Here is a 71,837-nt window from a genome sequence, read left to right as displayed (position 1 = left end):
GGTAACAAATAACATCCAGTGTTATTTGTTGGAGGTGGGAAGACAATGTGGAATGTACTGGAAGAAAGCAGCTCTGAGCACCAGCAGCCCCGCCCCCAGGACCTCAGCAGCTATATTGGAAGCCATCTCCTCCCCATCTTCCTCTCATTGTGGGCGAAGAACTGGTGCCCAGCACAATGGGAAGAGGACATCACTGTCACCATCACACACTGTTACTCTGACAGAGGGGAGGACTGGAATTGTGTGTCATCTGTACGGAGGACTCTGATTTCTTTCCCCCCTTGAGACAGGGTCTCGCTCTGTCGCCCAGGCTGGAGTGCAGTGGCGCAGTCTTGGTTCACTGCAGCCTTGACCTCCTGGACTCAGGTGATCCTCCTCCCTCAGCCTTCTGAGTAGCTGGGACCACAGGCACGCACCACCACACCCGGCTAATTTTTTGTAGAGAAGCAGTTTCACTATGTTGCCCAGGCTGGCCTCAAACTCCTGGGCTCAAGTGATCCTCCCACCTCGCCTTCCCAAACTGCTGGTATTATAGGCATGAGCCACCGAGCCCAGCCTGGACTCTGATTTTCATCTGGACAAAGGGAAAGGGTGGATGCCGAGGGGCAAGGGAGTGAACGGTACTAGACATGTTCTGTGTCCTTCTCCAGATTCACTCTCTTCTCCTCTTCCCTCCCCTCTCCTCTGTTCTCTAGTGTGAATGGCAGATCTATGGGGGCTGGACCAGTGGCGTCTCCTGTTTCTGTGGCCTCTAGGGGGTTCAGTCAATGGGGAACCTCAACTGGAGACCAGAGTGAGGACATCACTTTGGAATTTTAGTTCCCCACCTCCCTCCCCAGTATCATTGTGGGCTGGATGCGTTTTTCAGCCTGAGATGGGAGTTCTTGTTAGGCAACCCTCTCTGAATATCTCTCTCTTTCTGTCTCCGGCTCTCTCTCCAGCTCTCTCTCTCTCTCTTTCTGTCTATGTCTCTCTCTCTCTCTCTCTCTGTCTGCAGATTCCAGCAGTGGCTCTTCTCCTCGCCCTTTTTGGGCTATGGTGGTAAGAGAGACCCAATGGTAACAGCTCTAGGAAAATGCTAACCCATTTTTTTCTGGAGTTCTCTCAAGCCCTTATGTCAATTATCCCATGATAGGCAGATGCTACGTAGCAACGTTTGGGTCAGTGATGAATTGTGTATATAACGGTGATCTCCTGAGATGACAATAGTGTATTTATGCTGTACCTTTTCTATGTTCAGATGTGTATAGATACACAAATACTTGTCGTGGTGTTACAATTGTCTGCAGTATTCACATGATAACATGCACTGCAGGCTTGTAGCCTAGGAGCAGTCAACTCTACCGTCCATCCTGGGTGTGTATTGGGCTGTACCATCTGGGTTTGTGTAAGTACGCTCGACAATGTTCTCATGGTGATAAAATCACCTAACGACACATTTCTAACGACACGTCCCTGTTGTTAAGCAATGCATGACTGTACTAACCTCTCCTGCAGTTGCTCAGATGGGGCGAGCCCCCTGTTTGTGCTAGGGCCCTGGCTGCTAGGCTGGAAGCCTCATACATCTCAGTGCATCTTCCCCTCCCAGGTCATGGTGATGCCCAAATACGTTTGGCTGGAGCACCCTGAAGTCTCTGCTACCATCCAAGCTGGTTTGGAGACGTGAACCAGACCAATAAAGGGCAGGCTTTTGGATGGTCATTTTCTCATTAGGTTCCTCTCCTCCCCCACGCTAGATCCCTGGGTGTCCTGCTGTCCTCTCACATGGAGAAATCCCAGCACTGGGAGAAAGGACAGGGTCTTTATTATCAGATACATGCAGCCACTCCTCCAGCATCTCCTCTCCCACAGGGCAAGTGCGGCTGCTCCAGGCTCTCCCCAGTGTCACTATTAGGTGAGTAGATATGAATGATTGTGTATGGGGAAGATGATTCATGGACAGGATGGGAAAAGAATCTGGTGTCCAAGGCCATTAGGTTACAAGGTCAAAGGACAGTTGAGCATGGTGGTCAGCAAGGGTGAAGAGTTGTGGGGGTAATGGTGTTAGCTGTAGGGTCCAGCCCCACAGGGTCAGTGGGTTTCTCCCCATGTGTGGAGAGGAGAGAGTGTAGAAATAAAGACACAAGACAAAGAGATAAAAGAAAAGACAGCTGGGCCCGGTGGACCACTACCACCAAGTCGCGGAGACCGGTAGTGGCCCCAAATGTCTGGCTGCGCTGTTATTTATTGGATACAAAGCAAAAGTGGCAGGGTAAAGAGTGTGAGTCATCTCCAATGATAGGTAAGGTCACGTGGGTCATGTGTCCACTGGACAGGGGGCCCTTCCCTGCCTGGCAGCCGAGGCAGAGAGAGAGAGAGGGAGAGAGAGAGAGACAGCTTACGCCCTTATTTCTGCATATCAGAGATTTTTAGTACTTTCACTAATTTTGCTACTGTTATCTAAAAGGCAGAGCCAGGTGTACAGGATGGAACATGAAAGCGGACTAGGAGTGTGACCACTGAAGCACAGCATCACAGGGAGATGGTTAGGCCTCCGGATAATTGCGGGTGGAGTAACTCCACAAGAGGTGGAGGAGCAGAGTCTTCTCTAAACTCCCCGGGGGAAAGGCAGAGTCCCTTTCCCGGTCTGCTAAGTAACAGGTGTTTTTCCTTGACACTGACGCTACCACTAGACCACGGTCCGCTTGGCACCGGGCGTCTTCCCAGACGCTGGCGTTAACCGCTAGACCAAGGAGCCCTCTGGTGACCCTGTCAGGGCATAACAGAAGGCTCGCACTCTTGTCTTCTGGTCACTTCTCACTATGTCTCCCCAGCTCCTATCTCTGTATGGCCTGGCTTTTCCTAGGTTATGATTATAGAGTGAGGATTATTATAATATTGGAATAAAGAGTAATTGCTACCAACTAATGATTAATGATATTCATATATAATCACATCTATGATCAAGATCTAGTATAACTCTTGTTGTTTTATATATTTTATTATACTGGGACAGCTTGTGCACTTGGTCTCTTGCCTTGGCACCTGGATGGCTTGCCACCCACAGTTAGCAGGAAGGGCAAACCGCCCCCCACCACAGTGCCAGGGCCAGTGTTAGCCCTATCCACCACGTGAGAGACTCCAGGCCCCCAGCCCCATCTCCCTCAGGCTGAGAGGCAGGAGGCTCCTCATCACCCTTCTCACGCACAGAGAAGATCCCGATTTGTCTGGTGTGGTTCAACAAGGAGCTGGAAGATTGGGCCACACAGCCCTGAATGCTCATTGTGGTGGTCAGCCCAACTAGAGGGAGAAGACTAAGTCAGAAAGGACACAGAGTACAGCCCAGCCAAATTTGTAAACCCAGGAGTCCAGGCCTCCAGCCCCTCCTCCCTCAAACCCAGGAGCCCAGACCCCCAGCCTCTCCTGCCTCAGACCCAAGAGTCCAGACCCCCAGCCCCTCCTCCCTCAGACCCAAGAGGCCAGGCCCCCAGCTCCTCCTCCCTCAGACCCAGGAGTCCACGCCCCCAGTCCCTTCTCCCTCAGACCCACGAGTCCAGGCTCCCAGTCCTCTCTCCCTCAGATCCAGGAGCCTAGACCCCTAGGCCCTCCTCCCTTAGACCTAGGAGTCCAGGCCCCCACCCCTCCTCCCTCAGACCCAGGAGCCCAGGCCCCCAGCCCCTCCTCCTTCAGACCAGGAGTCCAGGCCCAGCCCCTTCTCCCTGAAACCCAAGAGCCCAGAGCCCCAGCTTCCTCCTCCCTCAGTCCCAGGAGCCCAGGCCCACCAGCGCCTTCATCCTTGGGGCCCTGCTTGCAGCACTCACCTCCTGAGAGATGAATGTACCCATCATAACAGTGAGTGGCACCCCTGGAGCAGGTCATTCGGGGGGAGCCACTTGAGCAGGTTCCAAGGGGCTGCACACAGGCAGGACACTGCCGGTCTCCTGGGACAGGGGCAGCTGGGGAGCAGAGGAAAGGTGGGGGTACATGACTTTGTGCTCAGAGCAGCCGCCCACCTTGGACCAGAGTCTCTGTGTGTCTGGGCCTCATTTCTTCACGGCCCTGGATCCCATACCTTGAGGAGGAAGGGAGTTCAGCAGGACGCTGCTGCTGCTGGCACTATTGCACAGGTCCGAGGAGCAGAAGTGGGTATAGGAGGCCACAAGCACCCCAGGAGGGGCTGAGTGGATGGTGGTCTTCTGGGAATTTTGAGCCCCAACAGCGCTGCAGCTTTTGGTCCCCACCAGGGTTGATGTGAGTCCTGAGGGTGAGAGGGAAAGCTGGGCTGGGGACTGGGCAGCTTCCAGGGCAGCAGGGGCTCCAGAGCTGGAGTCCCTGCCCTCCACAATACCCCCCAGGCAGAGGGTGAATGCTCTGATCACAACTGCATGGGTCATGTTTAGTGTGGGGCAAAGATGGAGGCTGGGGCCTGAGTCCTCCCCGAAGCTCTGCCTCCTCCCGGTTCTCGCTCAAATGTCACCTTCTCCACGAGTCTCCCCTGAGCACTGAGCTTAAAATTGCAGCCTTCCCCTCACTTTTCGTATCTCCTTTTCCTTGCCAGATTTCTCTCCAGAGCTGGGATCTCCATTCCCCATACTTTGCTGCTTTTTGTTTGTTTGTTTCCTGTTTCTCAAGGCATATAAAGCTGCAGGAATACAGATGGGATTGGATCTGCAGCGCCTAAAACAAATGCTGGGTAAACGTTTCCAGAATGTATGAAGCCACTGAGATTCCTCGGTGTTGGCACGGTTCTCCACCCTGGGCAGGGATTACTGCATACATGGTCACCCCTACCCAGAAAGGCAGACACTGTCATTCCCACTGCTTCACCCCCAGTTTTCATAAGGGGAACCCAAGATGCAGAGAGAAGAGTTGGATTGAAAATTGCAGATGTGAAGGGAGCTGAGCAGGAAATTCAGGGGAAAGAATCCAGTGGGCTGGAGGGAGCTGCCAGGGACTTGGGACAGGTATTCGTCTTCTACCTCAGTCCACACACCTACATCTACGAGCAGCAGCGTCTCCTGACACACCTGCCCCGCCTCGCACGTCTCAGTATTAAATGTGGTCCATTCAGTGGGTTCTTTACTCAAGTTTTCCTGCTTCTTCAAGGTGGTCCCCCGATGACAGGTCAGAACATCTGGGGAGAGGAAACCCAGGGTCTGTGTAAGCCAGGAACCCACCATGTCTGTCCCTCCACGTCCTGGGCTAGGGAAGGTGATCATGCTCTTGAGTCACACTCCAGGTGACCTGGCCACGGAGTCTCTCAACCACGGATTCAGAAGGGACTTGGGAGTCCAAACCCCACCCCCATTGTTCCCTGTTTCTGCTTGAACACCTGCAGGGACGTCCTCTCACAGCCCTGTGGGAACGGCTGTTCCTTGCTTCAGCTGTGAGAGCAATGGAAGCTCTTCCTTATCCTCTGCCCATCTCTGCTTCCCCATCTGAGCTTTAAGGTCCTCATTTCAATAATAAGGAAGGTAGCCTGAGACCTTTCTCATACCTTTCAGTTGCAAAGCCCTATATTCCAAACAAAAGATGCGAAGGGCCAGGGTGGGCTGAGCACTGCCGCTGAGCACTGCCTCTGCACCTGACTGACGTCATTGCTTCCCACAGATCCACCCATCTAAGGTCCCAGGGAACACAGCTTATCTGGGATGCCTCATTTCCCCACAGCACCCCAACAGTAGGTGGTGTGATCACAATCAACACCCTCATTTGCAACAAGGGAAACAGAGGCAGGATTGCTCAGTAGCTGCCCATACCACACAGCTTGTGAGTGGCAGAGGTAGGCTGGGAACCCAGGGACTCTGGACCCTCAGGGTCGGGGTTGGGAGCAGGAGGGAGACAGGTACTGAAGACCATCCTTGGCTACCTTGGCCCCGAGGCCCTCAAGGCTCTAGTGTGAAACCACAGCCCCCAGCATTCCCTCATGGCCATCACAGAGCAGGGGGGATCAGTCCCATGATGCAGGGACTCTTAGACTGAGCCTCCAGCTTCCACCAACACATGCGACCTGCAGAACCGATACCACCCTGGAGGGCCGCTCATTTTTATACTTCACAGATGACAAAATCAAAATCATGGCTCCTGGTCCCTTCTCCCAGCCTTCTCTCCCCACTCCCATCTCCCCTACTTATACCTGTGGCGGCTCGTTTCTGCCGGCCTAGCTGATTGGTGTTGTCCTTGAATACTCCCTTTCTCTCCCATGTTGTGTTCCTCAAGAAATCCTACTGGCTTGAGCTGCAGAAAACCTTCAAAACCCAACCCCACGTCACCACCTCTGCTGCTTCCAAGCCCCCGCTTCACTCCCACCTGACTGCTGGGGGTCTCCCTGTGCCCGCCCGTCACTGTTCCTCTCGCTCCATTCTCCACCCAGCAGAAAGAGGGAGGCTGGGTAAACCTAAGTCAGTTCATGACACTCCTCTGTTCCGAAGACTCCAGGAGGTCCCCATTCTGGAGAATAAAAGTCTAAGCCATTCCAATGGCCCTGGAGGTCTGATAAGATGCGGCTACCTCCCTGCTCCATGCAGGTGTCCTACTCCGCTCCCTCCATCACTCTGCTCTGCACAGGTGCTTCTGGCAGGCACTCACCCACCTCACGGCCTTTGCATCTGCTTCCGCCCCATGTCTGCAACTATCCCCTCCCCTTCCCCAAATCCAGGGAAAGAGGCTCCATGAGATATGGAGACTTTTGATCCTTATGTGAAGCTGAGGCTGGAAAGCTGTTTCAGCAGCAGAGCAGGGCCTGGGACCCACGTGTCCCTGATTCAGACGCGGGCTCTTCCCTGCTCTCTCACTGGGACTGCTGCCCAGCTCCTCTAGGGGCAGCCAGGGCCTTTTCTGCCCAGACCCCTTGGTTCTTCACAAGAGCTGCTGTCATGGCCCCTTTTAGTAACCTGCGTCCTTGCACCCAGCCCGCCCACTGCTGTGGCTTCTTATAAGCGGTTCCATCACCCTGAAGCCTCTTCTCTCCTGCACTTGGTCCCCAACGTCTTGTTGTTCCCCCAGTTTCTGATGCCTGGTCTTGTGATGCTCACTGTCTGCTAAACTGCTGAACTGCACTTCACCAGGGAGACAAAACAGCCTCCAAGATCTGGCTCCAGTGTTGAAAGCAGAATATGAATCTCTATGAACAGCACTGATTTGTGCATAATAGCTGTGTTTTATGTGGTGTGTTTGTGTAGTGTGTGCACATGGGTGATGTGTGCAGGTATGTGTGCTGTGTGTGAGTGTGTAGTATACATGTGGGGGGTGTGGTTGTATGGGGTGTGTGGTGTGTTCATGGTATGTTTGTGTGGTGCGTGCATGTGTAGACATACTGTGTGTGATATATGTGGTATGTGTTTGTTTTGTGTGTTTGGCGTGGTGTGTGTTCTGTGTATCTGTGTTTTGCTTGCATGTGGTGTGTGTGGCATGCCAGAAGTGTTGTGTGTATTGTGTGTTGTGTGTGGTATGTATTGCATGTCCGATATGTTGAGAGGGAGAGTGTGTGTGGTGCCTGATGTGTAGTGTGTACGTGGCATACACACTACACGTACACGTAGTAATTGTGCAGTTGTGTGATGCATTTGTGTGTGTTGTGCATATTGTGTGCTCTGTGTGTGATTTGTGTTCCATATGTGGTATGTCAGGGGTATGGGGGAGTGTGTGTGTTGTATGTGATGTGTGGTGTGTATGTGGCATGGTGTGATGCATTGGTGTCTGCTGTGCTTATGGTGGGCTGTGTGTGTGGCAAGTGTTGCGTCTGATTTGTTTCTGCAATATCTTCTGGATTATCGGTGTCATCTGGTCCCAGAGACCAGGGCCAGATCCTTAACACCAGCATCAGTCAAAAGGAAAGATAAATGGCTCAGACCCTGCCCTCCCTGCTCCACAATCTTCCACGGCTCCCCTGCCTTCAGGAGAGGGTCCACCCCTCAGCCTGGGTTTTCAGGTACTTGAGCGACCACCAGGTTCCCCACTTAGCTCTTCCTCCTCCACCAGTATTCATTCTGAAGGCATGCCAGTTCATTTCCTCCTCAGCCTCACACCTGCTGTGCCTTTGGCTTGGAGCAGCTCCCTCTTCGACCCCACACCCACCTTGTCCACCTGGAAAACTTCTAATCACCCCCAATCCCAGCTGTACCCCCTCATCTTGATGAGTCCTTCTCAGGTGGAGTGAAGGACTCTTCTTGAAAACAGCAGGCTCACTCCCACCTCCAGGCCTATGCAGCTGCTACATACTGTTCCCTCTGCCACCAATGTCCTCTTCCTCTTCTACCAATAAGCTGTAGGTCATCTTTAACACACAGTTCACAGGCCACCTCCTCTGTAAAGCCCTCCTTGACTCTCTACCCCAACAACATCAGTATCTTCCTCCTCCGAGCTGCCCCAGGCCCCACATCCCCGTTTGCCACAGCCCTGATCACCTCAAGCTGTGACCATCCTCTCCCTCCTAGTCCTGGAGGCCCTTCAGGTAGAAACAGGGTCTGACTCATGAGGGAGCTTTGCTCAAGTGAGCCCTGCATGTCCTCACTTGAGCAAACACCTCCTGATACCCTTCCTGAGCCGGTTCCTGAGCTACCCAAGGCTGGAAACCGTGGTGCCAGTGATACCAAGCCCCTGGCCTTGGGCTCCCAGCCTAGCTAGGGAGAAACAGCCAAATACACAGAGGAATGTGTGCAGAACTCACACAACTCTCTCTTCTAAGCACTAAGGGTTAGCGTGATGTGGGCAGACAAGGAAACTGAGGCACGGGCAGGGAAGACTTTGCTCCTAGGAGGGAAGCTGGGATTCCTATAAGACCCCCACCTCCCCACCACAGCTTCCTGTTGCTTTGGAGCCCTTATGGAGACATTCCCTGGCACTTTCTTCCATGGCAGCACCTAAATGGGTAAGTGGGGACCCTCTCAGTGTCCTCCTTTAACTCTTGCTTTCTCTGTCACACCTGAAGTGCCCTTGATTTTCTCTCTGATGTTCTCTCCTGTGCAGGCAAGGCTGCTGGGGCACTCCAGCTCCATGGGCGGGGTGGGGGCTGGTGAGGGTGGTAGAGAGGCTACGGTGGCCTAGGGAAGTGGGAGACCTAGGGTTACCCAAGGCCAGGGGTGTGGAGACACAGAAATTGAAGCAACCAGTCACTCTCAGCAGCTTGAGAGCCAGCAGGGGCCCCAGCACTCACTGTTGCCTAAAGCCACATGCCAACTAACCCACCGTGCACCCTTGACCTTTCTCCTGCTGGCTTTGGTGTGATGGCTCTGGATGCCCCATGTGTCATCGTGCCCCGAGGCTGTGGTGCAGGGCACAGCCTAGGGGCAGGACTCACCTTTTGTATTGCAGTTCTCAGTCATACCCACGGGCCCAATTTCCTGCGTCCCATTGAGCAGGTTGCAATCTGGCTGGGGCATGCATCCCTGGACTCTCAGATTGGAGAAGATGCCTCCTGCAGAAAGGGGGAGTGAGGGAGAGTCAGTGATGCTGCCTCAAAGACCACCCAACCGTCAGAGGTAGGCATAGCTCCAGGAAGCCAGGCCCACCCTCCTCTGGGTCTCATGCCATGCCTCAGCTCACCCTCACTCCCCAAAGACTAAGACCTGAGTCCCCAGACCTTCCAGTTCAGTCCCCGCAGGGACCCCGATGTTCCAGGCTTACCTCCCCTGAGCCTGAGGAGGCCGTTATAACAGTGTGTGGTCCCCTTGGGGCAGATCTCTTCTGTTTTCCCCACCAGACAGCCTTTCATAGACAAGCAGACTGGGCACTTCAAGGATCCTGGGTCTAGGGAAGTGACAGACAGAGTGAGGGGGCAGTGAGAGGGCACTGGATTTGATCAGATACCTTTTCTGCACCCCACTTTTGCTAGCCTGAGGAGTCAACCTACTCAGCCTTCCCAAAGGGGCCTTCTGCAGCTCCCACCATGGGATCTGGATGTGGGAAAATAAAGAAGTGTAACCCATGAAAGAGGAAGGGAGAGTGAACAGGAGGTCTGGGTAGAGGCACCCAGGGCTGGGTACAGAAAGTGGTCTTGGCTGGATGTGGTGGCTCACACCTGTAATCCCAGCACTTTGGGAGGCCGAGGCAGGCAGATCACGAGGTCAGGATTTCAAGGCCAGCCTGGCCAACATAGTGAAACCCTGTCTCTACTAAAAATACAAAAATTAGCTGGGCATGGTGGCAGGCTCCTCTAGTCCCAGCTGCGTGGGAGGCTGACACAGGAGAATCGCTTGAACCCGGGAGTCGGAGGTTGCTGTGAGCGGACATTGTGCCACTGCACTCCAGCCTGGTTGACACAGCGAGACTCTTTCTCAAAAAAAAAAATAAAAGGGCGTGTCTTGGGGGGCAAGTGGGGGTGGGGGTGGGGGGTGGGCAGGGTGGAGGAGGGGCCTGCTGAGGGCAAATGTAGACTCAGACACGGTCAAGTCTGAACCTTTCAACAAAGTCTGGCCTTCCGAGGGGAGACACAGAAGCAGACTCACTGGTCAAGGGAACGAGGGGGTGCCCTGGAACGAGGGGGTGCCCTGGAACGAGCCAGTGCCTTCACCTGCAAGTGCTACTAAACCTCCCAGAACAGGAGACTTCTGTGTTCACAAGCTGTTCCAATAAAAGAAGCGCAAAACAGCTCCCTAGACTCTTTATAACACCAGACAAGGAAAGTGGAAAGTTACAGTTCAGTCTCCCTTAGGAAGAGGAAATAGCAAAAACCCTGCAGGAGAACTTCTTGAACCAAACGCAACAGAATAAAAAAAGAATGCAGGATGACCCAATTAATGGTGATTTCATATCAGAAATCCGCCCTGTTTGCTCTTAGAAGAGGAGGGGTGCGGGGATTCCCGGGTGGCCGAGGTCGGTGGGAGGGATCGGGAGTGAGTGGGAGGGATGGAAAGGGAGGGGGGCGGGGCGGCGGCCAGGGAGCATCAGGGGAAGGATGGAGCGAGCGAGGGTCGGGATAGCGAGCGAGGGCGGGAGGGACTCCATAACAGCCCCGCTGTGCTCAGCCGAACCCCTCCTGGCAGCCCCTCCCTCTCCTCCCGACCCTCCCGCAGGCACCTGCTGGGGGCTGCGGGGCCCAAAGCGGGGCGGAGGTAACGAGGTTGTTGCAGAAGTCCTTCTGGCGGCACACGAAGGTGTAGGAGATCACGGAGAGGCCGGGGCCCATCCGGTGCTCAGTGACGCGGGGCTCCTGGTCCTTGGCCTTCGTGCAGCCCTTGGAGAGCACCACGCTCACTTGGGGTCCTGGACCGAGAGAGGGAGGCAAGCGAGGATGGAGGTCAGGCCTCCAGGGTCCTGGAGGGAGACGCTGCTACATGGCGTAGGCTGAGAGGCTGGAAAGGGGATCACCGGGACCCTAGGAGTCGCTCACCCCGGAGGGGTGGCTCCCGAGTCCCTGCACAGGGATCAAGGGACTGAGGGGACAGGGCGGGGTCTCTGCACCCCCGGGCCTTCTCACCGCTCTCAATGAGTATCAACGTGTCCTGGCACCCCAAGCCGCTGTCGCAGCTGATGTTCTTAGGGGTCCATTGCAGGGGCAGGTCGGACACATTCCACACATTCTGAATTGTCCCCCACTGGCAGAACAGCGCCTGCACTCCTGGAGTGGCAAGAGCAAATCCATCTCAGCAGGGTTCGCTTGCCCGGCCTCCAGGGAATCCCCTCCAGGCTGAGGTCATCACTCACCTGGCAGTGGGAAGGTGACCCCCAGGAGGGCCAGCAGTAACACCGGGCTCATGACCTGTCTGTGGCTGGTAATCTCTTTCTGCTTTTTCAGCAGGAAACAAGTCCTTTATACCAGCCCTTAAGCAGCCAGCCCAGAAAAGGGTGGGGAGGGGAAGGCCTTGCTAAATGGAGGCCTGGGCCCCACCCCAAGTCTCAACGGCCCCAAAGGCCTATCAGGGACCCCCTTTCTTCCTCAGACCTTCGGGTCCAGGCCTCCAGCCCCTCCTACCTCAGATGGAGGGTCCAGGACCCCAGCCCCTCAGCCCCTCCTCCCTCAGACCCAGGAGTCCACGCCCCCAGTCCCTCCTCCCTCAGACCCAGGAGTCCAGGCCCCCAGCCCCTCCTCCCTCAGACCCAGGAGTCCAGGCCCCCAGCCCCTCCTCCCTCAGACCCAGGAGTCCAGACCCCCAGTCTGTCCTCCTTCAGACCCAGAAGTCCAGACCCCTAGCCCATCCTCCCTCACACCCAGGAGTCCAGACCCCCAGTCCGTCCTCCTTCAGACCCAGGAGTCCAGATCCCCAGCCCCTCCTCCCTCACACCCGGGAGTCCAGGTCCCCAGTCCCTCCTCCCTCAGACCTAGGAGTCCAGGCCCCCAGGCACTCCTCTCTCAGACCCAGGAGTCCAGACCCCAGTCCCTCCTCCCTCAGACCCAGGAGTCCAGGCCCCAAGTCCCTCCTCCCTCAGACCCAGAAGTCCAGGCCCCCAGGCCCTCCATAGTTAGAAACTGTGGCATCTTGACCCTAGGGTCCTCCTGGTCCAGACTCCCAGACCTCTTTCCTCCTGAGCCCAGCTATGTGGATCGCCACCCCCACCCTCTTTCTCCAGTAGTTTGGGAAGGCAGTTTCCTCATTTCTCATGGGCTCCCTGGCCACCTCTGTACCCCAGATGGGGAAATGGCCCAACTACCTGTGAGGACATTGTGCAGTGGGCATCAGCTTGTCCCCATGTCTTCCGGTCCTAGTTTTTACCCTCCACTGTCTTCCCACTTCTCTGTTCTTTCTCTTTCCTTCCTATATTGCTTTTCTTTTGATTCTCCTTTTCATGCTTTTCTCTCATGCTTTCTCTTCTATTCTCTACCCTCACAGTACAACATAGGACTCAAGTCCCCATTTTCCTACCACCGGGAGAGGCTTGGCCAGAAGTGGAGTAGAGACTGAATATCTATGAAAGAATTAGGATATATCTGAAAAATGCAACATTTATTTGCTGGAAGCTGATGGGAGAGCAGTGTTGTGCTGAAAAACCAAGTTTTCTGAAAAACAATACCCACAAACCCTGACTCGTAGTGTTGGCCTATTTCTCTGGTGTAAATACTCATAGCATCTCTGATTTTAAGCTACCAACAGTTTGCCAACTGGGCTGATGAAATCCCTAGCTATTTAACCATTGGCCTGTCCAGCGCTGTACAAATCAGCTGTAACACACTGGGGAGGAGGAAGACAGGAAGGAACCAGGGGTATCCGTCAGTGACTGCAGAGGGACGTTGGGGGTGTCTGTGACGGAGAGAGGAGAAGCAGAAGAGGGAAGGCGAGAGCAGGAATAGCAGAGAAAGAGAAATGAATGTGACTTGCAATTACATGTTTATTTTTGACATCTCTATAAATTTCATCTTTATTTGTCTTTGCAAGTTTATTGCAAGTTTAATATTTGCCACACAGACAGGGAAGTGTTTGTCTGATCTCCTGCTATGTCTCCACCACCTACATGGCATATAGTACATGCCCAGTAATTTTTTTTCTTTTTTTTTTAGAAACAGTCTTGCTCTTACCTATGCTGGAGTACAGTGGTGCAGTTGTAGCTCACTGCAGCTCACTACAGCCTCCATCTCCTGGACTCAAGCAACTCTCCCACCTCAGCTTCCTGAGTAACTGGGACTACAGGTGTGCACCACCATGTCTGGCTAATTTTTGTATTTTCAATAGAGACAGGGTTTCACCATGTTGTTCAGGCTGATCTCAAACTCCTGACCTGCGGTGTTTTCATTTTGAAAAATTTCAGGCTGGGCGCGGTGACACACGCCAGTAATCCTAGCACTTTGGGAAGCCAAGGCGGGTGGATCTATTGAAGTCAGGAGTTTGAAACCAACCTGGACAACATGGTGAAACCCCATCTCTACTTAAAAAAAAAAAATACAAAAATTAGCCCGGTGTAGTGGCACGCACCTGTAGTCCCAGCTACTGGGGAGGCTGAGACAGGAGAATCGCTTGAACCCAAGAGGCAGAGGTTGCAGTGAGCTGAGATCGTGCCACTGCACTCCAGCCTGGGTGACAGAGTAAGACTCCATCTCAAAAAAAAAAGAAAGAAAAATTTCAAACCGGCAGAAAAGCTGCAAGGATAGTACAGTGAACACAAATATCCCCTTCACTGGATTCACCCACTCTTCACATTTTATTGTATTTGTTTATATACACACGACACATGCTTTTAAAATATTATTAAATTTTAAAAACAAGGAGTAGACATTGTAACTCTCACCACTAAGTGCTTCAGCAAGAACCTTCTTAAGATTATTCTTAAGGGGGCTGGGCACGGTGACTCACACCTGTAATCCCAGCACTTTGGAAGGATCACTTTAGGTCAGGAGTTGAAGACCATCCTGGCCAACATGGTGAAACCCTATCTCTACTAAAAATATAAAAATTAGCTGGACATGGTGACACACAACTGTAATCCCAGCTACTTGGGAGGCTGAGGCAGGAGAATCACTTGAAGCTGGTGGTGGAGGTTGCAGCAGTGAGCTGAGATCACACCACTGCACTCCAGCCTGGGTGACAGAGCCAGGCTCCATCACAATAAATAAATAAATAAATAAATAAATAAAAATTTTAAAAAAAGTATAGATTATTTTTTTTTTCTCTCTCTCTTTTTTTTTTTAGATGCAGTTTCGCTCTCTCACCCAGGCTGGAGTGAAGTGGCGTGATCTCTGCTCACTGCAACCTCCGCCCTCCAGGTTCAAGCAATTCTCCTGTCCCAGCCTCCCGAGTAGCTGGGATTACAGGCGCCTGCCACCACTCCGGCTAATTTTTCTGTTTATAGTAGAGACAGGGTTTCACCATGTTGACCAGGCTGGTCCTGAGCTCTTGACCTCAGGTGATCCACCTGCCTCGGCCTCCCAGAGTGCTAGGATTACAGGTGTGAGCCACCACACCCAGCCTATGTAGATTATTCTTAAGGACTTTGTCCTACGTAACCACAGACCAGGATCAGAACCGTGTAGTTTACATGGATGCACTGTTGTCTAATAACATTTCCTCTGTTGTCCCAATAACATTTCTCATTGCGTTTTTGCTTTCTGACCAGGAGAACATCCGGGGTCAAGCATGAACTGCACTGCGTTGTCTTTGTGAAAGAAAAACAAAAACTCAGGACCCCAATTCACTATGACAGAAGGAAAAAAAAAAAAAAAAAAAACAACTGGAAGCTGAGTCATGCAAGAAACTGCCTTTCCTTTTGTTCCTAAGCAGACAGCTACAGAGAAAAGGTTAAGTATCTCTGTAGGTAGCTACTTTATGTTCATCTTATCTTTCTTTAAAAAAATTTTTACTTATTTTTTTTTTTTTGAGACAGTATCATACTTTGTCTCCCAAGCTGGGGTGCAGTGGCACGATCTTGGCTCACTGCGACCTCTGTCTCCCGGGCTCAAGTCATTCTCTCACCTCAGCCTCCCGAGTAGCTGGGACTACAGGCACCCACCACCATGCCCAGCTAATTTTTGTATTTTTTTTGTAGAGATGGGTTTTGCCATGTTGTTCATGCTGGTCTCAAATTCCTGGACTCACGAGATCCTCCCGCCTCAGCCTTTCAAAGTGCTGGGATTACAGGCGTGAGTCACCACGCCCGGCCATATTCACCTTATCTTTCGTAAGGTGCCAATTTACTGAGCGTGAGATGAATACGTGATTGATTATTCCCTTACCTCCTCCTTTCTCTTACACCATGTGGATTCAGTAATCCTCCTTCTTTCACCGCCAGCCAGTTTTTCCACCCTAAATATTGAAGCCCTCAAAATTATCTTTGGAAAAAGGCACAGACCACAGACTGTTTCTATGATTGCATGGTTTTTTCTATGTCCTTAACCTTGGCAAAATAAGCTTCTAAGTTGATGGAGACCTGTCTCAGATACGTTTTGGTTTACATCTCATCTCTGCACTCCCCTTTAATCTAGGAGTGCTCCTCAACTGCCTTTCATTTTCTTTAATGTCATTGAAAGCAATGATTCACTTTTTTCTTTTTTTTTTTGTAGAGTATTCCACCACCTGGATGTGTCTGACTCGGACTTTATGATTAGAGTAGTTTTAATGATTTTTGGCAATATTCTTCTACCTGGGTGTCGTGTGTCACATTCAGAAGGCCTTTTATGCCTGTTTGTCAAATTCTTGGCTATTTAACAAGTGCTCTGTGAGGTGAGCCATGGAGGCTGTGTGAATGTCCTATTCCCCACCACGAGACCCTTCTGTCTCCTTGCACACATTGTGCCCAAGTTACTTCCAGAAAATCCTCCGTGATCACGGCAGATCACATGATGCTTTTGGTCCGGCTCCCCTACTGCCCTCCTATTCACTCCTCTGCCCATTACAGGTAGCCTTTACACCCAGGCAGCTCAGCGCCCAGAGCTGGTTCCATTCATCCCCTTCAAGGAGAGGAAAACTGAGCCCTGGGAAGGAGAAGTAAAGCTGGAGTCACAAAGCCAGGAAATGGTGGCCAGGGGCACGACCCAGGCCTTCTAAACAGCCTGAACTCTTCCCCCTGCAACACAGCCTGCCGAGGACCCTCATCAGTCATCTCAGTGGTTCACTTCTAATCTCCTCATTTGCCAAGCACCAAGCACGTTCCAGCAAAGACAAATTATTCCTACGGCAAACTGATCTGCATTCAGTTTACAGGACTTTATGTTATAAAGAGGAGGTATCTATGGCACTTAATGAAAAGTTACACTTAAAGATTTTCATAGGCCTGGCTGGGTGTGGTGTCTCATGCCTGTAATCCCAGCCAGCACTTTGGGAGGCTGAGGAGGGTGGATCACCTGAGGTCAGGAGTTCGAGACCAGCCTGGCCAACATGGTGAAACCCTGTCTCTACTAAAAATACAAAAATTAGCTGGGCATGATGGCATGTGCCTGTAATCCCAGCTACTCAGCTGGGGCAGGAGAATGGGTTGAACCTGGGGGGCGGAGGTTGCAGTGAGCCAAGATTGTGCCATTGCATCATAGCCTGGGCGACAGAGTGAGACTCCATCTCAAAAATAAAAGAAAAGATCTTTACAGGCCTTCGTGTACTGACCAGAGGAGCAAAAATGAATAAAAGGATTACAACACGAGGCTAGCATTGCTGTGCACCTATATCCTTGAGTGCTGGTGGCCCCATGGATTAGATCAACACCTTGGAAGCCAATTTGACACTAGACCAACAAAGTCCTTTGACCTGGAGTTCCACTTTGGCAAAAAAAAAAAAAAAAAAAAAAATAAAATCCCTAAAGTGTATAAAGAGAAAGGAAGTTGTGATATTGGCAATTGTGGGCTTTGAGTAAAGAGGCTGATATTCTAGACCTGCTATCGTTTCACTATGACCTGAACAATTTACTTCCTCTTTCTAGCCTTCCATCTCTTCCTGCAAAATAAGGCATGGTTTTCAATCTCTTCACCACACAGGAAAAGGAAAGAGAAATAGAAATAAATAAAGCCCACTCCAGGAGCAGTGGCTCACACCTGCCGTCCCAACACTCTGGGAGGCCGAGGCGGGCAGGTCACATGAGCTCAGGAGTTTCAGGCCAGCCTGGGCAACACAGAGAAGCCCTGTCCCTACCGAAAATACAAAAAAGTAGCCAGGCATGGTGGTGTGCACCTGTAGTCCCAGGTACTTGGGAGGCTGAGGTGGAATGATCTCTTGAGCCTGGGAAGTGGAGGTTGCAGTGAGCCAAAATTGCATCACTGCACTTCAGCCTGGATGACAGAGAAAGACCTCCTCTCAAAAAAGACAAAGAAAGAAAGAAATAGACAAAGCCCAATGCTAGCAGCGCTGTGGAACTAACATCTTAGGATTGGTGGAGAGAGTGGACTTAGCACTTGTGGAAAGAGCCATATTTCCTGGGGGCCACGAGGCCACATATGCCCTGTGAAGACTGACCAGGGAGTGTTGGGCTGCTACCCACATTTCATCTATTTGTCAGGCAAAAATACTTTAAAGATCATTCCACTTGATTTTCCTTTAAATAAAAATAATGTGGCAATGGAATGGAATTGCCGAGTGGCATGGTGTATGCTGAAATTTTTAGAAGCTGCCAGACTGCTTTCCATAGTGGTTGTACCATCTTACATTCCCACCAGCAGCGTGAGCATTCCAGTGCCTCCACATCCTTGCCAAAACTTGGTATGGTCACTCTTTTTAATTTTAGCCATTCTAATAGTTCTGTAGTGGTATCTTATTGTGGTTTTATTCTGCACGTTTTTCTTGAGACAGAGCCTCATTACGTTGCCCAGGCTAGAGTACAGTGGGCCCATCATATCTCACTTTCTCTTCAGGAAAGTCTTCCCTGATCTTTCAGACTAGGTCAGAAGCCCAGTAATATACAGTCATGAGGCCCCATATTTAGTCTTTTTGTGTTTTTTTTGAGATGGATTTTTTTTTTTTTTTGGACTCCAGACTGGAGTGCAATGGCATGATCTTGGCACACTGCAAGCTCCACCTCCCAGGTTCACGCCATCCTTGTGCCTCAGCCTCCCAAATAGCTGGGATTACAGGCACGAGCCACCATACCCAGCTAATTTTTAAATTTTTGGTAGAGACAGGGTATTAGCATGTTGCCCAGGCTGGTCTCGAACTCCTGACTTCACCGGCTTCCCAAAGTGCTGAGATTACAGGCGTGAGCCACCATGCCCAGCTCAAGGTTGACTCTTTTTTTTTTTTGGGATGAAGCCTCGCTCTTGTCCCTCAGGCTGGAGTGCAATGGCACAATCTTAGCTCACTGCAACTTCTGCCTCCCGGGCTCAAGCGGTTCTCCTGCCTCAGCCTCCCGAGTAGCTGGGATTACAGGCACATGCATCCACACCCAGCTAATTTTTGTATTTTTGGTAGAGATGGGGTTTCACCATGTTGGCCAGGCTGGTCTCGAACTCCTGACCACAGGTGATCCACCCGCCCGGCCTCCCAAACTGCTGGGATTACAGGCTTGAGCCACCATGCCCAGCCAAGTTTGACTCTTAAGACTACAACCTTGCTACTTCAGAGTTGGTCTGAGGACTCAAATATATCACCTCTTATCCATCAGGAAATAGCATCACTTCTCTGAGCTTCAGTGTCCTCATTTGAAAATGGTAAAAATTCCTGCCCTGAAGGTAGGCGAGAAAGTTCAGAAGTGGTGTGACTAAAGTACTTCTTACATAGCCAGGTAGTCTTGAGGTTGAAGGCCTGTCTTGTCATTCAGGGGCTGTGGAATGGTCTCAGTGTTGGAACAGGGAGTGGCATTTGATGCTTGGTGTCATCCTAACCCCCACAGTCCCTGTAGTAATTTGCTAGGGCTGCCATGACAAAATACTGAGGAGGAGTAGATAAGCAACAGGAGTTTATCGTATCACAGTTCTAGAAGCTGGAAGTCCATGCACTTTCCTCCTCTGTAAGAGGTCACAGCATTTCCCATGAGCTCATATATATGGTGGGCGGAGAAACAGAAGGAGCAGGTGCCATGGGAGTCTGAGTCACCCATTGGGTCACTGGTGCCCTGGGACCTGCTTGAGCCTGACCCCATACACAGCTCTCCCTGGGATGCTGGAGGCTGCTGTGCATGCCCCAGGTAACTCAGATGTCACCAGGACACGATGTGCCATTCAGGTCCCAAAGCCCTTGGTGTCCTATGGTCAGGTATACGAATTCCATTAAGCCCAGGGATAAGCCAAGAGCTGTTTCCTGAATGAAGAGTTACCTGCAGGAGGAGGCGTGGTCTTTCTCTAGAACCTCCAGGTCTGCATGGTGAATCTTTTGGAGCTTGTGAAAGGCTGCATAAAATAATACACTGGATTTGGAACATAGATGCTCTTACTTTTGTTAATTAATTAATTAATTTATTTTTTGAGATGGAGTCTCACTCTGTCATCCGGGATGGAGTGCAGTGGCGCTATCTTGGCTCACTGCAACCTCCGCCTCCCATGTTCAAGCGATTCTCCTGCCTCAGCCTCCCGAGTAGCTGGGATTACAGGCGCCTGCCACCATGCCTGGGTAATTTTTGTATTTTTAGCAGAGATGGGGTTTCACCATATTGGCCAGACTAGTCTCAAACTCCTAACCTCAAGTGATCCGCCCATCTCGGCCTTCCAAAGTGCTGGAATTAGAGGTGTGAGCCACCGCGCCCAGCCTCGTTAATTTCTTAATAGGCTCTTCCAGGAGTTATTGAGGAGAATATTTTACAATTCTAAGTGGAATATTTCAGCAGGAAGGACCGTGGTTTATTTCTACGATAATTCTATTGTGGCTTAAACAGTTTGTTCTTTTATAATTTGGGGTATTCCCTCTACCACCTATTGTTGACTTTTGACCTTTGGTATTTACCCTATGCAAATTTATCAACCCCTGATTTTACTTCTTCAAAGCCAGCAAGAGGCTAGTCAAGCCTGATTTCCTCTTACAGGAAGTAAGGCTTTTGCCCCATGGTATTTGTGTAACCAGGTTACGAGATTTAAAAATCTATTGCAAGTGACAGTAATTAAAAAAAAAAAAAATCAAATGTGGGCTACTCTGGAAGAAAAAAGCATTGGAATGTAGATTTTATTTGTTTATTTGCAGAGACATGAACCAGCTTATACTCGTTTGATTTCCACATTATTCATGGAGAGTCTAAAGTCAATTTCTGGGAACAAAAATCAACTTGAAAAGCTGTTTAAATTCTATTAGTGGGACTTCCAAAGGTACAACGGTTAAGAAAAAGAGAGGAGAAAAGAGAAAAGAGGGGTAGGGAGAAATGAAAACGTGACACGAATGTGAGCCAGACAATGGAGATGGAGAAAAAGCAGTTGAGAGGGACAGAGGGCGTGACGGAGGTCTGCAGGATCTGAAGATCCGCCTCTCTTCTCCGGACGCTGACCTCTTACCTGATCCCAGGAACAGACTGAGCTTTAACTCTGACCACATACTCTGCAGGGTGACGGAGAGTGGGGCCACCTGCACCCTGCCAGCCTTCCACAGCCCCTCTGCATGGGCTCTGCCCCGCACCCTACACGTGCTCTGAGGCCTCTTATTGCAACAAATGACTTCCTTGGGCTTCCATTCCCTCCACCGACTCTTTCTTCTCGGTCAAGCATCTTCAATGGTCTGGATACGTTTCTTTGCTTCCATTTGTCGCCTTCCACTCACTCATCCATGTCCACTTCCATCTTCCCCTTTCTCTAACATTGCTTGTACTGAGATCAGCAACATCCTCCTTTATTGCTAAACCTGCCAGGAACTCACAGGTTAGTTTTGCATCCTTTCACACTGAGGGCCACTTCCTTTCCTGGAATAATCTCTGTGAGGCAAATATACATTTTTAAAAATTTTGTTTAGCCTGTTGCAAAAAGATAAAGAGACTCTCCTCTTCGCTCAGAGCATTTTCTATTCATTCATATATTTATTCATTCATTCATTCATTGACAGAGTCTCCCTTTGTCACCCAGGCTGGAGTGTAGTGGTGCCATCCAAGCTTACTGCAGCCTTAACCCCCTGGGCTCAGGTGATCCTCCCTCCTTAGCCTGCTGAGTAGCTGGGACTACATGCACACCCCACCATGCCCAGCAAATTTATTATTATTATTCTGTGTGTGGAGATAGGATCTTGCTATGTTGCCTAGGCTGGACTTTGAGATCATTTATTTTTTAGAAGAGGCGTAATTGAAAATTCTTTCTCTATCCCTTGAAGATGTATGTAAAGCTTTCTAAAGCATACATAAGCATCTTGCCTGCCTCACAACCCAGAACTCTCCTCCTCAAGGCCATAGGAGCCCTCTGCAGGCATCCGAGCAGAAAGCACCCCTGTCTCTCAGTTTCTGTGAGAAGGAAGGAACCTCGTTTCTGGGGGCATCTCACTCCCAGTTGCAAAACTACCTCCTGTCATAGATAAGAGAGGTTTGTTTTTCCTGTGGATAAAGCCAATTAACCACACAGAGAATCAAGCCAGTTACTGGGTGAATTTAGGATGAACTATGTTTGACAAATGGTGCCGTTGAGTCCTCTCAACTGGGAACTAGTCACCGTCTATCTGGAGACCATGTGTGTGATGGGTTGCACCTGCTTGGCTGGATACAAAGGTGGGATTTCTTTCTGTCTTTGTCATCTGTTAGCAGATTGCATCACATTTTGGCTTAATGCTTACTCAATCATAAGACAGGTTTCTTTTACTTCTACGGATGTGAGGGGGGTTTCTGGGCTGAGCAGAAATTTGTTTCTTAATTATATTTTTCCAGCACCCCCCACCCAAGCTACCCCACCTTCTCTGAAGCTACTTCCCCAGGCTTTAAAGGAGGCTGCTCCCCGGGGTTCCTCCCAGGCCCTGCCTCTCCTGGTTCTTCTGATCTCCCACCCTCGAGGCATCGTAGCTTCCCTCCCTTCCGTGTGCTGATGCCTCTTGGATCTCTAACTCTAGGCAGAAACCAGCTTCTCAGTTCCTCAGCTCAAATACCCACCTTGGGACGGGCGTCTGCACCCTGACATCCCGCCGGGAACTCTCCTCGTGGAACATCGTACATGTTCTCTGGCTGCCCTGCAGTTTTTAAATGCCACCAGTACACATGGGGAATGTTCTGCCTTCGCATGGAGGAAGCCAGAAAGTTCATTTTCCCAGCACTCCTTGCAGGAGGGACACTAACACCAGTCCAGGCTTTCCACATCAGGTGCTCCTGTGAAAGACTCAGGATCCCAAACAGCACCAGGAAGCAGAGGGTGCATGGCACCAATTTGCCTTTTGTTTTTGTTTTAATTTTTTGAGTGGGGATGGGGGACAGAAGCTTCTGGTGCAGAAGCTTCTGGACCCCAGGGCCAGCCTCAGCAGTGCAGGGTGCAGGGTGTGGTTTCTGCCTCCTGTAGTAGCCAGAAGATCTTGACCGGAGCTGTCTTGTGTCTGTGGTTTGGTCCTTGCCCTGGGCCCTGTGGCCTCCAAGCTGGCTTCATGAGGGCCCTTGGAGCTTGGTGACCTTCCTACCCTGTCCTTTAACCAGTCCCTTTTCTGCTTCTTGCTGGAGTGAGCTGGGCGGTTTTCTCTGAATCTGCTCCTGTCCTGGGTTCTTCCTTAGGGAAGGGCACCCTGGGCACCCGACCCCTCAGCCAGATGCCCAGCAGATGTTCTCATGCTTCCACTTTCCTTGCCCCTTTACGTCCCGTGGTCACTCCTTTCTGTCCCTTCCATGTCCTACATCTCTCTCTGCTGTGTCCTGTCTTCTGCACCCTGTGGCCTCCACCTAAGTTTGCACCACCACCCATTCCTCCTTGAATGAATACAGTTGTCTCCCTGGGTCTCCCTGTCTCCACGGGGGCCACCAGCATCCGAGCCAACTTCTTCTCTGTGGCAGAGATGATCTTTTTCAGTCCTCCTCCGGCCATGGCCCTCTCCTGCTCCTCTTTCTAGAGCTCCCAAGTCCCTGGGATGCATTCCAGCTGCTAAGAGAGGCCTCGAAGGTTGGGTGATGTGGCCTCCACAGTCCTCCTTAGCAGCCGCCCCACCTGCCCTCATCCTTCAGCTCCATTACATTTCCTTTTTCTGTTTAATTTTTTGAATAGGTGTTGTATTTAGATGGCTCAGAAATTTGCATCTGTGTGTATCCGTATATGCGTGCAGGCATGAAGAGCCTGTGTCTCATCCCTGTTCCCTATGCACCCAGGTCCTAGCCCCATGCCAGCCCCAGTGGCCTGCTGTGCTGTTCATGACCTGCAAAGCTTTCTACAGCTGTTTTATGCAAAACAATAGGAATTATTGTAAATTATGGTAAGATATATATAACATAGAATTCACCATTTTAACCACTTTTTTTCTTTTCTTTTTTTTCAGAAGGAGTCTCGTCTGTCACCCAGGCTGTAATGCAATGGCACGATCTCAGCTCACTGCAACCTTCACCTCCTGGGTTTAACCGATTCTCCTGCTTCAGCTTCCCGAGTAGCTGGGACTACAGGTGCATGCCACCACGCCCGGCTAATTTTTTGTATTTTTAGTAGAGATAGAGAGGTGATTTTGTCATGTTAGCCAGGATGGTCTCGATCTCCTGACCTCGTGATCCGCCCTCCTCGACCTCCCAAAGTGCTGGGATTAGACGTGAGCCACCTCTACCGGCCCATTTTAACCACTTTTAAGTGTACATCCAGTGGCAGGAAGTACATTTAGGTTGTTGTTCAACCACCACCATTTTCCATCCCCACCCAGAACTTTTTCATATTCCCCAATTGGAATTCTGTACCCATTAAACACCAACTCTGCTTCCCCCTCCCTCCAGCCACTGACAACCACCTTTTCATTTTCTGTCTATGCATTTCACGATGTTAGGCACTTCTGATAAGTGGAATCATGCAATATTTGTCTTTTTGAGTCTGATTATTTCACTTAGCAGAAAGACCTCAAGGCTCATTCATGTTGAAGCACCATCAGAACCACCCTTCTTGTTACGGCAGAATCCATTCATTTGTACGTATAGACCACGTTTTGTTTATTCATTCATGGATGGATGGACACTGGGCTTGTTTCCAACTATTAGCTATTGTGAATAATGCTGCTATGAAAAAAGACATGCAAATATCTGCTGGGGCCCCTGCTTTCTGTTCTTTTCGGAATACACCAGAAGCCGAATTGCTGCATCTTGTGGTAAGTCTATGATTAATTTTTTGAGAAACGGCGACAGTGGTTGCGCCATATTACATACCCACAAACACTACACAAGCGTTGCAATTCCTCTCGCCAACACTTGTTCTTTTCTTTTTTTTTTTTTGAGAACAACCATTGTAATGGATGTAAGGTGATATCTCACTGTAGTTGTGATTTTTATTTTCCTAATGATTAGTGATGTTGAGCATCTTTTCATGTGCTTATTGGCCATTTGTAAATTAATTTTACATTTCCTCCTTTGTAATGCAAGAGGTAGCACACTGTGCATTGTTCTGCTTCTTGTTTTTCTCACTGTGCGGTGTATCTTGGAAGCCTTTCCAAGTGCGCAGACAGAAGGACACCTCATTCTTTGCCACAGCTGCACAGTATACATGATGTGGATCATGGCTTGTGACCCAGTTCCCTATGGATAAACGTCAGGGTTGTTCCAGGTCTGTGGCCATCGCCAACACTGCCGTGACTAGTCTAGAATGGGTGCCATTTCATGCATTTGCAATTCCCAGAAGTACACTGGTTAGTCAGCAGGTGAGTGCATTGGTGAGAGGATGTGACTCCAGTCTCAGGAAATATGGAAACCTTCTTCCCTTTCTAGCTGCAGCACCCCAGTCTGGACAGCATATGGAAAGCACCGAGCGGAAGCCCCCACTAAGCACAGAACCCTGCTGGCCACCCAAGACCTCAATACAGATGGACAACATGAAGCCCCTGGCTTAGGGGAAAACAGAGAGATTGAGAAACACAGAGAGAGAGTTGGGGTGGGGATGGAGAGAGAAAGAGAAAATGATAAAGACCCAGAGAGAGACAGAGTCAGAGATATACGGGGGTGGAGAGGGGAGATACAGAGAGAGACAGAGAGCAAAGGGGACAGAGACACTAACACAGAGAGATGGAGGGAGAGGAGAGGCATGGAGAGAGGGAGAACTCAAGAGCCAGAGCCGGAGAAGTAGAAGGTGAGCCATAGAGAGATGCAGGGCAGGACTAGGGTGAGACAAGAGAGGACCGAGGCTTGTGGATCCTTGATTAAAAATCAATGGTGTTATAATCCAGAAAAGAGAGAGAGTGGGGGGAGAGAGAAAGGGCCTAGGACCAAAAATTAAGGGGTCACTCATGCAGAGACATCTCGCTTACTTCACTCTCGTCCTGGTCCTGAGACCCCGACAGGGACACAGAGATAGAAGGAAAATACACAGAACCAAAAGATCATCTGAGAGGAGGAGGAGGGACATGGAGACACCATGATAGTCAAGCTGATGGGGCCACACAAAATCAGAACAGAGACAAAGAGGGAGGCACAGAGAGACACAGAGGGAAAGAGACCCAGAAAAAGAGACAGACAGAGCTGGAGAGATACAGAGGGGGAGAAACAGAGAGTGTGCGGGGGGAAGGACACTCATAAATACACAGAAACAGAAAGAAGAGGCTGGAGTGGTGGCTCACACCTGTAATCCCAGGACTTTGGGAGGCTGAGATGGGTGGATCATTTGAGATTAGGAGTTTGAGGCTAGCCTGGCCAACATGGTGGAGCCCTGTCTCTACTAAAAATACAAAAATTAGCCAGATGTGGTGGGACACACCTGTAATCCCAGCTACTCAGGAGGCTGAGGCAGGAGAGTCACTTGAACCTAGGAGGCAGAGGTTGCAGTGAGCCAAGATCATGACACTGTACTCCAGCCTGGGTGACAGAGCGAGACTCTGGAAAGAAAAGAAAGGAAGGAAAGAAGGAAGGAAGGAAGAAAGGAAGGAAGGAAGAAAGGAAGGAAGAAAGCAAGAGAAGAGAAAAGAAAAGAAGGAAGGAAAGAAGGAAGGAGAGACAGAAGGCACCCATTGGTAGAGAGACAAAGACAGAGACAGACAGGGAGACACAGAGATGAAAAGACACAAAGTGAGCCAAAGACACACAGTGAGGAGGAGACAGAGCCAGAAACAGAGACCCAGTGCGGTGGAAAGAGAGAGAGGCAGACAGACAAGAGCAGCATTTTCAGGGCGACCGGATGCCCCGTGCCCCTGAGCTGCTCCACAGGGAGGGGGCTGAGCACACAGCCTGCATCCCATCCATCATTTCTTGGCCTTCATGACTGGGCAACCATGCACGATCCAGTCCCTGTCTCTGAGCCTCAGTTTCCACACTGTAAACCAGGTATAGATACACTTCCTCAAAGGGTGGTGGAGAGGGCTGGGCTGGCTGTTTCTGCTTAATGTCCCCTCATGTTTCACAAAGGACCCCATGAACTGTGATGAGAGTCACTGTTCATTATCACGATGGCTTCCAGTACTTACAGCAGTCAGCACTAATGTCAGGCACATCATCAGCACTTGGCATGAATCCCCATTCATTACAGATCAGCATTAATTGAGTCGATGCTCTGTGCCCAATGCTTGTATGTTTATAACGTGGGTTAGTAATTTAACGGAGACAACCACAGTCTGAGGTCAGTGATATCACGATCATCTCCATTTTCCAGAGAGGAAGCTCTGCTGGTAAGATGCAGAGCTGGGATTCAAACCCAGGTGGTCTGGCTCCAGGGCCAGGTGTGCCCATGAGCAGGGCTCTTCCTGGGTGTCCAAGGTCACCTTGTCTCCAGGAGTGTAACAGTGTTTCCAGCCACTGAAAACTTGGATTAAAGCCCAGACAAGGTAACGTTTACCTTTTCTGGCTTTGGGGTTTACAGTTTGAATTCAGAGACATTCTCCAGGAAAGCAGAAGCTTCTTGGTTAAAATCCAAACCTTCTAGGGAATTTATTGCAGAGATGGGGATGTGGTTCTCATTTCTGCCCTTCTCAGAGTATAGATTCATTAACTCAGGAGATGCAAAAGTTTACATTTTCCATATTCCTTTTCTCAACATGATAATATTATACCCCTTTCTGCCTAGCTTTATTCTTCTTTTGCTCTTGGTGCCAAATAAACTATAAACCTTTGTCTTAAAACTGGAGTCCCTTCCAACTGCTGGTGACAGAAATCCCAGCAAGATAAGAAGGAGCAAATGTCCCCGCTTCCCAGACAACTTGAGATATAAGTAGATCCTATCTAGCATCCTACAATGTTCTTGCAAAGATTATTTCTACCACTGGAGCTCTGTAAAACACCCAGACTCCAGAGACCGTCACTTGGTCCTGTGAAGGTAGCTCTTAGCCTTCAAAAATCTGAAATTCAGATGAATTGCCTAAGTTACCTGTATTAATCCATTGCCCAGGGCATACTATGTAACTAGGCAACTCCGTTTTCTGGAAGATGTACATACTTATGACATTTGTTTGTTAGTCTGGAAAACTGCCTTTCAGGGAGGGAATGCTTTTCCTCTACCCACTTAGGTTCAGTATCTGGAGGCCTGTGAATTAAACTAACAAAAGACCAATTAACAACAGAAAGAGCACAGAATTTTTATTACATGCATGGGAGTTCACAGAAAAGAAAAAATGAAACGGCTAGACTTGTGGGGCTTATATACCATTTTAACAATGGAAAGGGGTTTGTTCTTCAAGGGATGATACATCATGGGGCAGTGACCCGGAAATACCTGGGGAACTGATGGAGATGCAGGTTCTGTTAGTGAGGTCTGTCTATGCACACTCATCTCAGTGTGGACTCACCGTATCCAGGAAGAGTTGCTTTTCTTAATGGTCCGGGGTGGGGGGGAAACACCTTCCCAAAAGGAAATACATGCTCTGCTTCTAGGTAGATAAGGAGAGGGCAGTGCTCTTCCAGCATCTGTTGATTCTCAATGGCCTTCAACTCAAAACAATCCTTATACCAACGTGGCACATTTTGGGGTGACTTAACTTGATCCCTTTCAGGCCACTGATGAGTCCATCTTTCCCCCCCCAGGTGGACACAGGAAGAACCTGTGATGGATGGATTTCTTATTCAATGGATATATTTCTTACTTAAATGCAGGGGCTCTTTAAGAATCATTCATTAATTCACTGTGCACTCCCTGAGCTCCTGCTCTGTGCCAAGCCCTAAGCTGAATGATACTAAGACCCCAAAATGAATGAGACCCATCCCCGCTCTCAGGGACCTCCCATTCCCAGGAAGGGCACAGACAGAACAGGGTGCTCAGGCCCATAAGAGGGTGTGGTGACTGTGACTGTGGCTAGGCTGAACGACACCTCTCAGAACTCCCTTCCCTATAGGTTCCTGTTAGGGTGGGAGTGGGACACACCTGCCCAAAGCAGCCACCGTTGTGCATTTCATGCTGGGGAAATCCAGGCAGGAGCTTCTGTGGCTCAGGTCCAGGTATTGCTCATCTGCTAGCTCAGCTGGTCAGCCTGGAGCAGCAGCAGGACCTGAAACTGCTCCACCTTTACCCCAATCCTCCTTCAGCTTCTCCACCTCCTGAGCCAGGTGTGCGTTGAGCTCTGTGACAAAGGTCACTCCTGCAGGTCCCCTGCACCACCAAGATGAGGCAGCAAGAATAGAGGCAGGTTCTGTGGGTCCTGAAACCTTCCACCTTGTGTGGGCTCCCGACTTGTCCTTACTCCCCACTTTCCATCCATCTCCCCTTCCCCAGGGCCTGCCCTGCAGACTTGGAGCTCAGGTCAGATGCAGAGCCCACAGCCTCACAGGCTTCCATCAGCCAGAGATGGGATCCTCACAGATTCCACCAGCACCAAGTGGAGAGATATTTAGGTATTTAGGGGTCTGAATGAGGGGCAAACTGGCCCACCTGGGGCGGCAGGGAAGGTTTCCTAGAGGAATTGCTGCTATTCCTCATTGCGCTTCCAAATTTTAGTTGTATTCCACTTTAACGATCTGAATAGCACTTGCACTGCTATTTACTCAAAAATTTTCCTTAAAGCAACTCACTGTTTTTCTTTGGCCTCATCTTAAAACAATAATGTTTATCCAATCATGGGATTATTATGCTATTTTAAATTATTTTTCTCTAATAGGCACTTAATCACAAGCATAGCCTGTAACACTTTTTAACAACTGTCATGTATAACCCCTTAGAATCATCTCACATGCCCTGTGCCACTGACACCTGAACCCTATTTTGGGAAACACTCCTTTAGGTGAATCTTGAAGGATGAACAGAGGTTTACAAGGAACCAAATGGAGGAAGGGGGTTTTGTACTGAGAGAGCAGGTTAAGAAGTTTCCTAGAAGATGTGACAGAAGCTGCATTAGTTATCCATTGCTGCCTAGCAAATTACCCCACGGCTTCGGGGCTTAAAACAGCAACAGATACTGGTTACCTCTCAAATTCTGTGGGGCAGGAATTGAAGAGTGTTTGTTTTCAGCTTTTTATTATGAAGCTGGGTGATTGTGACTTGGTGAGTCTCATGAGGTTGGAGTAAAGAAGCCAGTCACGGTGCAGTCATCTGCAGCTTTACTGGGCCTGAAGGGTCTGCTTTCTAGGAAGGTCACTCGCAGGGCTGACAATGTGATGCTGGCTAGTTCCTACCTCAGGGCCTTTGCACTTGCTGTTCCTGTGTCTAGGGTGTCTTTCATCTACTCTTTGTATAACTAGACCCTTCCCATCCTTGATGTCTTTGCACCAATGCTACCATCTATGACCTCTGATGCCACCAAGTTACTTTCTTACACATCATCCTTTGTTTTCAACTTTTTATTATGAAAGATTTCAAACATCCAGAAAAGTTGAAAAAATAATACCAAGAATACCCACATCCTCTCCTTATATTCAAGTTTAACATTTTGCCATATTTCCTCTTGTTTTTTTCTGAACTGTGTCAGAGTAAGTTGCAGACATCAAGACACTGTGTTCTTGAGTGACACTATGTCCTTGAGTGCTTTAGCGTGCCTCTCCCCAGAGTGACTGGCCCACAATCCCATGATCACACCTGAGAAAATAAACAATAACTACCTAACCCTATCTAATATATAGTCCTTTTTCAGTCTTCCCCTTTGGTCTCCAAAACGATTTTTTCCATCTGTATTTATTTATTTAATTTATTTTGAGACAGAATCTTGTTCTGTCATCCAGGCTGGAGTGCAGTGACAGGATCTCAGCTTACTGCAACCTCCACCTCCCAGGCTCAACTGATCCTCCTGCCTCAGTCTGTAGAGTAGCTGGGACTATAGGTGTGTGCCACCACGCCTGGCTATCCATGTGTATTTTTAAAACTGGAATCCAATCAAGACTTATGCCTTATATTTGGTTATTATATCTCTTAATTCTACAATAGTTCACCACCCATTCATTTTTTTGTGACTGCTAAAGAAAAGACAGCATGCTCAAAGTGAAGTCAACTCATGCTAAAGTTCCACATGCATTTTTTGTTTGTTTGTTTGCTTGTTTTTGTTTTTTGAGACGGAGTCTCACTCTGTCGCCCAGGCTGGAGTGCAGTGGCACGATCTCGGCTCATTGCAACCTCTGCCTCGCGGGTTCAAGCGATGCATTTTTTAAATCCTTTGTTCTGAACGCAATGATGACTAAAAGATTTTCATGGAAACTTCACAAAATGAGATATACGAATAGCTAATATGCACAGAAAAAAATAGTCAACATCATCAGTCATCAGGGAAATGCAAATTAAAATCACAATCAAATGTTGCAACCCACCAACCAAATTCCTGAAAGTAGAAAGACTGACAAGACCCCAAATGTTGATGAGGATATATGGAGCAACCAGAACTCTCATGTACTGTTGTTGAGAACATAAAATGATGCAACCACTTTGGGAAAAGGTCTGTCAATTTCTTATACAAGTAAACATATACCTACTCCATAACCCAGCAATTTCATTCCTAGGTATTTTACCCAAAATGAATGAAACGTGTGATCATGACAAGACACATACAAAGATGTTATTTTGTTTTATTATTATTATTTTGTAGAGATGAGGTTTCATCATGTCTCCCAGGCTGGTCTTGAACTCTTGGCCTTAAGAGATCGGTGCCCCCTTCGCCTCCCAAAGTGCTGGGATTACAGGCATGAGCCACTGTGCCCATCCAAAACATACACAAAGTTATTTTTAAAAGCAGATTTATTCATAATAATAATGGTCCAAAACTGAGGAAATATTAAAATACCCATCAATAGGAGGATGAATAAGCCAGATGTGGTATATTCACACTGCTGAATATTATGTGGCTACAAAAAGTAATAAACAAGGCCGGGCGTGGTGGCTCATGCCTGTAATCCCAGCACTTTGGGAGACCGAGGCGGGCGGATCACGAGGTCAGGAGATTGAGACCATCCTGGCTAACAAGGTGAAACCCCATCTCTACTAAAAATACAAAAAAAAAAAAAAAAAAAAAAATTTAGCCAGGTGTGGTGGTGGGCGCTTGTGGTCCCAGCTACTTGGGAGGCTGAGGCAGGAGAATGACATGAACCCGGAGGGCGGAGCTTGCAGTGAGCAGAGATCGCGCCACTGCACTCCAGCCTAGGCGACAGAGCGAGACCCTGTCTCAAAAAAAAAAAAAAAAAAAAAAAAGTAATAAACTACTGATAGAGGCAACAAAATACTTCATTCTCAAAAACATTTTGCTGAGCAAAAGAAAATTTAACCCACACGAAAACGTACACATTGTATGATTCTATTTATATGGAATTCTTCTACAGACAACATTAATTTATGATGAAAAGTCAGCACGATGGTTGCCTCTGGAGGTGGGACTGGGCATGAGGATTGGCTGGGAAGGAACTCACTGGGGCAACAGGAACTGTGTGTGTCTTGGAAGGGGTTTTATGGGTGTATGCACTTATTTGTCAAAACCCATCAAAAGGTACACTACAACTTTGTGCATTTTACTTTATGTAAATTTCACCTAAGATACAAACAAATATTAAACTCTAGTTAATGACATTAGTGCTGGGATATTTAGGGCTTAAGGGTACTGAGATCTGCAACTCACTCTGACATACATGAAAAAATAGGATGGATTTATTTTCATGGATGTAAGAATATTTAATCAAGCAAATACTACAAAATATTAACAATTACAGAATCTACATGATGAGTATGTGAGTGTTGGCTGTACAATTTTTTCAATTTGTTTGTGTGCTTGAACATTTTCATAATAAAGTGATGGAAAAGAAACTGAATATGTCTCTTCATCTTTTGAAGATGAATTTTGTGTCCTTTAGGAGTGTTTTAAGAGTTTTCTCGTATAGGTTTTACAAATTTCTTGTTAAGGGTATGCCCAGGTGTTTTATCTTTATATTGTCATAATAAAAGAGGTCTTATATTACACCTTCTATCTGAGTATTGTTTCTGTGTATAAAAGTTATTAACCTCCTTATGTTAACTTTACATCTTTCTATTAAATTCTTGCATTGATTATAGTAGTTTTTCACTATGTCTGGAATTTCCTCGATATATAATCACATATTGGTTGTGAATTGGTATAGCTTATTCTCCCTCTTTCTAAGTCTTATATCTCTATTTGTATCTGTACCCCAATTTCATTGGCCAATGCCTCCAGTACAATATTGAGTAACGGCAGTGACTGTGGGCATCAGACAGGGACACAGTTGACCTGGAGGCAGCACCCGCAGTGCTGTGATGGAGGAACACAGGGCACTCTGGGGACCACCTCCCTCCCAGGCTGGCATCCTCTCTCTAAAGCCCCCAGAGATACCTCCCTGGGCCCTTCCTTTGAAACCTTGGAGACAGGTGGCTCCTTCTGAGGCAGCCCATCCTCCTGGTGGACAGTTCTCTTGAATTTCGACCTGCTGTTCTCTGGATAACTCCTGTCCTCTCCCTGGGCTCATCTTGCACTGCATGGAGTTGGGCAGCCTGGGGACCTGCAGTGAACAGGACCCGGGGTGACCTGACCCTGCAGTCTGGAGGTCAGAGCCCACTTCTGCCCAGGGGTCAGGGCCAGCTCATACCATGCAGACCCTGGTCAGTGTCCCTGGGGCAGCCCCTGACAAGGCCACAAGTCTCCTCTTGCCCTCCAGGGGGCGACATCACACACAGATAACACTCAGGAAATGGATTCCCCTGGACAGGAAACTGGCTTTGCTAAGGAGATGGAGGTGGAGCCTGGTTTCCAGCCCTTGCCCCAAATGACCCTTCTGGTCCCTCCCATGTGCCTGCTCCTTCGTGGTGCCTGCCCTGCCAAGGGTCTTTGCGCAGCTCCCCACTCCCTCCTGGCATCACCCATGGGGAAGTTGTGGTAGCCACAGGACACACACACACACAGAGACAGACCGACTCTTTCTTTCTCTCCTGCCCCCCCCAACCCCCTGCAAGGTTAAGGGGTGAACATAGGGAGAACATGGACAGGCCCTGAGCCACAGCTCAGCCAATAGACACAGAAAGGGAGGGTCTCCCTGAAGCCTTCCCCAAGGACAGCAGGGCTCAGAGCCACCCACCTCCCTCCACCACAGTCCTCTCTACCCAGGATACACAGGACAACTTCTTCCACACCCTGGAGCTGGAGCTCCACCTGAGTCCAGCCTAGGTCTCTTTGGGTCAGAGGCCAGGCTGGTGACACTGGAGACAGAGGGCTGGTCCCTCCCCAGTCATCCCCCAGTGAGCTCCTTTCTATCCCCCAGAGCCACCTCTGTCACCTTCCTGCTGGGCATCATCCCACCTTCCCAAGCACTAAAGAGCATGGGGAGACCCGGCCAGCTGGGTTTCTGCATCACGAAGAAAAGAATTCCCCAGGTTTGGATCCCCAGGGCTCTGTGTGTGGAGCTGACAGAACTGAGGCCAGGAGATAGCAGAGGTCAGCCCTGGGGAGGGCGGGTTATCCTCCCACGGGACAGGGTTGCATCAGCCTTGCTACTGAAAGGGCCTCCCCAGGACAGCGCCATCAGCCCCACCTGAGAACTTTGCTAAACAGCAGTCAGAGGAGGCCATGGCAGTGGCTGAGCTCCTGCTCCAGGCCCCAACAGACCAGACCAACAGCACAATGCAGTCCTTCCCCAATGCCGGAAAACTGAGTTGCTACCTGACCTTCGAAAGATAATAGCCGATTTCCCAAACAGGCCAGTTTCAATCGCATGACAATGACCTCCCCTCTGCTCTCATCCTTCCCAAAACAGGAAACTGATTTTCCCCCATCAGTGATTTCTCCTTTGTTCCATGAGCCTTTCCTGAGTGGCCCTCTGTTTTTTGTGTTTGCTTTCCGCAGCCCACCCCTCTCTATTAAACCCGCGCTTCTGCTCAGCTCCTTGACCCACGTATTCTGTCTCATGGGATGAAGTCTCGCCGGATTTTAGGATGGCAAATAAAACCACTTGAAGTCTTTATCTGTGCTAGTTTGTCCTGTGACAGCTCTGTGTATCTGTGTGTGTACATGTGTCTCAGTTTCAATGAGTCTGAGTACATATATGTGTGTGTCTGTATATGTGTGTGTTTGCCTGTATGTCTGTATATATGTGTATATGTGTTTGCCTGTATGTCTGTATATATGTGTGCCTGTGTGTATGTGTGTCTGTGTTTGTGTCATGTCTGTGTGTATGTGTGTGTGCGTCTCTGTGTGTGTCTCTGTGTGTGTGTATGTGTGTGTGTGTGGACACGTGTGGAAGGAGAGCCATATCTGAAGAAGGCAAATGGCCTCAGCAGGTCCTAAGGACCAAACACACACAGAAAGGAAGGGGAAGCAGGAACCAGAAGGCAGGACTGAGAGGGGAGGGGACAGAGAGGCATCCTGGGCAGAGCCCCGCCCCTGCCCCTGGCCCTAGGAAGTGCTCCTGCCCTGAGAGAAGGCTCAGCACAGAGGGAGGAAAGACAGCAGAACTGGCAGTCACAGTAGCCCTGACCATCCTGGAGCCGAGCTCCTCTCCACAGAAGAGAAGCAGGCAGCAGAGACCACGAGGCCCCCCTCAGCCCATCCCCGCAGAGGATGCACCCCCTGGCAGGGGCTCCTGCTCACAGGTGAGGGGAGGACTCCCTGAGAGAGGGTGGGAGGAGGAAGCACAGAGACTGGCTGGTGTCTCCTGGGGAGGACGGGGCTTTGAGAGGGGACAGAAGGCATCTGTTGAAGCCTGAATAGGGGAGAGGACATCAGAGAGGGACAGGAGTCACAGCAGGAAAATTACATTGAACTGGAATTGGAAAGGGGCAGAAAAACCTCAATTGCTCCGTGTTTCTAAGGTAGTAATCAGTGGCCACTAAATATTGAAAAATGATAAGGAAAGCAACCATTTATGTCACCATGACACTGCAGAAAACAAACCTTCCCAGGGACTCCTGGGAAACCCCCTGCCTGGTCTGAGACCCGCTCTGAGGAAGCAGAGGGCAGGCTTGGGCCCAAGAGAGGCCGACCATGCCACAGGTGGGGGGCAAAGGGGTGCTCTGGGGGAACTTACAGCCCAGGCAGGCTTGGGTAGCAGCAAAGCAAGGAAGTCTCCCCACGTGCTCTGCACACCTCTCTGGCATTTGATATCATGAAAAGAAAAGGAGAGGGAGAAAAGGGAGAGAAAAGGAAAAGAACATTCTTGGCACGTGGAGCCATCTATCATTTTCTTAGTCCATTTACTCTCTACTTAAAGGAAGCCTCTCCCTGCTACAATCTGGGTAACATCCTTAAGAGGCGGGGACGTCCTGGGCAGCAGCAGCCATCTTGGGTCCTGAGTGTTCCCTCCCCTGGCCACCTCCTCCACCTCACTTCAAGGTCCCTGTTCAGAACACATTTCCACAACAGCACAAACGCTGTCCTCACCTGCCTACCTCAGACACTGGCAAATAAACCAATGTTTCTCATGGTTTAACACCATCCTCCTTGGTGCTATCATTATGATAGTGAGTTCTCATGAGATCCAGTTTTCTGAAAGTGTGTAGGAAAGCAAGTGGTAGAAAAGAAAAGCCCATGTTCAGGGGAGGAATTCAAGGAGGCTGCAGAAATTTGCATAAGTAATGGGGAGCGAAGTGCTAATAGCCAAAACAATAAGGAGAAAGCCTTAAAGGCATTTCAGAGACCTTTGCAGCAGCCCTTCCCATCACAGGACCAGAGGCCTAGGAGGACAGAATAAATTTTGGGCCAGGCCTAGGGCTCTGCTGCCCTGTGCAGCCTCAGGACACTGCTCACTGCATCCCAGCTGCTCTAGTCATGGCTCAAAAGGGTCAAGGTACAGCTCAGCCTGCTGCTTCAGAAGGTACATGTCATAAAGATTGGCAGCTTCCATGTGGTGGTAAGCCTGCAGGTGCACAGAGTGCAACAGTTTAGGCTTGGGAGCCTACATTTCAGAGGATATATAGAAAAGCCTGAATGTCCAGGCAGAAGCCTGCCACAAGGGCAGTGCCCTCATGAAGAACCTCTGCTAGGGCAGTACAGAAGCAAAATGTGGGGTAAGTGTCTCCACACATAGTTTTCACTGGGCCACTGCCTAGTGGAGCTGGGAGAAGACACCCATCATCCTCAAGACCCTGGAATGGAAGAGCCACTGGCAGCTTGCACACTGTACCTGGAAAAGCCATAGGTACTCAATGCCGGCCCATGAGAGTAGCCATGGGGGTTAAGCCCTGCAAAGCCACAGAAGTAGAACTTCTCAGGGCCTTGGGAATCTACCCCTTGCATCAGTGTGCCCTAAATGTGAGATATGGGGTCAAAGGGGATTATTTTGGAGCTTTAGTTTTAAAGACTGTGCTGCTGGGTGTCAGACTTGCATGGGGCCTGTATCTTATTTCTTTGGGCCTATTTCTACCTTTTGGAATTGGAGTATTTACCCAATGCCTATCCCCCCATTGTATCTTGGAAGTAAATAACTTGTTTTGTTTCTGATTTTACAGGCTCATGGGCAAAAGGGGCTTGCGTTGTCTCAGAAGAGACTTGGGACTTTGGAATTTTCTGGTAATGCTGGAATGAGGTAATGGACTGTTGGGAAGCCATTGTTACATTTTGAAATGTGAGAAAGACATGAGATTTGAGAGAAACCAGGGAAAGAATGATATGTTTTGGATTTAAGTTCCCACTCAAATCTCATGTCAAGTTGTAATCTCAAAAGTTGTAGGTGGAGCCTGGTTGAGCGTGATTGGATTATGGGGATGGTTTCTCATGGTTTAACACCATTCCCCTTGGTGCTTTCATAGTGACAGTGAGTTCTCATGTGATCTGGTTAACAGTGTGTAACCCTTGCTGTCTTCCTCCCGCTCTCACCTGTGAGATGCCTTGTTCTGCCTTGGCCTTCCATCATGATTGTAAGTTTCCTGAGGCCTCCTCAAAAGCTGAGCAAATTTGAGAGTCATGCCACACCATGAGCCAATTCAACCTCTTTTCTTTATAAATTACCCAGTCTCAGGTATTTCTCAGTAGCAATGTGAGAACAGACTAATACAGCATTATTTTCAGGAGAAAAAAAAAAACAGGAAGTAATAAATTCTAACTAGTTACCAGATGTAAAGCCCAAGATAAACAGCAAAGCTATGGAGATTATACCTGGAGAATCTAATATCTTCCAGCATGGCCAAAAGGCACAGCTGTGGGATGGGATGAGTTTTGTCCCCAGTTCTTGCTATGGTCACTCATCTAGAACTCAGAATCTAAAGGCTCAAATCTAAAGACATAAGGCCACAGAAAAATTAAGAAAATGTATATATACAGAAGCAACCATATGATGACCCTAAAACATCTAGTAAATACAATATAAACATGTCTGCCAACAGACCGAGGCACAAATGTCTAAATTAAATCTGAAGACATTTCTACTTCATTTTACCAATAATTTTTAAACTATCTTTATTTACCAAAGATTACTAAAATCACATGTATTGAAAAGCATTTGGGATTATTTCCTTAATTTATGAGTACTTATTTTTACATTAATTTGATACCATGTATGTAAACAACATATAATCATATGTATGGACATAGACATATATGTGATACAGCATATAACATACACATGTGCACATAAAGATAGAGGGAGGCAGAAAGACTTTAGAGTTTTGATTTCAGCATAGGACTGATAAAATTCAGTATTTAAAAAAGACAGTTGGATTAAATTTGTGCCTTTGTAAATGGAAAAGTTTAACATTTAATTAAGGAAGGCTTTATTGAGTTTTAGAGAAAATTGGTAGTAAATTTACATCTCAAAGCACAGACAGAAAGAGAACTAAAGCTTTTACAAGAAGGAATTTGTGTGTGTTCAAGAAAGATTAAAAATAGATGCCAAGGTAACACAAAATTGACAGAAATTTACTATAGGATTTTATAAGGAGACAAATTTTATTTAGAAAGGTAGCTTTTAATTTGGTCTCTGTTTTCCAACTGGACCACTGAGCTCAGGACAGAGCCCATTAAGGAAGAGGACCAATGAAGTCTTGCAACTTTTAGATCCTAATAATTTAAATACATAAAAAGAAGACCCAGTTGGAAGGGACAGCATCTAGACCTTTATAAATCAAGAATTTCACTGAATCCCAGGTCCCTGAGAAGAGGAAAATGCCAAGGGAACCATACTGTCCAACACTTCCACAGTGTACTTTGCTACAAAGGCATTTTTCTAATTATTTAAACTGTCTTTCTTGTCTAAACATGCAAAGAAATGAGTAGCTTTCTGAAGTAATAACCATTTGTTGCAAGCGCTGTTAGTCACCTCCAAAACCAAAGCTCTTACCAGTGACCCAGCACCCATCACACATATAAGGTCAAGCATTTTTACAGTGCAAAGTAATCTCTGATGCCCCCAAAAGCCAAAGAGGTCAGGGAAAATGGAAAAGAGAGCAGAGTTTTAGACCTGAGAGGAATCCATTTACTTACAACTCTTGGGGTTCCATGAGGAAAAACAGTGGTTTCTCCTAAATAGAAGAGTCTGTGGCATCTTTTCTGTTTTCCTTAAGGGGTTCCAGGCTGTCAGAAATTCTTTAGGTTCCCTCATGTGGCATCAAGAGTAGCAAGAGGAAGGACGGAAAGAGAAATAAGCAGAAAAAGAATTTTTAAGAAAAAAACCACACAGACTAAGCACATGATTTAAAAAGATTTCCGTCAACTGAAATAAAATCTTTCAAAGATGCAAAAGAGATGGCCAGAGGCAGTGGCTCACATCTGTAATGGCAGCACTTTGGGAGACTGAGGCGGGCAGATTACTCAAGGCCAGGAGTTCAAGACCAGCAACATGGCGAAACCCAGTCTCTAGTAAAAATACAAAAATTAGTCAGGTGTGGTGGCGCGCGCCTATAATCTCAGCTGCTCAGAAGGCTGAGGCCCAAGAATCCCTTGAACCCAGGAGGTGGAGGTTGCAGTGAGTTGAGATTGTGCCACTGCACTTAAGCCTGGGTGACAGAGTGACAGCCTGTCTCAAAAGAAAAAAAAGATACAAAAGAGAAAAGCAGAAAAGCCTTCAATATACATTCAAGTCCTTTCTGAATATATATCCAATATGAATTTATATATTCTGTGTATATACATATTCTATATATATATGTATATATATTTAATAGAAAATAAATATATGGCTTAAATATCAGTTTTTAATTAAGCTGACTATTAATCACAGAGTTGTTCTGGAAAATCCTTCTCTTAGCTGCCAAACATAGCTGAGAAATGGCACCAAAACATGTTAGCAGCAGCGAATCTGTACAAGTCTTCAGCAACCTCAATTCTTGCCTCTTTAGAAGAAGTAATTTGACTAAGAGGCATAAGGCAGAAGAAGGGACTGAGGTAAGTGTTACAGCAGGAGTAAAAGTTTATTTAAAAGCTTTAAGGCAGAAATTAAAGGAAGTACAATTAAAGAGAGTCAAGCAGGCTGGATACAGTGACTCACACTTGTAATCCCAGCACTTTGGGAGGCTGAGATTGGTAGATCACCTGAGGTCAGGAGTTTGAGACCAGCCTGGCCAACATGGTGAAACTTCATCTCTACCAAAAATACAAAAATTAACTGGGTGTGGTAGCGTGTGCCTGTAGTCCCAGCTACTAGGGAGGCTGAGGTGGGAGGATCACTTGAACCTGGGAGGCGAAGGTTGCAGTGATCTGAGATCATGCCGCTGCACTTCAGCCTGGACGACAGAGCAAGACTGTGTTGCAAAAAAATAAATAAATAAAAATAAAGAAATAAAAAAGCCAAGCAGGCAACAAGAGATCAAGTGCATTGCTTGACCTCTGACTTAGGCTTTTGTATGTTGGCATAATTCTGGGGTCTGCATCTCCTCTCCCCTTATTTTCCCTTTGGAGTGGGCTGTCCGCATGTGCAGTGGCTGCTAGCACTTGGGGTGGGGTGAGCATGCACAGTGTGTTTACTGGAGTTGTATGCATGCTCTGTTGAGGTGTTCTTCTCTTTCCAGTCAAACGTCCCTGGGAGGTCACATACCAGTTAAACTCCACCATTTTGCCTCTTAATGCACATGCTTTAGCCCACTCACCCAACTTCTGAGAACTGATCAGGAAGGAGCTGATCACCTGTTTCAGGTGTTTCCTGTCTATTGGGAGACTGCCTTTTCCTGGCGCTAGCTACAACCCATTATTATTTTAGAAAGACAGTTAACAACCTCCTGACAATCACCTGATGGTCATGACATTCCTGGTGTGTGGGGGAAGGAGGCTCCCTCCTGTCCTGCTGATGTCTGACTAGCTACCCACTGTAATACTTTCAGATTTTTTATTATCAGATTTTAGCTAGGACAAACAGCTGATATTTCTGGCTTTTGAATTTTTTTTAACCAAAAGTATCCTCCCAGCTGAAACTGATAAGACTTAACCATAATTATGACTTAGCCAAGGATGCATGAGACATCTCCAAAGATGTAAATGAGTACCTCAAAAACTCAAAAATCACACAAATATCAAAACAAAAGTGGCAGAGACATTTGAACCAGAGTGACTCCATCTTGAGTGAGGGCTGGGAAAATAAGGCTGGAACTTGTTGGGCTGCAATTCCAGAAAGTGAGGCATTCCTAGCCTCTAGATGTTTATGGTTAAGGGAACAAATCAATAATATTTACTAAACAGACCCAGACTTGGGAGTGTCCAGATATCCCAATATCTGGAAAACAAAGTGATTCCTAATTTTGCTTTAAAGATAATAACTTAGATTCTTACAAAATATTGCAGTTAAGAAAATTAATCCTTATCACAAACTTTTGTAGCAGAGTACATCTCCCCATATATATGAGCACTGTACCTAGGGCGGGTGTGTTCCTCCTCTTACTTTCAAGAACATCCTACTCTGACTATGGAGTAGCTGTACTTTTGCTACTTTAGTTTCTTAATAAACTTGCTTTACTTTGCACTGCAGACTTGCCCTGAATTCTTTCTTGTGCAAGATCCAAGAATCCTCTCTTTGGGTGTGGATTGGGACCTTTTTCCTGTAACAAAAGTGGCTCATTCTCTGACTTGAAATTGAATCCAGGCTGCAACAGTGAAAGTGTGGAATTTTAACTACTGGATGACATGGTGAAGTGGCTTTAATCCTTATTGCCTCAGGGGATCTAAAGCAAGTAATTTGAGATTACAAAAAATTTAACTTTGTTTAAGGCTAGATTTTTGCTCTGTAATTTAGTCAAGAGAATTTTTAAGGCTAGCCGTGACACTATTATGTGTCTTTCTTTAAAATTTGATTCTCCTCAAACTATCTTGGCAAAATTATGACTGAGACAGTGAAAGAGATCTAACCTAACCTAATGAACATCATCTTGCTTCTAACCTCCAAGCTGTCCTTGTTCGGTCCTGGGCATAGGCTGAACTAACTTTAATAGGAATTTAGTTTATAGTTTAAAACAAAGACAATAACAGCCGTTTCCCAAAACGAACCTCCTTCTTGCCTTGGGACAAGACTGCCTTTGTAGGACTAACAAATTAGCCACAAGATTAGAAATTATGGTTTAAGAGTCATGCAGCTGGAGGCTGCAAGATTCTGACCCTCCCTAAACTGCTCATAAGATCTGTGTCTGAGCTATTTGGCAGACCCTGCACTTGATGGATAGATGAGCTGGCACCACCCAGATCGACAAAATGAGTCATTTGATCTTGTGACCTCTACTCAGGAACTGACTCAGCAAAAAATGACAGCTTCAACTTCCCATGATTTCATCTCCTACCTAACCAATCAGCACTCATGCTACATTGGCTGATACTAAAATTACTTAGATATACAATTTGAATGAACGTCATGGTCTAAGTCAAATTACCTATGATAACCCATCAGTTATCAGTGCTATGCACATAATTTGAAGAAAAACTGTGATTCAAGAGGATATGAGTCTAATGTTAATTAAGCATGGACTCATGGAGAACCAGGATGGCCACCTTGTCCTTCCTAAGTCCTTAAAGCTTTTATTATTAAAAGTTTTGCATTCCATGACTCATCATGGAAAAGATAAAAATATTCAAATGGAATATGTTGGTGTGATGACTTATAAACTGTTAAAAGAATTGATAACCAATGTTTGGCCCCATATTCCTGGGAAAACAATCAAAGCTTCAGGTACACTTGGTCACCTGCTGGTCCACTTAAACATTTCATAATGAGATTTCATTCAATTGTTATTTTCAATGCATATTTTCTGGTTCTGGTTGTATAAAAGCTCTCTCATGCAAGAGGGCTCATGTTATCTACTAAGTTACTATGTTACAGTGTATTTTCACCAGATAAAGAAAACTTTCTATAGTTCACTAAAGATAATCAACCCATTCACAACCTAGAATCCAAAGATTGGATCTTCTGCAAACATCAGAGAAAGACTGTCTTTGCCATCCACATTGCAGCAAAACTTTGGAACCTTGAACTTTGGGTTCATAATCTCACAACTGAGAAGGGTCCCTCCACACTCTTGGAACTGTACACCCATTGGAACACTTAAGGTAAAGCTAACCAGGGAAGTCTCTCCCCAGAAGAAGATGGCATCCTTGATGTAAACAGCTTTTCCCAAGATCACAGATCAAGATTTCTACCATCAAGAGACTCTTTGAATATTTTTTTCTTTTTTGTGCCTCTGTAAACAATAGAAATAAAAAGCGGGTCTGTTGTGTGCACTTGTACATTTTTATTTGTGAAGGATTTTGCAGCCAGCCTTATAGATAGATAAGCTTATACTTTGATAGGTAAAAGATGAAGGCCCAATGTAGGTGAGAAATTTTAATGGTATATATGTTGCCTCATAATCAGTCAGAAACAGAACATTAATTCACTCCACTTAACCTACATTAAGAGTTAAAAAATTGCCAAGAGGTCTTCACTTTTCTATAATAGAAGGGCATTACTTGTTAGGACCTTTTTATATGGTTTGGAATAAAATAGGCAATGATTAGAAATGTATCTTTCATAATAGGCTCTATAGCAGATTCTACTGTAAAGGTTATGGTTACACAACTGGCTTTAATTTCTCTTGTGAAAGTTGTGCTAAATAATAAAATTGACTAAACAGAAAAGTATCTGTGCAGCTGCTGGCACTTATGACCTATGGAGAAAACATCATGTATTACAGAGATTCAGTTGTAGGGGATTAACAAAGAGACTGCTTAGTTAAGTGAGTAAACTCTTCACGTAGCTCACTCTTTAATCCATCTGCTTTTAGGTGCTTTGGTTTATGGGGGCCCTGGACAAAAAGCATACTCTAAACTCCTGGTATTATCCTCCTGATAGTCATAATAATAGTCTTCCCGGTGCACAGTCATAATAACAGTTTCCCTGGTGCACTGTATTCTCTCAAAGCTATTAAATGTTTGTATGCAGCTATTTTTAGAATGTTAAATGGTTCATCTTCAACCAAAATCACACAAGCCAAAAGAAAGATGCAATCATAAGGACACTGAAACCTATGAATGACATGCAGAGACCAGAAACCCAAAATGATGGTAACGGAGAGTGGGCCTAAGACTCTACATTTTGGTCACACTCTCACCTAAGTGAGAACCTGACCCAAAAGGGGGAATTTTAAAATCATAATTATGGGAGGCCATTGTATTGGACTGAACTCATGCACTAAGCCCTGACAGACCAAACCAAACAAAAATAGAGTTGCTCATGCTAAACGTGACATAATCAAACTAAGACTTTAAAGAAACACATGGATATTAGACCAGAACAGACCAGGTTTTGTTTTTCTCCTGTAAATAGAAGGTTCCAGCATAAGGAGGTAACTTCTACTTAGCCCTTGTTCCTACCTTTGAAAAACTCACTGTTCTACTGTTTCTCAGTGGGTTTCAAGACCAAATAAGTAAATTTATGATGGTGACTGTGATACCAATGACTAAAGTTTTGGTCAATCTCTCAAAATTGAGTAAATGGCCCAATGGGGTGAATTGTTCAAGCAGACTAAATATGGCCTGAGAAGGATTCCGTACTTCTAAATTTGAGTCCTTGTAGATGAACTGCAACCTAACTTAATAGGTAGCCAAGGTTAAAAACCTAACTTAGGTGTATGCACCTGTAACAATTGCTAAGTCTTGACCAATCCCAGCAGTCATACTTGAACAAGTTATACACTGCTGATTGTTCAACCTGTGTTCAAATAAGGCAAATGCTGAGCTGTAACTAATCCAGCTGTTTCTGCACCTCAATTCTGATTTCCATATGTCACTTTACTTTTTTTGTCTATAAATTTATTCTGACCATGAGGTATTTCTGTAGTCTCTGAATCTGCTGTGATTCTGGGGGCTGCCTGATTCACGAATCATTCATTGCTCAATTAAATCCCTTTTAATTTAATTTGGCTGAAGTTTTTCTTTTAACATAGTTGAAATGAACACAGAGATACTGCCTTTGTGTTCAGAGAGGATGGTTTTTAAAAGAACATATGAAAGCTGAAATTATAGGAGAGCCAGCTTAAAATGTACATTGTGTAGATGGTTCTCACCATTCACTTAAGAGATGCATTGTAAAACATGACGTTAGTAATGATTCTAGAAGAATAAAATATGCACCACATTTGCTGATAGTTTTTTTAAAAAAATAATTTGAAAAGAATGGGGTGGTCCGTCCCATGTTCCCAGGCTGGGCCTCTGAACAAAATTCTCCAACTGCAGTGACAACGCCTGAGAGGATGACATGGACTCAGGCCTGATATGCAAACATTCTTGCCTACCCTGCCCCTGCTGCAAAACAGCCCCAACCCAGGGCCCAAATCTTTAGCTGGGGAGCTGAGAGAGGATATGGGATACTCAAGGCCTTTTATCTTGTTCCAGTCCACTGCAATGGGTACCACAGTGGTCCATTTGCTTTTGAGGACACCCACATGCTGGGCCCTAGCTTCTAAGGGTCAGACTTTCTTGGCTTCTCTGGGTCCCAGCTGCTTTTACCCTGCTGAGCCCTGCTCCTCCCCATGTGGGTCACTGCTTTGCCAGGCACCTCTTCAAGCTCCAGCTGACAGGTCAGCCAAGGCCCAGATGCCAGAGGATTAACAAAGCTTTTAATATCTACTATGTCCAACTGAGATGAGGGCTGTACAAAAAATAAAGAAGTAGAAATACGTACAGCTCCCCTAATAATATTGTGTCCCAAAACAATGTCCTCTGTGCCCCTCATCACGGAGCCCCCTGTCCCTCACCACATGGGCAACTGCTTCCAGGATCTCTCAATTCTTTCACAGGAGGCAATGCACACAGTCACAGCACCTCAGCAAAGGAAGTGGGGATTATTTACCTATTTACATTAAATTCCTAAAAAGGTCTCTAGACAACCAATATTCCTGCCCATCCACCTGCCCACACCCACACCAGGAAGAAACAGGAAAGGCTTCTCTAATTGTGAACCACTGCTCTTCAAAAAAGTATCTTTGAATAGTCAAAATAATCTTGCCAAGACAAATGTAAGAACTTGCACTTTCTTATTTGAAATCTTATAAAACAATACAATTATGAAAATAGTGTGCTGCTGGCATAAGAATACACATAGAGACCAATGGGATAGAATTTAAAGTCCAGAAATAAACCCTCACACTATGGTCAATTGCTCTTTGACAAGGGTGTCAAGATAATTTAATGAAGGAAGAATAATCTTTTCAAATAATGGTGCATAAAAAACTGGATAAACACATTAAAAACAATGAACTTAGGAAACTTTACTTCCCACCATATCAAGCAATTATCTAAAAATAGATCAGTGAGTTAAATATAAGAGCTATAACCCAAAATCAAAATCTTAGAAAGACATAGGAGTAAATCTTGATGACCTCAAATGTGCGATGGATTCTTAGACATGACACAAATGCATGAGACACAAAAAGGAAAAATAGATGAATTGGGCTTTATCAAGATGTAACACTTTTATGCATCAAAGCAAATTATCAAGAAAGAGACCAGACACAGAATGGGAGAAAAAAATTTCAAATCACATATGTAAGGGTTTTATGTCCAGAATATATAAAGAACTGCCATAACTCAATAAAAAGAAAAAACAACCAATTTATAAATAAACAAAGGACTCGAGTAGACATTTATTCAAAGATGATATACAAATAGTCAATAAGGACATGAAAAGACACTCAACATCATTAGTTATTAGGGAAATGCAAAGTCAAAGTCACAATGAGACACCATATCACACTTACAACTGTGGCTATCATTTTTTAAAAATGTTCAATAACAAGTGGAAGTTTTATGTAGAATTTGAAATGCTCATACATTGCTGATGAGACTACAAAAAGGCATGGCCGCTAAGAGAAACAGTTGTACCTGTCCTCAAAAAGCTAATCATAAAATTCTCTTATGAACCAACATACATTCCTAGGTATATACACAATTGAATTGAATCCTTTGTGTGAACAAAGGGACTCAAACAGGTACTCAAATGGGAACGCTAATTGCAGCATTATTCGCAATAGATAAAATATGGAAACAACTTAAGTGTCCATCAACACATGAACAGATACAAAAAATATGGCAATACATAAAACAGAATGTTAATCAGCCATAAAGAGGAATGAAGCTCTGACCCCTGCTAGAACATGCGTGAACTTCAGAAACATTGTGTGAAGTGAAATATACCAGAAACATAATCACATATATGTGTATGATTTTATTGATATGAAACATCAAGAATAAACAAATTCAGAGAGTTGGAGAGTAGCCTAGAGATCATCAAGGTCTAGGGTAGAATAAATAGGGAGCATTTGTTTAAAAGATACAGAATTTCTGTTAGGAGTGATGAAAATTTTCTAGAGAAAATAGTGGTGATGGTTATTTAACATGGTGAATGTGATTAATTCCATTTGATTGCACATTTTAAAGTGGTTAAAATGGTGCATTATGTAAAAATATGTGTATATTTATAGATATATTTATAAATATGTATTAAATTTATATAAATATATATTTATATTTATACCTGACATATATAAATATGTATGTGTGTATATATATCCTCTACCACAATTTTTTGAATAGCCTTTGGTGAAAAAAACCTACTATGTAAAACAAACCCACCATGATCAGATAGCCCTCCTATACTTATATACACTCCCTTCATGACCTGTCCACAGAGAGACTCAAGGATTTAGGAACACAAGACTGCAGAGCCAACTGTAGATGCACAATATAAAAGTATTTGCAGAGACTGAGAGTTAAGCTTGAGGCATAGATCTCAGCACTGCCAGGATACACATTCTCCCCATGGATTCTAACTTTATCTGACCCAGCCAACGATCCAGATCTTGTTGTGGGGTAGAAGCAAGAGAGGTCATGAAGCCTGTCCTCTGAATACTCTGTGTGAGCACATGAGCAACCCTCATTAGGTATCCACACACAGCTCTGACCATCAGGCATTGAGAGGTGAACTCTAGCAGAAGCTCAGGGATCACACCAGAGAACTAGCTACAGACAGGAACAGAGTTCAAGAAGCTGGTTGCCAACACAGAGCAGGGTCCCTGTAGTTCATGGGTCCAGCCCACTCTTAAGTGCCCAGCCCCACCCCACCCCCACTGTGATCCAGTAACCCCTGAGAAACAGCTTTTTCCAATGGCCTCCTCCTTGGTAATACATCAAGGTTCTCACTGTCAAGCTGTCCAGAGACAGCAGCACCTTGGACAGCACCCATCCCAGCTTCACCCTCTGTCCCAGGGCTCAGGGCTCAGAAGAAATGGCAGAGGCCAGTGACAGGAGACATGGTAAATGGGGGGCAGTGACCTAGGGGTAACTGCCTGGAATGGGTGGGGCCACAGGAAGAAGGTGACATATTAAGGAAAACTCAGGAATGGGCAGGAGAGGAGAGGAGGACACAGGCTCTGTGGGGCTGCAGCCTGGGGTGAAATTGTGAGTGTGAAGCCATCTCACCAGAGAAGGCCAGCTCCCATGAACTGGAAGGGAGGCAGCTTTCACCTCCCTGCTTAGGACTGAATGTATCTCCCCAAAATTGTTGAAATCCTTATCCTTAATGTGATGAAATTTGAAAGTGGGGTCTTTGGGAGGTAATTAGAGTAAGACTAGGTCTTAAAAATGTGGGCTTCATGATGGAATTAATGCCCTTATAAAAAGAGAAAGACACAAGAAAATAATATTTCTCTCTCCTTCTCTCCATCTCTCCAACCCTTCCCAAACCCCCGACATGTGCAGATACAGCAAGAAAGTAGACAATCTGCAAGGGAGCCCTCACCAGGACTGAATCTGCTGGAACCTTGACCTTAAACTTCCCAGCCTTCAGAACTGTGAGAAATAGATTTCTATTGTTTAAGTCACCCAGGCTACAGTGTTTGCTATAGCAGCTCAAGCCCAGGAATACATAATCTGACCCACTGTTTTAAATGAAACTCTTCAGTTTCTCCATCAGATTAGCTCCTGTCCCCAGCAGCAGCAGAGGCCCCAAGATAAGAGCCCCAGCAAGGGTTAACCTGCCAAAGTCCCATGGGGCCGCCTCCACATCAGGTCCTGGATGGCAGGCAAGGCTTCAGTGATACAGCTACAACGTGAAAGGGCAAGAGTTATTACTACTTACAGACGCTGAAGAGCGCATGGTAACCCCTGGACATGACAGACTCAGAGGTCAGAAAGCCGAGGCAGGGAAGAGAGAAGAGACCTGTAGACCAACGGCTTTAGTGGGTTCAGGGTATTATCTGACAGGTGTCTAGCACGGAGCTTTAATGGATGGGATTAAAGTAGTTAAACACTGGGGCCAGGAGATCACACTGTGACTGAGAGGTGGTGACTTTAAATTTGAGAGCAAATGTCAGAAATGTCAGTTTAAAGGAAACAGCTGGAGAGAGCAGAGTCCAGCACACTAAGCAAGAGAGATACCTCTAAGATTTTATCTCTGGCCACCAACTGCAGCCATCTGGACTGGGTATATTACTGGAAACTGACATTGTGACCAAGCCCTGCCTCTGATATGAGGCAGCTAAACTTACTCCTTAAAAAGTGGATGCAGAGGCAACAGGAAATTATGAGCACTCGCGACACCCAGAGACATCAAAAGGACGTGGTGCTCTGCCCTAAAGTCAGGATTCTGGGTTCTAATCTCCTGGGAATAAGAAATGAAGATGACTTTTCCCTGCTCCTCCTGTGATCCCCTGACCCTGATCTTCCCACCCTACACCTCCCTCTTCTGCTCCTAAACCCCCACCCAGTGCTCTGCCGCAGACATCACTGTCCCCAGGGCATATACAGTGCAGCCCACTGCACACAAACACAAACTCACAGAAGGTGAACAGAAATCTGTGTCTGGGACATCTGATTGTGAAAGAGGGAGGATAGTGAACCTGCAGCCACAGAGACTGGGACTCACTGGGTGGGATCGTGATGAAGCTGTAACATAACATACGTGTGACCTCATATAAAATGTGCAGATCCATGTGGAATACAACATGCAGCCTGGCCTGGGGCCACTGCCGTCCACACTTCCCTTCCTGTCCACCAGAGGGCGGCGGAGTCCCTCCAGACTGGAGTCTTCCCAGAGGCTGCTGACCTCCCTCAGTAGGGCCCACAGCCCACAGCCCAACAGGGTCCACCCTCACCAGGGTCACCTTGGCTTATGTCTTCCTGGCTGTCTGAGACAGGGACTCTGTCAGCTCCTACCTGCAGTCTGGCAGCTGCCTAGCTGAGGCTGCTCCCTCTGCAGGCAGCTCTTTTCCCCACACCCCCTCCTTCCTGGGCTCAGCCAAAAGGGCATCTCCCAGGACAGCGCTGGTGCACGTGACACCACACTGGGCACTTTCCCCTCTTTACCTTCCTCCATCCTCAGCAACTCTTTCTGTGACTGTTCCCTAAATGCCCACCCCGATCCATCTGTCCTGTTCTCTGGAGCATCCCAGGCTGAGCCCAGTGCTGGCACAGAACAGCAGCTGCCTGAATGCCCCCATCACCCCCAGGAATCAGCCAGACACCCTGTGACCTGCCCTCTGCACCCTGGAAGGCTCAGAGCACATGTGACAGTCATGCACAGGCACTATCTGGGATGTGACCACTTGCCCTCTGCTATCCCTCATGAAGTCAGAAGGAAGGACAGAGCTCTCCTCTGTGCATGGGGTGGGGTGGGGAGGTGGAGGGGTAGGGGAGGTGGGAAGGATGAGCTCCCTTTGGTCTCAGAACACGGCACACCCCCACCCACCCTCTCAGGTGTGAGCAACCTCCCCACAGAGGGGCTCTCCAGCCACTGCCTGTCTTTCCTCTACACAGAGGGGTTGGACCAGGTCCAAACCCTCAGGACAGATTTCAGGGGATATCAACACAGAAAGAGCTGAGCCCATCCTGACCAAAGAATAAGTCTGGATGCGGGTCTCTAGGTAGTAGCCCCTGCTCTGTCTCAGGCTCCCTCCTGGGTCTCCAAGAGTTGTGTCCTGCGAGGTCCCAGTGCAGCTCTTCACTTCTTGCTTCAGCAGCTATGGGGAAGGTGGGGTGATCACAGGACAGTTAGGAGGCAATCACAGAGGACATGCAAGAAGGTCAGGGAGAACACAAAGGGGCCCCAGCCCCAGATCAGCCATCAGAACCCAGGGAGCAAGACAGTGGCTGAGCCCTGTCCCTAGGACCATGGGGCCCACAGCCCACACTGACCAACAAGCACAGGCCTCTCCTCTCAGGAGGCTTGATAGATTTACCCTGCACACATCCAGGAAGGACAGTTCCCTTTGGGACATCCAGGTAATTGAATGTCCATCCTTGGAAGCTGTAGCCAAGCTCATCACAACGAGAGAGAAGGAGGGTCCTTCTCTCCAGCAAGCACTCAGTTGGCCCAAAGCACAGAATGGGCGGATCCTGTGAAAGGATCCTGGTGCAGCCCAGCCTCCTGCTCTGAAGCAAAGAGCCAGATGAAGATGGGAGAGGGCAGGGAGAGCAGCTGTGTTTCTCAACCTGGAGCCATGAACACTGCAGGATGCTGAGGTGTGTATCTGTGCAAGTGTGTGTAGAGGTTGGGTGAGAGAATCACTGCTGAAGGAGGCAGAGGCCTCAGCAATTCCCAGGGTCCTGAAACACAGACAAAAGGGAAAGGGAAAGGAGGGACAAGGAGGCAGGACTGAGAGTGGTGGGGACAGAGAGGTGTCCTGAGCACAGACCCTGCCCATGAGCCTGAGAAATGCTCCTGCCCCAGGAAGAGGCTCAGTGCAGAAGGAGGAAGGACAGCAAAGCTGACAGCCATGCTCAGAAAGTTTCTGGATCCCAGGCTCATCTCCACAGAGGAGAACATGGAGGCACCAGAGACCATGGTGCCCCCCTCAGTCCCTCCCTGCAGATGGCACATTCCCTGGCAGGGGCTCATGCTCACAGGTGAGGAGAGGACTTCCTGGGAGAGAACACAAGGTAGACAAACTTCAACAGATCAGAATTCCTTTCCTGCATCCAGACCTTGCAGACACTCACTGCTGAGAAGAGACAGTCTGATGGGAGAGTCAGAAGGTGGAGTTCAATCACAGCCAAGTGCCCCATGCCGTCCCATGAACATGACCCTGAGAAAGACCCTGGGGAACTGGGTCAGGTCCTGGCCTGAGGGGAGCCCTGAGATTCTCACAGAGAAGCTCAGTCCTGGAAGCCCCAGCCCCAGAACCCTGTCCCAGGATCCTGACTCCAAGTGATCCTGGAAAACCTGTGGCTGGGCTGGTTCATGGCCTCCTGGGCAGGACTGACTGGAAGAAAGTATTTACCAGTTGTCTGAGGGCTGTGGTTCCTGGAGCTGCTCACTAGCCAGGATTCAGCCCCCGGAGCCACATCTGGGCAAGGACAGAGCATTCTTTTTTACCTGAGACAAGAGTCGAGAGGACATACGGACAAGCTTCTGAGGTCATCAGCCAACTTCCCTAGGAGGCCTGCAGGAATTCATGAAAACTTCAGTGTCCCCAGAGGCAGAAACAGAAGAGAGATGTCGTTGGTAGCAACTTGTTCACCAGGGATCAAGCCTAAGGGTCCCTTTTTATGGAGGCAAATAATAAATAAACGCTCTTCATGTGAACACCTCCTCTGTGCCAAGCATTAGGTCAGGTAACAATGAATACTTTAAAGCTCATTCACAGACAACATGAAAAACCACAGACTATTTGCCATTTAGCTTACTTGAGTGATTGAGGGGAACCTGAGGCACAGGGAGACACAGTAACTGAACCAGGATCACACAGACATTAAGGGTAGATCAGAGTCACATGAGGTCAGTCTGCAGCCACAGCCCCCTACTCTTTTCCATGAGAAGTGGGGGTTTAATGGGTTCCAAAGGACCCCACGGTCATCCATTGGCTCAAATTCTTTCTTTTTAGGCATCTAAACCTCAGAGGGGTGACACAAAATAGACAACTAATCAGTCTGTACTCTAGAACTTAATCACCTACCTCAACTATCAGAGTCAGTGCAAGGAATGCCCAGATTTCCCCCCGAGATCCTCATCTTCTTCACTGAACCTGAAATCCTGTGTTTCCCAAAGTGTCAATGTCACTCTCACGGGAGAATAAAGGAGAGGACTTTGCTTTCTCTCCCCACTCACACCCTGCACCAGCACAGGCCCAGTGTGAGACACATGCTCTCTAGTTCCCCCAAGAAGGATGGAGGGATTGAATGAAGGAATGTGGCCACACCTGTTCTGTGTCCCTCAGGTGCTGAGATCCATGTTGATCCCTCTCACCCCCTCTGTCTAAAGCTACCCCATCTCAGGTGACTCTGGGCTTCCTAGGCCATGAGAGGGTTTCAGGACTTCCTGGTCCTGGATTGGGTCACTGGGGCTCCTGACCTCTAAAATTCCTGAGGTCACTAGTCGTGACGGCTCACTTCCATGGGTGCCTCTGGCTCTCTGGGCTCCTCTGTGTCCCTCATTTTGCTCCCCCTTAATTCTAGGTGAGATGCCCTTTCCTGCATAGCTTCCTCCAGCCACAGAACCTGCTCGGACACTCCCTTTACGATGGCTGACTGTTCTGTTTTCTTCCTGCTCACACTGTGGACTGGCCCACCTCCTGGGAAATTAGAAGGACACAGAAATCAGCCAGGGTAGTCACCCATGCCAGGCTCCATCACCAACCAATGTCCCCAGGTCACCAGGAGAACGAGTCCCGGTCCAGGGCTTTTTCCCTCTGAGAGGCTGACACGTGGAACAGGCTTCTAGAAAGAAATGAGTGACTCCACTATCCACTCTTAGAAGACTGACAGGTTCTTCGTGCCCCTGCACAGACCAAACCAATTTACTCTGATGGTGATTTGTAGTAAAGAAAGATTTTCATTAGCTCAAGTCTTCCAAACAGAAGGACAGTTTATTATTACTCAGTTTATTATTATTTATTATTATAAATCAGTCTCCCCAATGCTTCAGAGGTTAGAGTTTTTCAAAAAATTTCAGGGACAGAGGCCTAGGGAGTTGGTACTGCTGATAGAGAGGATGAATTTATGTGGATGGGGAGAATGGTCTGTATGTGCTGAATCTACCTCTGATTTGGGGCCACATGACTGGTTGAGCCATTAGTCATGAACCTGGATGAACTCAGCTGGTTGACAGAATGCAAAAGTCTGAGGAACATCTCGAAATACCAATCTCAGGTTCTACAATAGTGATGTTATCTACGGGAGCAATTAGGGAAGTCACAAATCTTGTGACCTCCGTACACATGACTCCTGAGCAGCAAGAGATTATAGAAACTATGCCTACATTTTAGCAGAATTTGGCCCCTCCCATAATCCTAACATCAAGTTTTTATTAGTCTTACAAAGGCAGTACCGACAAGGAGGGAGTTAATTTTAGGGAGGGGAAATGACCATTCTTGCTTCAAAGTTACACTATAAACTAAATTTCTCCAGTAGTTAGCCTGGCCTATGCACGGGAATGAGTGAGAACAGCCAGCCTGGGGCTAGAGGCAAGATGGAGTCAGCCAGGCTGGCTTGCTCTCGCAGCTGTAATCTTTGCAAAGGTGGTTTCTGCCTCTGACTCACCAGGGGGTCAGAGGCAGAAGGACAGGTCTACCGTCCCCCAAAGCCCACGGGCTCATTTCACCCATTTCACTCATGACTCCATCCTCCTTCGGCTGTGGGGCTCATGTCCTCTAGTTGTTCCCTAGAGAACTTCTCATTTCCATCAGGCATGTAAGGAGCTTGAAATTTGTCATTCAGTTCTAACAACAAGTATAAAAATGAATAAACTGAAAAACCAACAACTCTTTTAGATCCCTCACTTATATGTGATAAAACTGACATATGTATTTCATATTTCAATTTTATCATACTTCAAATTTATCAATTTTATGTTTTATTAAAACATAAAACCCTAGGACATTCATGTATGATAAAACACTAGTGTATATATATATATAATATATATACACACACATATATATGCACACACAAGTATATATGTATGTATATATACATACGTATATACATGTATATATTATATATGTACATACATGTATAATTTACATGTATGTACATCTATACATGTAAATGTATATACATGTATAATTTACATGTGTGTATATATACATGTATTATATATACATATATACTTGTATAATATATACACATATATACATGTATAAAATATACATATATACATGTATAATATATATACATACAAATGGAAAAGGTAACACATAATATACTAGGACATAGTTACTGGCTACACGTGAGAGAGAGAAAAAAAAGCTAAGTGGAAAGAATCAAGCCTGGTATGTCAGTTTATACTCACTAAGAAGCATCCAAGATGGGAACAGACATACAAGATAATTTATTAGGGAAAACGCCTGTGAGAGAAAGTGGGGGAAGGCATTAAAAAAAGCCTGAGAGAGCCCTCTGACCCCATAAAGATCTGATTCCTGTGAAAGAGAAAGAAGTTTTAGGTACCAATGCAGTTCTAAGAGAGTATCTGCAAGGCTGATGAGGAGTCCTCCTACCACTCACCCATGAGGGTAAAACAGAGTCTCACAGAACTGGGCTTGCTTTCATACCCCTGCTGGGAGCCTCTGGGAAGTGAGGTCTCTGTGCAAAGAAGGTGGTGAATTTGGAATACACTGACCTGGGCCTTCTGTCAATCAAGTCACTGCCTTGGAGACCTGACAGTGTCTTATTTATGGCTGCCACAACTGACACACTGAGAAAAAGATGCAACCATGAAAAGGAGGAAAGTTCTAAAGGTATAGAAAATAGCAATCAGCCTTTCTCACATCCCAAAGCCTTCAAAAATATCTGAGTGCAGCATGGCCAGGATGGAATTAACAGAAGACTGATCAACAGCCTAGAAACATGTTGAGAGAAAAACACACTGCAAGAATATAGTTGGCTAATCATCTACCAGAAACATTCCCACAAAATTGATGTATTCCTTGAAGGAACAAGTAGAAACTACTTTATACTGAGTGCTGGTTTTTGGAGGACCCCACTGTAAAAATAACCTCACCTTTATTTCTTCTCTTCTTTTCTTTCCATGACAGCTACTTCAGGACAAGGAATTTCTCCTGGCCTTTCAGTTGGGGCCACTTTTGGCATCATAACTGGAGTACTGGCCGGGGTTGCTCTGATATAGCAGCCCTGGTAAGTTTCTGTATTTCAGGAAGATTGGCAGGTATGATGGTGTTTCCTCTGGTCCTGTTTTGTGTAGGGCTGGCTTTTATGCTTAGGAAAGGGAAAGGACCCTTTTTGCCTGTGTCTAGGACTGAATCTCATCCTCCTCCCACTAAACTCCTGTTTCTCAGCACTAAATTCTGCAGGTCTCTTCTTCCCTGGTCTTCATACTCTCTGTACCCCACTGTGTCTTAGACAAGATTATCCCCAGCCTCTGCTCATTTGTTTCGCAGATTCCATGCATTATGAAACCCTCTTGATCCTTTTTAACATCTCTTACTTGAGTCATTTTCTCCATTCTCATAGACTGCAACAACTACTAGAAGTCCTGCTTGACTTCCTGTCTCTAGTTTTTGAAATCTTCCTTGCATATGACTGCCTCATTACCTTCCTAATATCTAGTTACCTCACCTACTCAAGAATCTCAAGGGGTCTACTATTTGATATAATTTCATCTTTTCTCTTTACTAATTCTTCTTACTTTCATTACCTCTATTCCCCAGTGTAATTTCTCCATCCTAATTAGATCTGTCTTTCTATACATCCTTGCCCCTCCAACACATATACACATAGATTTCTCAATTCCACTGCTATGCCTAAAAACAAGGTCATCTCCCCTCCACCATCTGTACTCTGGACTTACCCACACCCTTCATCACAAGCAACCTCCGACCTCATGGAGAACAAAGACTCTAGCATTAATGTGTGAACTTGAGAATCAGAACACAACCTACATGTGACTGAGAATCTTTTCCTGATGACCAATATATGTGTTCATGAAAGATACAGAAATAAACGAGGCAAGGTCCCTACCCCAAGGGACATAAATTCTAAGACAGGCGATAAGACCTGAAAAATAATCGTAATACCAAAGTAAAAAAAAAAAAAAAAAAAAGTGAAGGCCACAAGATCAGAGAAATCTGAGGGGAAATACAGCTACAAATTGGAATCATTGGGAAACATTTTTTAAAAATGAATGCTCAAGCCCCACCCATAAGTTGTGATTTAATGGTCTGGAGTGGAACCCAGGCATTGGTAATTTTTAAGTCTTCCCAGATGCTACTAACATGTAACCAGGATGGAGGACTGGCTGTTCTTATAGGTAGAACTTAGAACAAAATCAATGGTATTTAGCTAGGAGTATTGGAATTACCTAGAAAACATTTTCAACATACATAAGCCTATACTTTGTTGACCCTATTTTTTAATGGGCTACATCAAGAACTCAGTAATCCAGTTATGAAACAGAAGCTGGCCGGGCGCGGTGTCTCACTCCTGTAATCCCAACACTTTGGGAGGCCGAGATGGGCAGATCACGAGGTCAAGAGATTGAGATCATCCTGGCCAACATAATGAAACCTGTCTCTACTAAAAATACAAAAATTAGCTGGGCATAGTGGCGTGTGCCTGTAGTCCTAGATACTTGGGAGGCTGAGGCAGAAGAATCACTTGAACTCGGGAAGCGGAGGTTGCAGTGAGCCAAGTTCACGCCACTGCACTGCAGCCTGGTGACAGAGTGAGACTCTGTCTTAAAAAAAAAAAAAAGAAAAAGAAAGAAACAGAAGCTACATGGAAAGGAAACCTTATTTGATATGTCAAATTATATGAAAAACATTTGCAAATGATAAGTGGTAAGTGATGCTAAGCCTTCTCTAAGTTACATTTATTGGTATGTTACTGATGTGAGTATTCCAAAAATTACATGGGATTCCTATAAATTGAATATGTTATCATAATAGTCATAATGTCATATTCCACAGAAGTTAGTCATAATGTCCTATGCCAAAGAAGTAATTACATTTCTATTTGAGCTGTGTCTTTATCATAATGAAATCTCATAAGTGTTTTAACCAAAGACATTTTAAATCTTTGTCATTTACAGTTGTTTTGATTTTCCCTCAAAGCATTGCAATCAGATACAGTCCAAAATTGATTCTGTATCAAAAAGATTTATGGAGAAGATGCTGACAAGGACCCTTGTCACTTGTATAATCTTATCAGAAATACAAGTTTCTGATAAGATTAAGATCATACCACTAAACTGTCTATGGACTTCCAAAACTTTAACAAACAAGATGAAACCTTCATGAAATTGTCAACCCAGACCAGCAGGAAAAAAATTAATTTCATTGAAATAAATGATAATAATAAGGACAATGTCTTTGTAATTTTTTATTTGAAAATTTGGTGATTTGGGCCGGGCACGGTGGCTCATGCCTGTAATCCCAGCACTTTGGGAGGCTGAGGCGGGCGGATCACGAGGTCAGGAAATCGAGACCATCCTGGCTAACATGGTGAAACCCCGTCTCTTCTAAAACTACAAAAAATTAGCTGGGCATAGTGGCGGGCACCTGTGGTCCCAGCTACTCGGGAGGCTGAGGCAGGAGAATCGCTTGAACCTGGGAGGCGGAGGTTGCACTGAGCCAAGATCGTGCCACTGCACTCCAGCCTAGTGAGAGAGTGAGACTCTGTCTCAAGAAACACACAAACAAACAAACAAACAAAAAAGGAGGCTGTTTTCCTAACTGTAAATGAAAATCAGGTCACAATAGTGAAAGCATAGAATTTTGACTATTTAATGACAAAGTAGAGTGGCTTTTATTTATATTTCCTCAGGGAATCTAAAACAAGTGGTTTGAGCTTACGGAAAAAAAAGACTTTAACTTTGCTTTAGGTCAGATGTTTACTCTGTAATTTAGTTAAGAGAATTTTTAAGGCTAGCAGTGATACTATTATGTGTCTTTGAAATTTGATCCTTCTATCAACTGTGTGAAATAAGAAATCTCTAAAAAATTTTTTAACTTAGAAGTATGCTTTAAAGGATCTAACTTCTGGCCATGGACAATTAGAATTTCCAATGGTGTATTGATTCTAAGTGACTCAATCCAACAGCCTTTTCAGTGAAGATGCAGTCCCAAAGATCCTCTCCTCCCTGTTCCCAGCGAAATAAAATATTCACTCCGAGGAATAGGCTAGGAAAGCAAAAGACTCTTGTTGCCACAGCCCTACCAAGGCATCAAGAATTGGGATGACCAAAGTCCCTTATGGATGGAACTTCTTATGACAAAACTTCCTAGAAGAGTGATACATTTGCAACAAACAAAATTAATACATTTGCAACAAGTAATACATTAATACATCAAATAATTAATCAATTACATCTCATTAATTACAATTAATAAACAATTAATTACATTTAATTAATCACATTTAACTAATTACAATTAATAAATAATTAATTAATTACATTTAGTTAACACATTAAACAATTGATACATTAATACATTTGCAACAAACAAAAAATCTCAAGTTCCCAGCTACTTGAAGACTCATCATTTTATGTGACTCAAAAAAAAAAACCCCCACCATATGATAAAGACTAAAAGAGAGTACTCTCACTTGGTCACAAACCCTCAAAGACATGAGAGAAGAGGAAACCTTATCTGGCACTCCCCTTTATAAACAAAACAGAAGGAAAGAAATAAGGGGAAAAACTATTTCTGGAAGAAAAAAATTGAACAATATGAATATTTATACCCCGAAATTACTGAAAAGTACACCAGGGTCACTAAACCAAGACTAGTGAAATAAAAACCTCCCATTAGTTGAAATTTTGTGAGGAAAAAACTGAGTTTTACCATTCAATTGAAAAGACTGCACAGAGAGAAGCCAGGAGTCTTCAGTGTAATAAATTCTTACCCTTTTGCTGGCTGATTATTTCCCTGCATACCGGCATGCCCACAAACAGGCTATGGTGGTAAATCAGGTTTTAGTGGCAAGACAGGTTTATGAAAGGAAGAAAGTTTCACTAGCCACATTGGTCTTGTATAGATGACACCTGGCAGGAAGCAGCTCTCAGAGAAAAATTGATGCTAAATTATTGTTTTGCATCTTTAAAGGTATCAGATTCAGCCAATTTTTTCCAGTTGATTTTCCCTAATCAGATCCAGATTGGGGAAGACCCACCTGCATTAATAGAGTCTCTATGATGTAAATTTTTCCATAAAAGGCAGCTTTGCAGGGCCACTTCTATTTGTTGGCTCTCTGGCAGCCATCTCAAAATTTGTCAAATATATCTATTTCCTTCAACTGACAGGTGTTTCTAAAGGTGGAATTTGATGTTCTGCAGTTGCAAGGGTTTTAGCCAATTCAGAGTTCTGATTGACTATAATCTACAGCTCCTATTGGATTTGGCCAAATTGAAAGGTTTTTGGACACCAGACAGGCTGAAGAGTTGGTCAAATCCGAAGGAAGAATGATGAAAACCAAAAACACAAAGAGCGATTATACTAATTACATACTGTTGAACACTCTAAGTGTAATCAGAGGTTACAGCCAAGTAGCAATAGGCCTTAACCTGCAGCTACCAAATTCCAAAACAAAACCCCAAACCAGTTCCTTACCTGAAGGGAGACCAAGCTGAAGTCTGTTCTTGATTGTCACAGGCGCAGAAATCTCATCTTCTTTATAGAAAGAGAGCAAAGCTCCATGAGTAAAGGAGTTCCATGGCAAAACAAAACTCAGATCTCAAATGAACAACTGGGGAGAGCAGGGACCTTGAGAGGCAATACGATCCAGTCCTCAGAAAGTCACACAATCAGTCAGAGCTAAAGTTCTATAGTTGGTACTGAGCACCAACAGGAGAATCACTACAGGTCAAAGGGGCTACACTCCACTCACAGGGTCCCTATTTCAGTCACCAAAAGGTTAACCAACATGAGTGACTACGGCAGGGGTCTGAGTCAATTGAGTTTTTGTTTTTTTTTTTGTTTGTTTTGTTTTGTTTTTTGTTTTTTTAGACAGAGTCTCCCTCTGTCGCCCAGGCTGGAGTGCAGTGGTGTGATCTTGGCTCACTGCAAGCTCCGCCTCCTGGGTTCATGCCATTCTCCTGCCTCAGCCTCCCGAGTAGCTGGGACTATAGGCACCCACCACCATGCCCAGCTAATCTTTTGTATTTTTAGTACAGACAGGGTTTCACCATGTTAGCCAGGATGGTCTTGATCTCTTGACCTCCTGATCTGCCCTCCTCAGCCTCCCAAAGTGCTGGGATTACAGGCATGAGCCACCGCACCCGGCCTCAGTTGAGTTTTATCGAATCAGAGCTTGAGAGTGCATTCTGGAAAAATATGAGTCATAAAATATCTCCATGGCTTGTTTTGTCTTTGAAGAGGTTTTCAGGAAGCCTGATATTTATACATCTTCTTAAAGGGGGTAAGACAGGTAGAAAGAGACAAGTAGGAGGAAAAATGGTTGGTCCCATCTTGTCTTTCTTCTGTACTTGGAAAATAAAGCATTATCAATGTGAAATCTAACAGGATTTAGTTTTAGGAGCCAGACTTGGATTGCACACCTAAAGTTATAATTGATGTGACCTTGTTTTATGGGAAGATATACATCTTGAAAAGCTTTGAGTTCAGCAAAAAGCAACTTGTGAGGGCAGTTATCCAGAGATGCCCAAGGCCTTTTTGCCTTTCTATGGGTGTCTGACAAATGTACAATGCATTCACAAAAGGTTGTAGAGTAACAGTTGTTCATTTGGGGAAAAGAGGTGGCCTCGCATGACTCAGTCTACAGGTGGAACTATCTCTTTGGTGTAAAGAGTTTGACAGTCCTGAGATTTTTATTTTCTTTTACATAAGAGTTGTACTTCCTTGCTGCTGTCTGACTGAGATAAAGGGATGGGTGTGGAAGGCATCACAGCTGTCTCCACTTTAAAATCCAATTGTCCTTCCTTTCTTCCTCTGTTGGGTTACACTCCTCTGTTTATAGATCACTTACTCAGTTGTCTTCCCAGGAAAAGAAATCATACCTCGTTAAAGTACTAAGCACCCAGTTCAATTCAAGGTCATTTTAGTGAATAACAGGTACAAATATTTAATAAAGCCTCATGGAAATTTTTGATGAGAGCCTTCACACCAACCACAACACTTTTCCGACCACTGATCTATAAAAATGAAGAGGAAAGACCCTGCTACATGCTGAGTACCTTTGTGTTTGCACCTCATATAATGCTCACAAGGACTCATTAAGTAACTACTATTATCCCACTATCTCAAGACATTGATTAAATTGCCCCTTACCTAAGACCTGATAAAAAGTCGAACCAGGCCTCAGACACATATTTTGTAATCCAAAACTCATGTTTCCAGCAAAAGAAACTATTAACAGAGTAAACAGACAACCTAAGGAATGTGAGAAAACATTTGCAAATTATGGATGTGACAAAGGTCTAATATCCAACATCAATAAGGAATTCAAACAAATTTACAAAAAAAAAAAATCAACCCCATTAAGAAGTGGGTAACGGACATGAACAGATCCTTCTTAAAAGAAAATATACATGTGATCAACAGCATATGAAAAAAAGCTCAATATCATTGATCATTAGAGAAATACAAATTAAAACCACAATGAAATACCATCTTATACCAGTCAGAATGGCTATTACAAAAAAGTCAAAAAAATAACATGCTGGCAAGCTTGCAAAGAAAAGGGAATCCTTATATACTGTTTGTGGGAGGGTAAATTAGTTCAACCGTTGTGGAAAGCAGTGTGGCAATTCTTCAAAGAGCTAAAAACAGAACTCCCATTTGGCTCAGCAATCCCATTACTAAATATATACCCCCAAAATGTAAATCACTCTACCATAAAGATACCTACACTTGAATGTTCATTGCAGCACTATACACAATAATCAACCTAAATACCCATTAATGAAACCTGGATTTTTAAAATGTGGTACATATACATGATGAAATACTATGCAGCCATAAAAAAGAATGACATTAAGTATCTTGAAAAAACATGGATGGCACTAGAGGATATTATCCTTAGCAAACTAACACAGGAACAGAAAATCAAATACTGCATGTTCTCACATATCAGTGGGAGCTTAATGATGAGAACACATAAACACAAAGTCAGGAACAACAAAAACTGGGGCCTACTTGAGGGTGGAGGGTAAGAGGAGAAAGAGAAGCAGAAAAAATAACAATTGGGTACTAGGCTTAGTACCTGGATGCCAAAATAATCTGTATATCAAACTTCCATGACACGGCTTTACCTACATATCAGACCTACACATGTACACCTGAACCTAAAACAAAAGCTTTAAGAAAAACAATGAAATTCTTACACCAACAATTTAATCTCTAATCTTTCTTCAATCAGAATTTTAAGATGTTTTTAAGAAGAAAACTTTTTATAAGCATAATAAATTGGCTTCTTTTTAAAAAAATTTTACTACTAGTAAAGCTCATGTTTCCCTCCACACCATTTTACCTACCAGAATTCAGAGAATGGAAAGTTGGCAGCTTCTAACATGAATAACCATATAAACTTCTACAAAAAGACAGAAGTTGACACGGGCTTTAAGAGAAAGAACAATTCAGGGGCCTGAGAAGACAGGCAATGGTATTATGTGAACAAAAAAAAGAATTAGGAAAAGCTTGGACATGAGAAAGTAAAATGTAGGTCAGGTCCTTCAATGTAGATCAAGGGAGTAGACTGGGTCTGGACTATGAGGGCTCTGAATGGCAGCCCAAGGAATGGGAACTTCATCCTACAGATAAGAGAAGTCACTGAAAAGTTCTGAGAAGCTCACAAACATGAAAAACAGCATTTTTGTGAAGATTACTCCAACAGTATTAGGCAAGATAACTTAGAGAATAGTCTTAAATTCTGGCAACTTAATAGCAGTATCTAGAATATTTATTCTCTTTTTTCTTTTTTTAACTTTTTTATTTGGAAACAAATTCAGACTTTCAAAACTGTTCTAAAAAGAGTCATCATACGTTTTTCATTCAACTTCCCCAAATATTAACATTATACATAATCACCCAATCATCAAAATCAATAAATGATGAAATGAATGAATGAATCTACACACCTTATTCAAATCCCCTCTATCTTTCCATTAATGTCCTGTTTTTGGACCAGGATTCAATCGAGCATCATGCATTGCATCTCATTGTTCTGACCTCTCAGTCTTCTTTAATCTGAGAAAGTTCCTCAGGATTTCTTTTGCCTTTAATACCTTCATATTTTTAAAGAGTATTGGTGAGTTATTTTGTAGAATAACCTTCAGTTTGGGCTTTTCTAATTTTTTCTCATTATTAAACTTGGGTTATGCACTTTGGGCAAGAATACCACATAGGTGATGCTGCACCTTCTCCATCCATCGTATTAGAATCCAGTAAGATATCAATATCTCTCATTACTGGGGATGTTAACTTTGAGCACCAGACTAAACTTTCTCCACTGTATGTTGACCACTTTTCTTGGAAGCATTCTTAAAAAACCAATGCCTGGGTCACACCACACATCAATCAAATCAGGTATTCTTGGGGGAAGACACAAGCATTAGTAGGTTTTAAATGCCCTGCAAGTGACTTTAACCAGTATCCGGAGTTGAAAAATTACAGTTTACACAGTGAAGATCAGAATTTTGGAAATAAGGTAGGAAGCCATTTCTTAGGCTAATATTCTTTTTAAAAGAACATTAATTCTAGACACAAATAAATACATCTGAACGTTGGCATGGACCAACAGTAGGGGAATGGGAAGGTTAAAAATCTTCTGATTAGAAAATCGATGAGTGAGTAGACCAATTAAATAAAAAAGGCAGAACCAAGTGAGGTGGCTCATGCTTATAATCCCGGTATTGTAAAGCCAAAGCAGATGGATAACTTGAGCCCAGAAATTTGAGACCAGCCTGTGAAAAATGGTGAAACCCCATCTCTGCAAAAACAAACAAACAAACAAACAAACAAACACAAAATTAGCTAGACACAGTGGCACCTGCCTGTTATCCCAATTACTCAGGAGGCTGAGGTGGGACAATCATTTGAGCCCGGGGGTCAAGAATGCACTCAGCTATGATCACGCCATGTTATTTCAGCCTAGGTGGGAGAGCAAGACCCCGTCTCTGGAAATCATAAAAAAATAAAAATAACATTTTTAAGGTCAGATCTAGTACACAAACTGCCTCTCATTCTATGTTGTTTATATAATTAGACCAGAAAATGGAAGTGTTTCCTGATGAATACCTGAAAGATTCTCTACTTTTTATACAGCTGCATTGTATTCCCTTGTGTAGATATAAGGTAATCTGTTTAATTAGCATTATATGCTGGTGAAAGTTTAGGTTGTTCCCAATATTTTGCTGTTAAACCATCACTATATTGAATAACTCTGATTAGGTGTCATCTTTCATGACTGTGACTGAGATAAACTTTTCCCAGTGAAGTTTGGGAGACAAAGAGAAATATATTTCAAATTTTGACATGCATTTAGAAATTTTACTCCACAAAGTTTTTGCAAATTTTTACATTTCCCAGAAAAGTAGGGCAGGGTACTATCACTTCAGTTGCTTTCACACACTGTGTTATCAAACATGTGGATTTGGGGACATTTGAGGACACAGTATTGTATTTCAACATATGCTGTCTCAAGGCATCAACTTCCATTTCTCCTGTGTTTAGGAGGGTGAGTTTTGTTCATATGTCTAAGAGCCATTAAATTAACAAAGATGTCCATCAACAGTGGGTTAGATTATGAAATCAATACCTATACATCATCATCAGCCATAAAAAAATGGTGTTTTTTGAGGTAACATGGATGCAGCTGGAGGCCATTATCCTAAGCAAATTTAACACAGAAAGCAAAACCATAAACCATAACTTTATAAGCGGGAGTTGAACATTGGGTATTCAGAGACATAGAAATGGCAACAGGAGAAGGTAGGGACCACTAGATGGGGGAGGGAAGAAAGGGGGAAAGAAATAAAAAACTAACTGTTGGGTATGCATACTACCTGGGTGACAGGATCACTCATACCCCCAAAGTCAGCATCACCCAATATGCCCAGGGAACAAACCTGCACATGTCCCCACTGAATCTAAGAAGAGAGTTGAGAAAAAAGAAACTGTCGGGCTGGGCACAGTGGCTCACGCCTGTAATCCCAGCACTTTGGGAGGCCGAGGCGGGCGGATCATGAGGTCAGGAGATCGAGACCATCTTGGCTAACACGGTAAAACCCCATCTCTACCAAAAATACAAAAAATAGTCGGATGCAGTGGTGGACACCTGTAGTCCCAGCTACTCGGGAGGCTGAGGCAGGAGAATGGCATGAACTCGGGAGGCAGACCTTGCAGTGAGCCGAGATAGCACCACTGCAGTCTGGCCTGGGTGAAAGAGCAAGACTCCATCTCAAAAAAGAAAAAAAGAAAAAAAAAAAGAAAGTGTCACATATTTACAGGCTCAGAAATTTCTGATTAATGCAGTGAAACTACTTATATTTAATCAATAGATCAACTGGGACTTAACTGATATCTTTAGAATATTTTTTCTGATCCGTAAATATGGTATAGTTCTCCATTTAATTAGGCTTTCTTTAATGTTTCTTGAGATGGTTATAATTTTGTCTGAAGAGATTGTGCATATTTAGGTCTTTGGTGGGTTGATTCCTAAATATTTGATATTATCCAATACTATTCTATTCTATTTAATCACACTAGTTGTTTGTTGTTGCTATAGAGAAATTAATATATATTAGTCTGTTCTTATAATACTCATCTCCCTAAACTCTCTTATCATTTCTATTTTTTCTAATACATGCTTTTGGATTTTTCTATATAAACTATGGTATCCTCTGAAAATGATGACGGTTTTATTTCTAGTTTCCCAAACCTCATACCTCTGATTTATCTTTCATTTCTTATTGTTTTAGGCTAGGAACCCCAATATCATTTAGGTAAAAGAAAAATAAGCATTAATTTTATTTGTGAACTGATTTTCATTTACTTACCCTCTTTTCTGCTATGCTTTGGTCTGATTAATTTTATGTGTTCTTTATATAGTAGCACATTATCTATTTATCGTAATTCCAAATATTTTCAGATTTTATTTGTTTTTCTTACACAGAATTTTTCCACATGAAGACTTCTTTTTCAAATGTTCATGTTCATGAAACTTTTCTTCCTTGGCTATACAATGAGAAAGTTCTATCACACCTTGAGGTGCTTTACTTGCTTCGATTTGACTTTTAATTTTTATTTATTTGGAACATGTCCAGGAATAGATTGTTTTGCTCAAGATGGTTGCCAGTTATCCACCTAACACTCTGAATGTCCATGTTGTTCACAATAAGTCATTTTAAAGACTTTGTCAATACTCTAGCAAACATGCCTAATTCCTATAAGGATAAGCATTTGAACTACATAATCAACAGGTAATGACAATGGCACACTACAGCCAAACACCCTACACCATAGATGTTCTCTTCAAGTCCACACAAAACATTTATGAACACTGGGCTTAATCAACTATTAGCAAATAGCACTGAATCATTTTTGCCCAAGCACCTATTTTGTATACAATGCAATCTAGGTAGTAGTGTCTAAAAAATAAATTTGGGACATGAACAGACACTTCTCAAAAGAAGACATTTATGCAGTCAAAAAACACATGAAAAAATGTTCACCATCACTGGCCATCAGAGAAATGCAAATCAAAACCACAATGAGATACCATCTCACACCAGTTAGAATTGGCAATCATTAAAAAGTCAGGAAACAACAGGTGCTGGAGAGGATGTGGAGAAATAGGAACACTTTTACACTGTTGGTGAGACCATAAACTAGTTCAACCACTGTGGAAGTCAGTGCGGCAATTCCTCAGGGATCTAGAACTAGAAATACCATTTGACACAGCCATCCCATTACTGGGTATATACCCAAAGGACTATAAATCATGCTGCCATAAAGACACATGCACACGTATGTTTATTGTGGCACTATTCACAATAGCAAAGACTTGGAACCAACCCAAATGTCCAACAATGATAGACTGGATTAAGAAAATGTGGCACATATACACCATGGAATACTATGTAGCCATAAAAAATGATGAGTTCATGTCTTTGTAGGGACATGGATGAAATTGGAAATCATCATTCTCAGTAAACTATCGCAAGAACAAAAAACCAAACACCGCATATTCTCACTCATAGGTGGGAATTGAACAATGAGAACACATGGACACAGGAAGGGGAACATCACACTCTGGGGACTGTTGTGGGGTGGGGGGAGTGGGGAGGGATAGCATTAGGAGATATACCTAATGTTAAATGATGAGTTAATGGGTGCAGCACACCAGCATGGCACATGTATACATATGTAACTAACCTGCACATTGTGCACATGTACCCTAAAACTTAAAGTATAATAATAATAAAATAAAAAAAAAATAAAAAATAAATTTGAAAAATTAGACACTTGCAGATTTTAAAAGCACAGGTCAATCAAGAAACAGTGATGAATATGCTAAGTACCTGGTACTTGACAAACAGCTACATCTACAGGAAGTCATAAAATGCAGCCACAGTGGTGCCCCAGGGAATCCACAACATGAAATGCTTCTACAAGAACAGGTTGAATAAAAGTGAGTTAATCGTTCAACTTAAGAAGTGAGAGAAAGGCAGGAGAATAAAAATAAGAAAATTAAAAGTAGAAAATAAAAACTGGATGATAAATTAAAAAAAAAAAAGAGGAGCCTTCACAGACCCAAAATTAATGTCGCTGGAAATGTTGATAAGTTATTTAAACTTCTGAACTAAATAATCAACAAAGCAATAGAGGAAGAAAAAACAAACAGTGTTACCAGTGAGAAGGAGTGGATGTTACCACACCTGCAGCAGCGGTTCAAAGTTTCTCTGAAAAATTTCATGACACTAAGTTGATAATGTAAACAAAATGGACAAGTTCCTAGAAAATTAGGTATAATAAAAAACTAACTCAGAAAGAAATGGAAATCCTGACCTGTTCTATAACCACCTTAAATTTTTTTTTTTTTTTGAGACGGAGTCTCGCTCTGTAGCCCAGGCTGGAGTGCAGTGGCACGATCTCAGCTCACTGCAACCTCCGCCTGCTGGGTTCAAGCAATTCTCCTGCCTCAGCCTCCTAAGTAGCTGGGACTACAGGCGCCCGCCACCACGCCTGGTAATTTTTTGTATTTTTAGTAGAGACAGGGTTTCACCATGCTGGCCAGGCTGGTCTCGAACTCCTGACCTTGTGATTTGCCCACCTTGGCCTCCCAAAATGCTGGGATTACAGGCGTGAGCCACCACGCCGGGCCCTTAAATTTTTCTTTTTTTTTTTTTTGAGACAATGTCTCACTTCTGTTTCTCAGGATATAGTGTAGGAGTGTAATCATGGATAACTGCAACCTGGACTTTCTGGGCTCAGGTGATCCTCTCACCTCAGCCTACTGAGTAGCTAGGACTATAGGTGTATGTCAGCATACCCAGCTATATATATATGTATATATATATATATTTATATTTTTAGTAGATAAAAGAGTTCATTATATTGCCCAGTCTGGTCTGCAACTCCTGGGCTCAAGCCCCACCTAGCCCTCCTAAAGTGTTGGGATCACAGGCATGAACCACCATTTCTGGCCCACTATTTTGAAATTTTACTTAATAGATAAATATTCAACACATACACACACACGTGTGTGTATACTCAAAGAAAGCAGATGACGATAAAGGTGGGGGCTTCATGATGGAATTAATGCCTTTATAAAAAGAGACATAGGAGAATCGTCTCTCTCATTTTGTCTGTCTCTTCTCCCACTCCCAACCCTTCACCATTTGCAGATACATCAAGAAAGCAGGCACCTGCAGGGAAGCCCTAACCAGGACTGGATCAGCTGGCACCTTGACTTTGGACTTTCCAGCCTCCAGAACTGTGATAAATAGATTTCTATTGTTTAAGTCAACAAGACTACAGTGTTTGTTATAACAGCCTAAGCCCAGGAATACACTATCTGACCCTTGTTTTGAATGAAACTCTTCAGTTTCTTCATTAACTTAGCTGGCAGCTCTTGTCTGCAGCAGCACCAGAGGCCCCAAAACAGAGCTCCAGCAGGGCCTCAACCTTCATGGGTCCCATGGGGCCTCCTTGATGTTAGGACCTGGATGTCAGGTGAGGCTTCAGTGATACAACCAAGATGTGAAACTGTAAGTATTTTTCCTACTTACAGACACTGGCGAGCACATGACAACTGGGAGACAACAGACACAGACTTTAGAAAGCCCAGACAGAAAGGAGAGGAGGGACCTGCTGGCCAATGGCTTTACTGGGTCCAGGGTGTTATCTGACAGGTGTCCAGCAGGGAGCTTTAATGGGTGTATTTAAAGCAGGCAAACACTGGGGCATGGAGATCACACTGCGACTGAGAGGTGGTCACTTTAAATTTGAGGCAAATGTCAGAACTGTCAGTTTAAAGGAAGCAGCTGGAGAGAGGGAAGCCCAGCACACTGAGCAGGAGAGATGCCACCAAGATTTTATCTCTGGCCACCAGATGAAGTCATTTGGACTGGGTACAGTATGTGGGATTCTGTCATTGTGACCAAGTTCTGCCTCTGATATGAGGAAATTAAATGTACACTTTAAAAATGCATGCAGAGGCAACATGAAATTATGAGCCCTCATGACACCCAGGGACCCAGGGACTCCAACAGGGTGTGGCGGTGTGTCCCAGAGTCAGGGTCCTGGGTTCAGGTCCCCCAACAGTGAGAAATGAAGATGACCTGTCTCTGCTCCCCCTCTGCTCCCCTGAAACTGATCTTTTCACCCCGTGCCTCCCTCTTCTGCTCCCAAAACGCCTTCAGTGCTCATCCCGAGACATCACTCCCCATATCCCCAAACATATCACCCCCGCGGCATACACAGTGTAGCCCAGAGCACACAAACACAAACTCACAGATGGTGACAAAAGTCTGCATTTGGGACATTTGATTGTGAAACAGGGAGGACACTGAACTCGCAGCCACAGAGACTGGGACTCGCGGGGCTGGAACATGATGGAGCTGCAACATAACATGTGTGAGCTCATGTGAAATGTGAAGATTCATGAGGAATAAAACACAGCTTGGCCTGGGGCCGCCACCGTACACACTTCCATCCCTGTCCACCAGAGTTCCTACTGGCCTGCAGCCTCCCCAGGAGCTGTTGAGCTTTCTCAGCAAGGCCCACAGCCCAGCAGGGTCCACCCACACCAGGGTCACCTCAGCCCATGTTTTTTGTGCCCTCCAAGCTCCCCACATAGACTCTGTCAGCTCCTCCCTGCAGCCAGGCGGCCGCCCACCTGAGACTGCTCCCTCTGCAGGCAGCCCTCCACACTCCCTCCTTCCTGGCACTCACCCAAAAGGGCATCTCCCAGGGCAGCAATGGTGCATGCGATGCCACACTGGGCACTTTTTCCTTGTGAGCTCCTTCCAACTTCATCAACTCCTTCTGTGATTGCTCTCTAACTACCTCCCCCTGCTTTTTCTGTCCTGTTTTCTGGGGCATACCAGGCTGAGCACAGTGCTGACACAGAACAGCGACTGCCTCAGTGCCCACAGCATCCCCAGGAATCAGCCAAGCCCCCTGTGACCTGCCCTCTATATTGGGGGGCTCAGAGAGCATGTGACAGTCCTGCTGGTCCTGAATCTGGCTAAATCAAGCTGCCAGGTGAAGCCAAGCCTCCCCTGGGTCAGGCTATAGGGAAGTGGGCAGAGAGGGAGCCTGAGGCCAGACTTCTGTATGTCCAGAAGTAGAATTG

At 45.6% G+C, this 71,837-nt stretch overlaps 1 protein-coding gene and 1 long non-coding RNA gene across 4 annotated transcripts; one reads left to right on the top strand and one right to left on the bottom strand.

Moving 5' to 3' along the window:
- Positions 1-1,190: 1,190 nt before the first annotated feature.
- Positions 1,191-11,733, bottom strand: LOC100453048 (CD177 antigen). 3 transcript variants are annotated; one of them, XM_009232689.4, is made up of 10 exons: positions 11,623-11,733; positions 11,396-11,536; positions 10,996-11,181; positions 9,604-9,726; positions 9,278-9,394; positions 4,973-5,113; positions 4,052-4,237; positions 3,801-3,935; positions 3,045-3,279; positions 1,191-2,047 (listed from the first exon to the last, which is right to left on the bottom strand). In XM_009232689.4, the coding sequence occupies exons 1-9, from the start codon at positions 11,672-11,674 to the stop codon at positions 3,047-3,049; spliced, it is 1,314 nt and encodes a 437-aa protein (XP_009230964.4). In that variant the 5' UTR covers positions 11,675-11,733; the 3' UTR covers positions 1,191-2,047; positions 3,045-3,046. The 3 variants fall into 3 exon arrangements, with proteins under 3 accessions (XP_009230964.4, XP_054396550.2, XP_054396551.2); XM_054540575.2 differs by lacking the exon at positions 1,191-2,047 and having other exon boundaries at positions 2,962-3,279; XM_054540576.2 differs by lacking the exons at positions 1,191-2,047; positions 11,396-11,536 and having other exon boundaries at positions 2,962-3,279; positions 11,623-11,719.
- Positions 11,734-35,098: 23,365 nt separating this feature from the next.
- LOC129051990 (uncharacterized) lies at positions 35,099-43,316 on the top strand. The gene is made up of 3 exons (XR_008516614.2): positions 35,099-35,284; positions 37,139-37,215; positions 42,987-43,316. It is a non-coding gene; the product is annotated as an uncharacterized LOC129051990 (long non-coding RNA).
- The last annotated feature ends 28,521 nt before the right edge of the window (positions 43,317-71,837 follow it).

The sequence above is a fragment of the Pongo abelii genome, chromosome 20 (genome assembly GCF_028885655.2).
Source record: "Pongo abelii isolate AG06213 chromosome 20, NHGRI_mPonAbe1-v2.0_pri, whole genome shotgun sequence".
NCBI classification, from domain to species: Eukaryota; Metazoa; Chordata; class Mammalia; order Primates; family Hominidae; genus Pongo; species Pongo abelii.
Note: the sequence above shows the minus strand (reverse complement) of the source record. Positions and strands in the feature narration are given on the sequence as shown.

Excerpts from the sequence above, each read along its gene's own strand:
- LOC100453048 (XM_009232689.4), bottom strand. The coding sequence starts at position 11,674 with ATGAGCCCGGTGTTACTGCTGGCCCTCCTGGGGGTCACCTTCCCACTG. Across the intron at positions 11,182-11,395 it reads GTTGATACTCATTGAGAGCG|GACCCCAAGTGAGCGTGGTG; the intron begins GTGAGAAGGCCC and ends CTCTCGGTCCAG. Across the intron at positions 9,395-9,603 it reads CCTCCTCAGGCTCAGGGGAG|GAGGCATCTTCTCCAATCTG; the intron begins GTAAGCCTGGAA and ends CCCTTTCTGCAG.